The sequence below is a fragment of the Cornus florida genome, unplaced genomic scaffold (assembly GCF_030987335.1).
Source record: "Cornus florida cultivar Cherokee Brave unplaced genomic scaffold, ASM3098733v1 CherokeeBrave_3.0.0_Hap2_Chr09, whole genome shotgun sequence".
Classification (NCBI taxonomy): domain Eukaryota; kingdom Viridiplantae; phylum Streptophyta; class Magnoliopsida; order Cornales; family Cornaceae; genus Cornus; species Cornus florida.
In genome coordinates this window covers 26,325,378-26,397,466 of record NW_026775579.1, presented here as the reverse complement: position 1 = coordinate 26,397,466, position 72,089 = coordinate 26,325,378, and the positions used below count along the sequence as shown (strand labels likewise).

At 37.8% G+C, this 72,089-nt stretch overlaps 1 protein-coding gene, 1 non-coding gene and 1 pseudogene across 2 annotated transcripts; 1 reads left to right on the top strand and 2 right to left on the bottom strand.

Moving 5' to 3' along the window:
* Positions 1-11,954: 11,954 nt before the first annotated feature.
* Positions 11,955-12,053, bottom strand: LOC132275578 (small nucleolar RNA R71; annotated as a pseudogene).
* A 25,147-nt stretch (positions 12,054-37,200) lies between these two features.
* LOC132273615 (AT-rich interactive domain-containing protein 4-like) lies at positions 37,201-43,829 on the bottom strand. Its single transcript, XM_059774595.1, has 6 exons — positions 43,667-43,829; positions 43,344-43,444; positions 42,270-42,332; positions 42,075-42,133; positions 39,506-39,694; positions 37,201-37,431 (listed from the first exon to the last, which is right to left on the bottom strand). Exons 3-6 carry the CDS (start codon positions 42,292-42,294, stop codon positions 37,351-37,353), a joined length of 354 nt encoding a protein of 117 aa, XP_059630578.1. The 5' UTR covers positions 42,295-42,332; positions 43,344-43,444; positions 43,667-43,829; the 3' UTR covers positions 37,201-37,350.
* A 1,838-nt stretch (positions 43,830-45,667) lies between these two features.
* On the top strand, positions 45,668-45,774 carry LOC132275656 (small nucleolar RNA R71). The gene has a single exon (XR_009470695.1). It is a non-coding gene; the product is annotated as a small nucleolar RNA R71 (small nucleolar RNA).
* Positions 45,775-72,089: the final 26,315 nt, after the last annotated feature.

The following is a 72,089-nucleotide window of genomic DNA, read 5'->3' as shown; positions in this document are numbered from 1 at the left end:
CAAGAAAATGATCATGAAAATCAAATCAACACTAGAATCCTTTTTGAGTGGACCGGCATCAAATATGTTGCTATCTTAGCCAACTAAAGAATTAATCACATCCTTATCCGCAAACTAGCACACAAATCTAGTACCGATCATCAAGACAAAAAGTGAACATTCTATTAAAGCTTTATTGTTCTAGGTGCACTTATTCTTTTTACTCGATTTTTTTTTTTTTTTTTTTTTTTTTTTTTTTTTTTTTTTTTTTTTTTTGTAGGATCGAAGATGGAAATATGGTGCAATGTGTTGATCTATTAAGCTTTCTAGCGATTCATGAGGTCGAACGTTAGGCCAATGACTCCCAAACCAGACGGCTTTAGGGCATTAGGCGTTCAAACATCCTTAAGGACTTACAAGCTCAAATCAACTAGGATACAAATCAAAACAACCTTCATCTAATCATTTCCTAGTTCTCACCTTTTGGGATAAGTCCTCACTTTTTTATTGCTTTTGCAACCTTTTTTTTTTTTTTTTTTTTTTAAATTATTAACCTAGAGTTTGGGCCCTCCACCTTTCGGCGCGAGAAATTTAGTCCTTGATGAGGCTAGAATCTCGGCTACTTAGTGAAAAGGGGTTGTTATCCACCTTTATCAAGAATGAAAGCTTTCAATGCACTACTAGCCCAATTGGGATATAACCAATTCAATAATTAACAAAGCATGTACCCCACAAATGAATGCTAGTGTGCACCTGTGTTAATGTAGAATCCTAGAGTGAATCTCAAAATAATCACAAAATCAGAATGATGTGGACCACAAGTGCAAGCAAAATATCAATCTTTCAAAAAATTTACTCATAAATGGCATCCACAAGGCATACAAGGAATATTGGACTCTCAAGTCATGCAAATTTTAAATTCTAAGCAATATAGTTCTCAAAAGATCAAAATCATAGCTAGCATGGACCAATCATATAAAATCTCTCAAATACACAAGTCATACTCAAAATTTTGAATTTAAAAACAAACACTGCAAAGCACCATTACCCCCAAACTTAAATGGCACAATGTCCTCAATGTGCAAAGAGAACAAAAGGAAAGAGTATACCACTGCAATTAAGGCAAAGAATGGCTGGGACAGAAGTATCCAAAGTGGGTGGCATAGCCCCCCCAAACTTGGGATTAACTGTGGTCCTGAAATTTGGCACTTAGATAAACTCATCAAATAACAAAAGGGATAATAACAGTGCACAGTGGTCATGTAAGTGTAAATGGGATAGCAACTGAAAAACAGAGAGAGGTAAAAGAGTGGTCCTGAAAATTTTGGACAGTACTCTCTCTCACTGAAGTCATAGGGATGCACCTGATGGAGTCAAATAGATAGCTATAAGAATATTAAAACATGACATCCATACAGAAAACATATATAAATAAATAAATAAAATAAAGTACAGTACATCCAGTATCAAAGCTGACAGACACGGCTACAAAAATAATATAACAGTATCAAGAATATGTAGAGATCACAGATATATGAGATGACAGGAGGAAATGGATAAAGAGATCAAGAAGAAGAGGTAGGACGGGCAGGTCGTGCTCCGCGGATGTCTCTGGATAGATCTCTGAATGCGGTCATGACATCCATATGGAGGGAAGCAATATCAGCTTTAATGGAGACAACATCCTCTCGGAGAGAGACCGTGTCAGCGCGAATAGATACTACAGTATCCTCTAAAGCCTGGAGTCGCTCTCCAAAGCCGGGTGTCTGTGCTGGAGCCTCAGGTACAGCTGCAGCGGGAGAATGATGATCCTGAGCTTGCTCCGCATCGTGAATGGGTGACCCAACTGTAGAGTGTTGCTTTGCATCCTCGGCAAGCTACTCCAAATCAATGTCCATATGTACGGCAGCCGGATCGATTGGTATTTCGTCCGCTGCCGGGTTTGCTGCTGCTGTTGCCTTCTCCTCTGCCTCTAAATCCTCAGCTGCCTCGACGGCATCATCCCTCAGGCTCTTGATAAGAGCATTGTAGTTCTTATCCTAGTCCTTCTTCTTGAAGGAACAGGCCCCAGACTCAGTCTCTCCCGTGGCTGGAAGGGGTAGCACTAGTCTCGTAGAATCTGGGTGATGAGATGGCCAAATGGAAGATACTTAGCCCTTTTGGGCTTGGCCTTGCTGATGTGGTCGACATACAACTTCATCATAACGCTCCAGATGAGCGCTAGAATAAATAGCCAATGCCCTGTATAGAATGCTTACAGAGCTGTCAAATAGTCACCGCGCCTCTGTGTCTTATGGCCGGCCATGAAGATGTTACGAAACAGGACAGAGTCGAAAAACCACAGGTCATCTGGAAGATAGGTCCGGGTGGCATAGGTCTTGCCACCGGCATAGTGACCTATGAGTAAAATAGCCATGTCTGCATATGTGGGCTTGTAAAGAGTGGGATATGTGTCCTGTAGCTCTGGAGGGCAGACGTGTGGACACTGGCAAGATCTGGACAATGTGTCCATAGTGATGCGGATCGGGTAGCCATCAATGGTGGTCCGCAGCTCTGCCAGGTTACTCGGGGCAGGCCAGAGGTTCTGGTAGAACATCCCGACCAACCTCGGGTACACTAGGTATGAGATAGGGGCTGGTATGGATGAGATGCCCCGTCTAAAGATATCATCATATGCTGACTGGGTAAGCATCGATTTGGAAAAGAAGTCTGTGTCGAAGACTGACTCATGTGCCACTCGAAGGCGTGAGTATCTACATAATGGCTGGTCTAACTCCTGGGCTGGCTGAGCCGGCTGTGGTGGTGGAAATGGTATGTGCTCAGCCTCAGCATCACCCTGTGAAGAAGATGCTTCATCTGAAGACTGTAGGCAGCTGTCAACTGGAGACTGAGGTGGAGTGGGCTCTTGGGCATAAGATGGACCCGCCTCGTCATCCAAACTCGGCCTACCCCTGCGATGATAGTGTCCACGGGTTACAGTCTTGACCCTAGCCATAGTCTGCAAAATAAAAGGAAAAACTTGCAAAGGAAGTTAGTGCACAGTTCGTAGAATCATATATGTTAAATAGGATAGACAAAACAGATAAGGAACATGAATTTATTTAAGTGACAAGGAATAAGTGACATGATGTGAAACATGCTAGATAGTATAAGTATGGAATGCATCCAATGTGGAAAACACAGGCATTAGGTATATATGAGATGGCATGAAACACAAGAGATGGTGTGTGAGATGTGTGAAACAAATCTGTGAAGTTCGATCGATCACAAAAATGTGAGATCGATTCAAGTTCGATCGATCAAGAGTGAGTGAGAACGATCTGTTACAGATCGATAAAATAAAAAGTTCGATCGATCGAACTGTAAAGTGAAATTCGAAAAGTCACAGATCTGTGACGTGGATGGCACGGGGGCCTTCACGAACAAGGTCGTGGGCCCATCAACACAACAAAGCATCAATCCTAATCACTTTATGAGACCCATACTCCCAAAAATCAAAACAAATCTCAAAATATATACAACCATATATACATATATATATAAAGAGCTTCAAACTTCATTAATGGAGATTTTTAGCACCAAAATAGCTTAGATCTAGCATTTATATTGAACAAATTGAAGTTAAATTGGAGATCACAAGAGGGAGGTTCGGATCTTACCAAAGTGAAGAGAGAAGTGGAGATGCGAAGGGGGGTGAGATTCAAATTAGATTCGAGAGGAGAGAGAGTGATTCGACGTCTGGGATGTTCGCCAGAGTCTCACCGAAGTTGGGGAAAAGTTGGGATGTAGCGGTGAAGGGGAAATGAGGGTCTGAGATTGATTCAAGTTGAATCGATTGAATGACCCTAGATCGATTTTAAAAACATTCCTTTGCCACTTCGATCGATCGAACTGATATCGATCTCTCCTCTTAAGTGACAAAGTATTTTTGTGATTTTTTATTTTGATTTTTATTATTTTTTTTTAGAAAATAAAAATAATAAAATATATATATATATATATTTTGAATTTTTGAAATTTAAAACAAAGTCAAAACAAATTCAAAATTGAAAATCGAAGAACAAAGATCGATCTTTCAAGATCGATCACAAAATACCTTCGATCGATCGAAAATGCATAGAATTGAAGAAATGTTCAATCGATGAGACAGAGAGGCTTTTGGATGCAGGCGGATGCAGGTTCAAAATTTTTCAAAGTGTTGAAACTGTAGATCGATCCAAGATGAAGTTGGATCGATCGAAGAAGTTTAGATCGATCTAGGAACAAATTCGAACAATGGAACAGAGAGTTGAAATATGCAAGTGTTGTTCGAACCATTGGACAGAGAGTGATTTGGATGCAGGTTTGACGCAGGTGGGAAGTTTGATCGATCGAACTCATTTTGAGATCGATCGAACTTATGCAAAATGCACAATTTCAACATAAAAGTGCATGCAATCCTAATCACAGTTCTTAGCAATGCATATGAACCCAAAGCCAATATCTAGACTTCACAAGAAATGAAATTAAAGATAGAAATGAGGGAGGAATAGGGTTTTGACACCCTACGAAATGTCTTGCTAGTCTTTAACGTCTCTAGCAAGATGTTAAGCTCTTTTAGCCCGGGTCAAACATCTTATAGTGCATCCCCTCCTCAATGGGGTGATAAGTGCTTTGAACTCCACCCAACAAATGGTTCTTTAAGGAACTTGTTGGATTAAGCTCAAAAGACGTTTTCGATCCTTGGTCAAGACAATCTTTGGGCTTTCACACCCTTTTAAAACAAGATTTTGAAACAACTTTCTTTGGTTTCAAGGTTGAAGATGGACTTTTTCAAACTTTGGTCTCACACAAAAACTCAATTCCTTCACTTTTAAGGTCATGACATTTCTCTACAACATTAATCTCTTCATGCTTGTCAAATGAGTTGGGGGTTGGAATGAAAATACTCAACTTTACCTTCATGTGGCAAAATGAAATCTTCATTATCCTCGTCCTACAATTAATGTTGGCATTCGTGGTTGCCAAGAAAGGATGGCCAAGGATAACGGGAATTTGGCTCTTAGGATATGGGACCGGTTCTGTGTCAATGATAATGAACTCAACAGGAAAGAAGAATTTATCAATTTTAATCAATACATCCTTAATGATACCCCTAGGCTTTTTAATTGATCGGTCGGCAAGTTGTAAAACTACCGATGTCGGTTTCAAGTCTCCTAAACCTAATTTGACATATACCGAGTATGGAAGAAGATTAACACTTTTTCCTAGGTCAAGAAGAGCCCGATTAATGATAGGTCAAGTAGTAGGTGAACCAGGGTCTTTAAACTTTGGAAGAGTGTTATGCTACAAAATTGAGCTTATTTGCTCGGTTAAGACCACTTTTCTAGGCGCTTGGCTTTTGTTGTTCCTCTTTTGGGTGCACAAGTCTTTCAAGAATTTGGCATAAGCCGGAATTTGCTTGATTGCATCCAAAAGTGAAAGATTGACTTTTACTTGCCTAAACACTTTTATGATTTCATTTACTTTGGCCTTTTGCTTGTCATTTGAAATGGATCCTTTTAAGGCATCCGGGAATGGAGCTTTTGGTTCAAAAACCTTTTCAGAAATTTTCTTTGAAGTCTCTTTAACACAAGAAATTTTCAAATCATTTTGCAAATTTCTCTTTTCAAAATCGTTTTTCAAATCACTTATCAATACATTCTCATTTATATGGTCATGCAAATGCAATGAAGGAGGAATATGATATGAAACGGGACGGGTGTCAACTTGTGGTTACACCGGTTCACTCTCTTCAATGGACATACCCACTTGGTTGTTCACAATCTTTCTACTTCTCAAGGTAGTCACCGTATTGACATATTCTATTATGTGACCTTCCGATGAGGAATGAGTCTCCACAACACATTGTTGATTTTGTGGGGTATTCAAAGGCATTTTTCCTTTCTCTCTAGCATTTAAAGTACTAGCTATTTGCCCTACTTGAGTTTCTAGCTTAGCAATAGATTGAGAGTGAGAATGAAGTAATTGTGTGTTTATCTCTAAAGTGCCCAAAGCGGTAAAACTTTCTCTTCAAAAGCGGGACTTCTAACATTTCCTTGGGAATATGATGGTTGATTAGGAAAATGAGAATTTAAAAATTGGTTTCCTTGTAATTGGTATGATGATCTAAAACCTTGGGAACCTTGGCCTTGCATTGGATGCGGAATGTTCTTTCCTTGAAAACCACCTTGGGAAGGGTTTGAGCCCTCCCCTTAGCTTTTCCAAGAGAAATTTGGGTGATTCCTCCAACTAGGATTATAGTGGTTGCCATAAGGAGTGTTCCCTTGATTAGCAAAAACAACATTTGCTTGTTCATGATGCTCACTTTGCACATGTCCATGGAGACAATTGGAAGTAGAATGTAAAACACTTGAACAAGTCATACATGTCTCATTAGATGCATGATGAGAATGGTTAGGGAAGGAAGATACTTGATTCGCCGAGTTTTGGTTGATCAAAAATTGATCAAACCTTTAAGATAATGATTTCATTTCGGCGGCAATTTCATTGGAGTGGTCGACTTGATGTAAGCCGACACTCTTCCTACCACTAGAATTTCTACCATTCTTCAAAGATAAAGTACGATGCAAAGAATTTTCACTCATGCTCTTATAAAGACGCCATACGTCATCTTCATGCCTATTAGTGTAAGAGCCACCCATGGAAGCATCAACCATGCCCTTATAATTATCCGATAAGCTCTCAAAGAAATATTGAACTAATTGCCATTTGGGCATGTTATGATGTGGACACTTCCTAAGCAATTCGTTAAAGCATTCCTGTGCCTCATGAAATGTTTCCCCATCCCCGTGTGAAAATTCCCTAATTGAAGTTCTCATGGCATTGGTCTTAGAAATCGGATAGTACTTCTTCAAGAACTCTTGTTGCATTTTCGCCCAAGAAGTTATTGAAAAAGGCCTAAGATTGTTAAACCAATATTTTGCCTTGTCTTAAAGGGTGAATGGAAAGAGTTTAAGCCTTAAGACCTCTTCCGGCATGTCCGTGATTTTATAGTGGTGTGCTCTAAATGGTGGCAATTGAATGCATGTGGGTACATTATATTCATTAGGCACATAGTGATCTCTTAAAGTAAGAGGAGGATTAGCAATTGGAGGTGCAACATGGGCACCTTGATTGCTTTGAATGATGGGAGGTGGTGGAGCATAGATTGGCCTTGGCATTCCCAATGGAACTTGGCCTTGTTGTTGTGGTGGATGAATGAATGGTCTCGGCATGCCTAATGGTACTTGCATGTTATCATGATGCACATTGGGGTGGAGGATACCTTGTTGGTCTATGTGACTAAGGTCCTCCACATGGTCCTCATTGTGTCCTTCCATTGATGAAATGGATTAACTAGAACTACCTCTTCCCCTAGGGTGTCGAACAATGGATTCAAGATGAAAATTTAAAGGGATAAGAGTGCGTCTCAATGATCTACGACCATGCATGAACAATGCAACACAACAAGCAATAATGACAAACACTTCACCTTCACAACAAGTCAATAATCAACAAACTTCCTCCACATACAATGTTCCCATACTCCCACGCTTTAACAATATGTAAGAAAAGTAAATTGCCTCCACGCGGGCTCACGATTTATCTAAGAATTGAAATACAAGCCTCTACACGGGTCGATGATTTAACTAAGGGTTTGAGTAAGAAAAAGCTCACAAAGGTCCTTTAGCACTTCAACTCCAAATTTTTAGCTTTTAGCTTAGCAATTTTTTTTTTTAATTGTAGCCTTTTTCCTTACTAGCTTAGCTCCTATGCTTGGAATACTCCTTTGCTCACCTTCTTAGCCCAATGCTCCTAGTCAAACAAGAACCAACATAATAAGTTACAAAAATTAAAAACAAAGTAAAGACACGATCAAAAGAGTACTAATTCCTATTTGATTCCATAAATACGACATTGCCAATCAATCAATCCCCGGCAACGGCGCCAAAAACTATGGTGTCTTCCCGAGTGTGTGCCCAAATTAATGCACAAAACTTTGAGTTTGGAAATTAGTGTCAAGTGGGCACCATAATTTAAATTTATAAACCGCTTAACACCTATACTATGTAGTATGAGTGAGAAGGAATCGTCCCAATGGATTGAGGTGTCGTACTAGGTTGAGGAATCAAAATTTGGGTTAGTAGGTCGAGTGATCAAAGTAGTGGTTGGTTGTTGAATTACACTAGATGCAATTTAAACTAAAGTAAACAATAATGCAATAAAAAGAAAGAAAGAGAGAGAGAGATCTTGGGGTTTAGAGATCACCACCAATCATAGCTTTTCTATACCTTTAATGAATGATCAATGAGGGGAAAACATGTAGTGCAACAAGTGTGTGTGTGTGGTTGTTCCAACAAGCATGGATGACAAATTAAGCATATATTGTCTAAACAACATGGTGGATAGCACAACAAATCAAATTATGCCATTAATCCTTTCTTTAAGCTCATAATCCAACACATCACATGGTTAGAGATATATGTTACTTGCTTTCATAAGTATGGAACATCAACCACAAGCATGGATTGTCCTCCCATTTAACAACTACACTACAACTAAGCTAATGACATGAAATTAAACTAATTAAACTAAGGGAGAGGTACAATCCATCAAAAAATGAGTATGAACCATCAAATAAATCATAAGAACATGTCATTAAGCACTATGTCTTGATAATCTCTAGATCTATAGCATCAATACACATAAATATGCATCAATGACACAAGAAATAGAGACAAACACATGAACATCTATTCTAGCATACATAGACATATGGATAGAATGAAATGATCAATTGGAAGCATTAAACCTTATAAATCATTGAATAAACAAGATATATATATATATATATATATATATATATATAAGTGTCAAGACATGAATCACAATACAAATCCCCTCAAAAATACATAAATCAAGAAGTAGAAAGCATGCTTAGGGCTAACTCTAACCCCAAGAGGATATCTAGCCACTCATGGATGATATTCTCTAACCCTCAAAGGCAAGCTTCATGGAAGAAATCTGCTCCTTGGTTGATGAAGAGTCTCCAATGGTGTCTCTAGCCTCCTCATCTCCTTTGCTTCCTCACTAAGTATTATCTTTTCTAAGTATGTGTATATATGTAAAAGTGGCTCATATTCCTTATATAGGTAGGTCAAAAATCACCCTAAATAAGCTGGGCTCGTACACCAATAATCCTCTAATGATTGGATATGAGACAACTTTTAATGAGCTGGAATTTGAATTTTTCTCGGGATTTGGGAAGTTCGATCGATCGAACTTGAGGTGAGATTGATCGAACATGACTGAGATCTATCGAATTGAAGCTGGATCGATCCTCAATGGCAGCGGCTTTTTGAATAAAAACAAATCTGAGATATTTTGAAGATATTTTTGGGAAAAGGACAAAAGTGGTTGGTAGGGTGGTACAGCTGGATAAGATCTGGCATGTGGATAAGGACAAAAAAGTTCGATCGATCAGAGAATAATGTTGGATCGATTGATGAGCGCTAAAAAATGCACATTTAAACCCCTTAAGCTTAGGTTTATCTCTACCTATATAAGGAATATGAGCCACTTTTTGAGAATACACTTTCATACACATACTTAGAGAAGATAATACTTAGTGAGGAAAGAAAGGAGAGGAGGAGGCTAGAGACACCATTGGAGACTCTTCATCAACCAAGGAACAGATTTCTTCCATGGAGCTTGCCCTTGAGGGTTGGAGGACATCATCCATGAGTAGCTAGACATCCTCTTGGGGTTAGAGTTAGCCCTAAGCATGCTTTCTACTTCTTGATTTATGTATTTTTAAGGGAATTTTTATTGTGATTCATGTCTTGACACTTATATATATATAGATCTTATTTATTTAATGATTTATAAGGTTTAATGCTTCCAATTGATCATTTCATTCTATCCATATGTCTATGTATGCTAGAATAGATATTCATGTGTTTGTCTCTATTTCCTATTTTATTGATGCATGTCTATGTGTATTGATGTTATAGATCTAGAGATTGTCAAGACATAGTGCTTAATGTCATGTTCTTGTGGCTTATTTGGTGGTTCATACTCATTTCTTGATGGATTATACCTCTCCCTTAGTTTAATTAGTTTAATTTCATGTTATTAGCTTAGTTGTAGAGTAGTTGTTAAATGGGAGGACAATCCATGCTTATTGTTGATATTCCATACTTATGAAAGCAAGTAACATATATCTCTAACCTTGTGATGTGTTTGGATTGTGAGCTTAAAGAAAGGATTAATGGCTTAATTTGATGTGTTGTGCTATCCACCATGTTGTTTAGACAATATATGCTTAATTTGTCATCCATGCTTGTTGAATCAACCACACACACACTCTTTGTTACAATACATGTTCTTCCCCTCATTAATCATTCATTAAAGGTGTAAAAAAGCTATGCTTAGTTGTGATCTTTAAACCCCAAGATCTCTCTCTTTTTTATTCTCTCTATTGCATTATTGTTTACCTTAGTTTAATTTGCATCTAGTGTAATACAACCACCCAACCACTATTTTGATCACTCGACTTACTAACCATAATTTTGATTCCTCAACCTAGTATGACATCTCAATCCCTTGGGACGATCCCTACTTACCCTAGCTATATTCTTAGTGAAAGGTAGTATTGGCAATTTCTAAATATAAAACTTGGCCACATTGCATAAACTTTGGGTTTGAATTGACGACACCACCAAGTTTTTGGCGCCATCGCCAGGGATTGATTGATTGGTAACATCGTATTAGTGGAATCAATTAGGAATTAGTACTCTTTTGATCGTGTCTTTACTTTATTTTCAATTTTGTTACTTATTATGTTTGTTCTTGTTTGACAAGGAGCATTGGGTTAAGAATGTGAGCAAAGCAGTATTCCAAGCAAAAGAGCTAAGCAAGCAAAGGAAAAAGGCTAAAATCATTAAAAAAAAATTGCTAAGCTAAAAGCTAAAAATTTGGAGTTGAAGTGCTAAAGGACCTTTGTGAGCTTTTTCTTACTCAAACCCTTAGTTAAATCGTCGGCCCGCGTGGAGGCTTGTATCTCAATTCTTAGATAAATCATGAGCCCGCGTGGAGGCAATTTACTTTGCCTACATATTATTGTTTAAGCATGGGAGTATGGGAACATTGTTTGTGGAGGAAGTTTGTTGATTATTGACTTGTTGTGAAGGTGAAGTGTTTATCATTATTGCTTGTTGTGTTGCATTGTGCATGCATGGTCGTAGATCATTGAGACCCACTCTTATCCCTTTAAATTTTCATCTTGAATCCATTGTTCGAAACCCTAGGAGAAGAGGTAGTTCTAGTCAATCCATTTCATCAATGGAAGGACACAATGAGGACTATGTGGAGGACCTTGGTCACATAGACCAACAAGGTATCCTCCACCTCAATGTGCATCATGATAACATGCAAGTTCCATTAGGCATGCCAAGGCCATTCGTTCATCCACCACAACAACAAGGTCAAGTTCCATTGGGAATGCCAAGGCCAATCTATGCTCCACCACCTCCAATCATTCAAGGCAATCAAGGTGCCCATGCTGCACCTCCAATTGTTAATCCTCCCTTTGCTATAAGAGATCACTATATGCCTAATGAATATAATGCACCCACAAGCATTCAATTACCACCATTTAGAGCACACCACTATGAAATCAAGCCACAAACCATTCAAATGCTTCTTAATTAGCATGGACTTCCAAATGAAGAACCTTATAAGCATTTAGATGAGTTTCTTGAAGTATGTTCCACCGTAAAATACACGGACATGCCGGAAGAGGTCTTAAGGCTTAAACTCTTTCCATTCACCCTTGAAGACAAGGCAAAATATTGGTGTAACAATCTTAGGCCTTTTTCAATAACTTCTTGGGTGGAAATGCAACAAGAGTTCTTGAAGAAGTACAATTCGGTTTCTAAGACCAATGCCATGAGAACTTCAATTAAGGAATTTTCACATGGGGATGGAGAAACATTTCATGAGGCATGGGAACACTTTAATGAATTACTTAGGAAGTGTCCACATCATGACATGCACAAATAGCAATTAGTTCAATATTTCTTTGAGAGCTTATCGGATAATTACAAGGGCATGGTCGATGCTTCCATGGGTGGCTCTTACATTGATAGGCATGAGGATGACGTGTGGCATCTTTATGAGAGCATGAGTGAAAACTCTTTGCACCGTACCTTATCTTCAAAGAATGGTAGAAATTCTAATGGTATGAAGAGTGTTGGCTCACATCAAGTCGACCACTGCAATGAAATTACCGCTGAAATGAAATCATTGTCTCAAAGGTTTGATTAATTTTTGATCAACCAAAACTTGGCGAATCAAGTATCTTCCTTCCCTAACCATTCTCATCATGCATCTAATGAGACATGTATGACTTGTTCAAGTGTTTTACATTCTACTTCCAATTGTCCTCATGGACATATGCAAAGTGAGCATCATGAACAAGCAAATGCTATTTTTGCTAATCAAGGGAATAATCCGTATGGCATTCATTATAATCCTAGTTGGAGGAATCACCCGAATTTCTCTTGGAAAAGCCAAGCGGAGGGCTCAAACCATTCCTAAGGTGGTTTTCAAGGGAAATACATTCCACCTCCACTACAAGGCCAGGGTTCCCAAGGATTTAGATCATCATACTAATCACAAGGAAACCAATTTTCAAATTCTCATTTTCCCAATCAATCATATTCCCAAGGAAATGTTAGAAGTCCCGCTTTTGAAGAGAAAGTTTTGACTGCTTTGGGCACTTTAGAGGCAAACACACAATTACTTCATTCTCACTCTCAATCCATTGCAAAGCTAGAAACCTAAGTAGGGCAAATAGCTAGCACTTTAAATGCTAGAAAGAAAGGAAAAATGCCTTTGAATACCCCACAAAAGCAATAATGTGTTATGGAGACTCATTCCTTATCAGAAGGTCACACAATAGAGCATGTCAATATGGTGACTACCTTGAGAAGTGGAAAGGTTATGGACAACCAAGTGGGTATGTCCAATGAAGAGAGTGAATCAGTGCAACCAAAAGTTGACACTCATCCCGTTTCATATCATATTCCTCCTTCATTGTATGTGCATGACCATATAAATGAGAATGTGTTGAAAAGTGATTTTGGAAAGAGAAATTTACAAAATGATTTAAAAACTTCTTGTGTTGAAGAGACTTCAAAGAAAATTTTCGGAAATATTTTTGAGCCAAAAGCTCCATTTTCGGATGCCTTAAAAGGATCCATTTCAAATGATAAGTAAAAGGCCAAAGTAAATGAAATCATGGACATGTTTAGGCAAGTGAAAGTCAATCTTCCACTTTTGGATGCAATCAAGCAAATTTCGGCTTATGCCAAATTGGTGATCATATCATTAATCGGGCTCTTCTTGACCTAGGAACAAGTGTTAATCTTCTTCCATACTCGGTATATGTCAAATTAGGCTTAGGATACTTGAAATCGACGTCGGTAGTTTTATAACTTGCCGAACGATCAATCAAAAAGCCTAGGGGTATCATTGAGGATGTCTTGATTAAAATTGATAAATTCTTCTTTCCCGTTGATTTCGTTGTCATTGACACGGAACTAGTCCCAAATCCTAAGAGCCAAATTCCCGTTATCCTTGGCTGTCCTTTCTTGGCAACCACGAATGCCAACATTAATTATAGGACGGGGATAATGAAGATCTCATTTGGCCACATGAAGGTAAAGTTGAATATTGTTAATCCAACCCCCAATTCATTTGACAAGTATGAAGAGATTAATGTTGTAAAGAAATGTCATGACTTTAAAAGTGAAAGAATTGAGTTTTTGTGTGAGACCAAAGTTTCTAAAAGTCCATCTTCAACCTTGAAACCAAAGAAAGTTGTTTCAAAATATTGTTTTGAAAGGGCGTGGAAGCCCAAAGATTGCATTGACCAAGGACCGAAAACGTCTTTTGAGCTTAATCCAATAAGTTCCTTAAAGAACCATTTGTCGGGTGGAGTTCAAAGCACTTATCACCCCATTATGGAGGGGATGCACTACAAGATGTTTGATCCAGACTAAAAGAGCCCAACGTCTTGCTAGAGACGTTAAAGACTGGCAAGACATTTCGTAGGGTGTTAAAACCCTATTCCTCCCTCATTTCTATCTTTAATTTTATTTCTTGCGAAGTCTAGATATTGGCTTTGGGTTTATATGCATTGCTAGGAGCTGTGATTAGGACTGCATGTACTTTTATGTTGAAATTGAGCATTTTACATAAGTTCGATCGATCTCCAAGGAGGATTCGATCGATCGAACTTCGACCTGCATCCAACACTTAGAAAATTTTTGACCTACATTCAACCTGCATCCAAATCACCTCTCTGTCCCATAGATCGAATTTGTTCTCAGATTGATCATAAGTTCTTAGATCAATCCAAACTTCAAGTTCGATCGATCTTGATTTCCAACACTTAGAAAAATTTTGAACCCAAAAACCTGCATATTTCAGCTCTCTATCAAATCGATCGAACATTTTGTTCAGATTGATCTCTGTTCTTCATCTCACTATCTTTGACTTTATTTTGACTTTGTTTTAATTTCTTAATTTAAAAAATTCCAAAAAATATTTTATTAATTTTTATTGTCGTTTTTTTATTTATTTATTTATTATTTTTTTTAAAAAAAAATAATAATAATAATATAAAAATAAAAATAGTAATAAAAATAAATATATATATATATATATATATATATATATATATATATATATATATTTATTCAAAAAAAATTTCTCAAAAATACTTTGAGGAGAGATCGATGTCAGTTTAATCGATCGAACTGGCACGGGAATGTTTTTTAAAAAATGAACCTGAGGGTCTGAAGATCGATTTCACAGATCGATCTAACCCTCTTGCAAGCCCTATCCCTCGTTGCCGCTGTGCACCCATTCTTCTCCATCTCCAGCGAGACCTCCGGCGATTTCCCCTCATCCCGAATCTCTCTCTCTCCTCTTGGATCTCGGATCTCGACATCTCTTCGCACCTCATCTTTTCTCTTGTTTTGGGGTAAGATCCGAACACCATCTTTTGTGATTTCAAGCTTCAATTTGTTCAATACATGTTTTAAATGCTAGATCTAAGCTATTTTAATTTTAAAAATCTCCATTGATGAAGTCTGAAGCTCTTTCTATATATATGTATATATGGTTGTATATATATTTTGGGATTTGTTTTGATTTTTGGAGTATGGGCCTCATTAAGTGATTAGGATTGATACTTTATTGTGTTGATGGGCCCACGACCTTGTTCGTGAAGGCCCCGTGCTACCCACGTCACAGATCTGTGACTGCTCATGTTCTTCGCACAGTTCGATTGATCGAACCTATTTCTTAGATCAATTTAGTGAGATTGATCGAACTTAGTTTCTCAGTTTCTCAGATCGATCAAGTGAGATCGATCTCACATTTTTTGTGATCGATTGAACTTCACAGATTTCATATACATATTCCATGCATCTTATCTTGTGTCCATGCTATCTCATTCATGCCCAATGCCTGTGATTTTCCACATTGGATGCATTTTACACTTATACTGCTTAGCAGGTTCACATCTTGTCACTTCCATAGATTCATATCATTTATCTGTTTTGTCTATCTTACTTGACATACATGATTTTATTTTGTGCTTTAATTCTTTATATCGGCACTAACTTCCCTTGCAAGTTTCCTTTTATTTTGAAGGCCATGGCTAGAGTCAAGACTGTAGCTCGCGGACACTATCACCACAGGGGCAGATAGAGTTTGGATGACGAGGCCAGTCTATCTCATGCCCAAGACCCCATACAGGAGGAGCCAGCTGAGCCCACACAATCTCCCCATTCTGACAGCAGATTACACTTTGATGCTGGAGCATCTCCTTCTCATTTAGCTGAGGCTGAGCATACTTCACCTCCATCAGCTCAGCCAGCCCAGGAGTTAGACCAGCCATTACGTAGATACTCATGCCTTTCAGTGGCGCACGATTCGGTCTTTGACACAGACTTCTTTTCCTGATTGGTACTTCCCCGATCAACATATGATGATATATTACGGAGAGGCCTTGCAGCCATTCTTGCCCCTGTCACAGACCCTGTGTACCAGAGGCTAGTACCGATGTTTTTCCAGAACCTCCGACCTGCTCCGCGTAACACAGTGGAGCTGAGGACCACCATTGATGGTCATTTGATTTCTATTACAGTGGATACATTGTCTAGATCTTGCCACTGTCCACATCATTGCCCTCTAGAGCTACAGGACACATATCCCACTCTCTACAGGCCATCATATGTGGACATGGCAGTTTGTCTCACAGGTCACTATGCCAATGGCGAGACTTTTGCCAGCCGTACCTATCTTCCAGACGACCTGTGGTTTTTCGACTCTGTCCTGTTCCGCAACATCTTAATAGCCGACCATAAGATATAGTGAAGAGGTGACTTTTTGACAGCTCTGTATGCATTCTATTTAGGGCATTGGCTATCTATCCCAGCGCTCATCTGGTGCGTGATGATGAAGCTCTATGATGACTACATTAGTAAGGAAAGGCCCAAAAGGGCTAAGTATCTCCCATTCGGCCACCTCATCACCCAAATCCTACGTGATTATCACTATCCCTTCCAGCCATAGGAGCGTCCTGAGACTGGATCCTGCTCGTTCGGAAAGAAGGACTGGGATAAGAGCTACAATGCTCTTATAAAGAGCCTTTAGGATGATGCTGCCGAGGCAGCAGAGGATTTAGAGGCAGAGGAGATGGCAACAGTAGCAGACCCGGCAGCGGATGATATACCAGTCGATCCGGCTGCCGTACGTATGGACATCGATTTGGAGCAGCCTGCCGAGGACGCAGAGCAGCACTCTCCAGTTAGGTCACCCATTCATGATGTGAAGCAGGCTCAGGATCATCATTCTCCCGCTCCAGCGGTGCCTGAGGCTCCAGCACAGACACCTGGCTTTGGAGAGCGACTCCAGGCTTTGGAGGATGCTGTAGTATCTATCCGCGTCGACACGGTCTCTCTCCGAGAGGATACTGTCTCCATTAAAGCTAATATTGCTTCCCTCCATACGGATGTCATGACCGCATTCAGAGATCTATCCAGAGATATCCGCGGAGCGCGATCTGCCCGTCCTACCTCTTCTTCCTGGTCTCTCTATCTCTTTTCTCCTATCAACTCATATATCTGTGATCTCATCATACTTTTAATACTCTTATATTATTTTTGCAGCCGTGTCTATCGGCTCTAATACTGGATGTACTGTACTTTATTCTTTGTTTATATATGCTTTCTTTATGAATGTCATATTTTCATACTCTTATAGCTATCTATTTGACTCCATCAGGTGCATTCTAGTGACTTCAGTGAGAGAGAGTACTGCCCAAAAATTTCAGGACCACCCTTTTACCTCTCTCTAATTTTCAGTTGCTATCCCATTTACAGTTGTATGACCACTGTGCACTGTTATTATCGCTTTTTTTATCTGATAAGTTTATCTAAGTGCCAAATTTTAGGACCACAGTAAATCCCAAGTTTGGAGGGGCTATGCCACCCACTTTGGATACTTCTGTCCCAGCCATTCTTTGCCTTAATTGCATTGGTATACTCTTTCCTTTTGTTCTATTTGCACATTGAGGACATTGTACCATTTAAGTTTGGGGGTAATAGTGCTTTGCAGTGTTTGTTTTTAAATTCAAAATTTTGAGCATGTCTTGTGTATTTAAGAGATTTTATATAATTGGTTCAAACTAGCTATGATTTTGATCTTTTGAGGACTATATTGCTTAGAATTTAAAAATTGCATGACTTGAGAATCCAATACTCCTTGTATGCCTTGTGGATGCCATTTACAAGTAAATTTTTCAAAAAATTGATATCTTGCTTACACTTGTGGTCCACATCATCCTGATTTTGTGATTGTTTTGAGATTCACTTTAGGATTCTACACTAGCACAGGCGCACACTAGCATTCATTTGTGGGGTACATGCTTTGTTGATTATTGAATTGGTTATATCCCAATTGGGCTAGTAGTGCATTGAAAGCTTTCATTTTGACAAAAGTGGATAACAATCCATTTTCATTGAATAGTCGGGATTCTAGCCTCATCAAGCATTGAACTTCTTCGCGCCGAAAAGTGGAGGACCCAAACTCTAGGTTAATAATTGAACTTGTTTATTCAAAAAAAAAAAAATGCAAAAGCAATAAAAAAAAAAAAAAGTGAGGATTTCTCCCAAAATGGTGAGAAGTGGGAAATGATTAGTTGGAGGTTATTTTGATTTGTAGCCTAATTGATTTAAGCTTGTAAGTCCTTAGGGATGTTTGAACACCTAGTGCCCTAAAGCCGTCCCGTTTGGGAGTCATTGACCCAACGCTTGACCTCATGGATCGCTAGAAAGCTTAATAGATCAACACATTGCACCATGCTTCCATCATTGATCCTTAAAAAAAAAAAAAAAAAAAAAAAAAAAAAAAAAAAAATCGAGTGAAAAGAATAAGCGCACCTAGAACAATAAAGTTTTAATAAAAGATCCACTTTTTGCCTTGATGATCGGTACTAGATTTGTGTGCTAGTTTGAGGGTAAGGATGTGATTAATTCTTTAGTTGGTTAAGATAGCAACATATTTGATGCCGGTTCACTCAAAAAGGATTCTGGAGTTGTTTTGATTTGCATGATCATTTTCTTGATGTGTAGAGGACCATACTTGCTTGCTTGATGTTGAGATTTTGGGAAATTGCTTAGAAATGTTTGAAAAATTACATACTTGAGGTAGTTTTCTCCTAATGCTTGTTTCCAATACTGGTACCTCTTTTAAAAGAATGGGCTTAATGTTTGTGGGTATCATTTCTGAAAACCCTCATGAGACTTCACTCATCCACTAGGGGTAACCTAGGGGTTTAAAAAGCTTGTTGCATATGCTAAATGTAATCGTGTTCCCTACGAAAGTGGCGTTATTGTTTTATTGCTTTCTAGTTCATAGTTGTTTAGTTGTTCATTTCAGTCCTTTACTTTGTAATTCATTACTAGGGACTAGCAATATTTAAGTTTGGGGGTGTGATGAGCGCTGAAAAGTGCACATTTAAACCCCTTAAGCTTAGGTATTCTAGTACCTTTATCTATCTTATTTTCCCGCTTTAGATTGATTTTGTATTATTTCCATTTTCAGGTACTTATCCCCAAAATAAGCTAACTCAGCCAAATAAGAGCATAATTGAAGCAATTCTGGGATGAATCAAAGAAAGGAGTAAAGTAGAGCAAAATGAAGCAAATGGTGGAATTTCAGCAACTTCGATCGATCTCAAGAAAAGTTCGATCGATCGAACTTTCATCGATCTCAGCACTTCAAGATGGATCAGAGCTATGTTTGTTCCTATTCAAAAATCTTAAAGTTCGATCGATCCAACCTCATTCTTTGGTCGATCAAACCATCTTGTCCTTACCCAAATGATTGATCTTATCCAATTGTACCACCCTACCAACCACTTTTGTCCTTTTCCCAAAAATATCTTCAAAATATCTTAGATTTGTTTTTATCTAAAAAGGCGCCGCCATTGAGGATCGATCTAGTTTCAATTCGATAGATCTCAGCCATATTCGATCAATCTAAGGTCAAAGTTCGATCGATCGATCGAACCTCCCAAATCCCGAGAAAAATCTAAATTCCAGCTCATTAAAAGTTGTCTCATATCCAATCATTAGAGGATTATTGGTGTACGAGCCCAACTCATTTAGGGTGATTTTTGACCTACCTATATAAAGAATATGAGCCACTTTTTGAGGATATACTTTTATACACATATTTAGAAAAGATAAGACTTAGTGGGGAAGAAAAGGAGAGGAGGAGGCTAGAGACACCATTGAAGACTCTTCATCAACCAAGGAGCAGATTTCTTCCATGGAGTTTGCCCTTGAGGGTTGGAGGACATCATCCATGAGTGGCTAGACATCCTCATGGGGCTAGAGTTAGCCCTAAGCATGCTTTCTACTTCTTGATTTATGTATTTTTGAAGGGATTTGTATTGTGATTCATGTCTTGACACTTATATATATATAGATCTTGTTTATTCAATGATTTATTTGGTTTAATGCTTCCAATTGATCATTTCATTCTATCCATATGTCTATGTATGCTAGAATAGATGCTCATGTGTTTGTCTCTATTTCCTATGTTATTGATGCATGTCTATGTGTATTGATGTTCTAGATCTAGAGATTGTCAAGACATAGTGCTTAATGTCATGTTTTTGTGGCTTATTTGGTGGTTCATACTCATTTCTTGATGGATTATACCTCTCCCTTAGTTTAATTAGTTTAATTTCATGTCATTAACTTAGTTGTAGTGTAGTTGTTAATTGGGAGGACAATCTATGCTTGTTGTTGATGTTCCATACTTATGAAAGCAAGTAACATATATCTCTAACCTTGTGATGTGTTTGGATTGTGAGCTTAAAGAAAGGATTAATGGCTTAATTTGATGTATTGTGCTATCCACCATGTTGTTTAGACAATATATGCTTAATTTGTCATCCATGCTTGTTGAAACAACCACACACACACTCTTTGTTGCAATACATGTTCTTCCCCTCATTAATCATTCATTAAAGGTGTAGAAAAGCTATGCTTAGTGGTGATCTTTAAACCCCAAGATCTCTCTCTCTTTTATTCTTTCTATTATATTATTGTTTACCTTAGTTTAATTTGCATCTAGTGTAATCCAACCAACTAACCACTATTTTCATCACTCGACCTACTAACCCTAATTTTGATTCCTCAACCTAGTACGACACCTCAATCCCTTGGGACGATCCCTACTTGCCCTAGCTATATTTTTAGTAAAAGGTAGTAGTGGCAATTTCTAAATGTAAAACTTGGCCATATTGCATAAACTTTGGGTTTGAATTGACAACACCACCATCGATTGAACTTGTGGGATCTCTGAAGATGACATCATGGCCTGGATCTATCTTGGAGTGCTGAGATCGATGAAAGTTGGATCGACCGAACTTTTATTGAGATCGATCGAAGTTACTGAAATTCCACCTTTTGCTTCCTTTTGCTCTACTTTGCTCCTTTCTTTGATTCATCCCAGAATTGCTTCATTTCTGCTCTTATTTGGCTGAGTTAGCTTATTTTGGGGATAAGTACCTTAAAATGGAAATAACACGAATTCAATACAAAAGGGGAAAATAAGATAGATAAAGGTTCTAGAATACCTAAGCTTAAGGTGTTTAAATACGCATTTTTCAGCGCTCATCATTTTTCTTATAATCATTGTTTTTTTTATTCTCTTTTGACATTATTTTTGTTATCTTTTGTTTCTTTTTATATAAAAAACCTACATTTTTATCGGATCAGATTATCGGATCGAATATCCGCTTATTAACAAATCGGATTCGGATTAACTTACAAAATATCCGTTGGATTGTCGGATCGGATTAGACTTGATCCGGTCAGAATTTGATCTGTTTACAGGTCTAGTTGTAACTCAACATGATATATTCCTTGAGTTATCCATTCTCAAAGTAAATGTGTAGTACAAGTGCCTATATTTGTTTATAAGCAATGCATTCTTAATGTAGTGTGTTGTATTTTTTTATTTAATTTAGATAGTAAAAATAGTAAAATCTAATTTTTATAAATCAAATTTTACAAAATTATCATCCAAGCATTATTTTTTTTATTTTTGCCTTTTTACTTCTCTACAAAATAAAAATATTATTTGCAAAGAAGTGGGTCCCAACTAAAGACCATTAGCAATACTTATATTCTCACCAGTAATAATGTATACCACCCTGATCGATGATATGGATTAACAATAAATGAACACATCCTTTTTTAATTACTAAATTAGATATAATAATTAAAAGAAAGCGTGTTCATTTATTATTAATCCATATCATCGGCTTAGATAGTATACATCCTCATAGGCTATAGCATAAATATTGCCTGTCAAAATATGCCAACTTAATTTTTTTGTGTTTATTTATTACTACCATACGGGGCTAAGGTTTGTAGTAAAAGTGAACAACATATCACTTATAACAGACAACTAATGTACATAGATATATAAATGCAATTCAAACATGAATGAATAATGAAAAAGGAGAAGTATAGGAATGTGTTAAATATACATATTTTTCAAGAAAATTACTTATAAATTTAAGATAAATTTTGTTGTAGTATAGTCAAATGTTTAACAATCATAATAACAAAAAAGTTTGTTAAAATTTAAAATTATCATAAGAAATAAAGGAAAAAGAAAATTTATAGCTAATAAAATAATATATATATATAAAATAATGATTAATTGGGGCATGCTCGGGGCTTTACGGGTTTTAAACTCTCTTCTCAAATTTGATTATAATGATCCCAAACCTGCCCCAATAAGGGAGGGATGGGGCGGGGCGTGTTAAATTAACATCCCTACTATCCGATGTCTTAGAGACAAACAATGTGGATGAACTCTGGACAAACGGCTAGATCCTTACAAGGAGAGTGGTAGCTCTAAATGAGAAGCATAGAATGAAAAGAGTAGCTTGTGCGCATGGTCTTTCGCATTAAATGCGCAATAGTGTTATCCTCCCCTAAAGTGATTGTAACATTTAATGCTTATGCGCTTGATTATACCAGTGTGCTTCATGTGATTTCCTTTATGGACGAAGGCATCTTCTGGACGAGTGACGCTACTGGACGAAACTGAATCTTCTAGACAATAACACATTGTTGGATTTTTAATCAAAGTAGAAAACTAGGGTCTTGGTCAAGTCCTCAATAGAGTGTTGGAATTGCTTGTGGATTCATGATCAAGTTAAACTTTGGACGATTCTAAGCACATCTAATCAAACTAGATGGTTTGGAATCCGAAGGACATATGGCACTACTGATTGTATGTTGGTCCCGAATGTGGCCAAAATTATTTTGAGTCCAAACAGGCATACCCACCCTTGGCTGGGGAGGTCGATCTTCAACTCCCCACCCCCTATATATGCAAAAAAGTAAATGTCACCACTTTGACAGAAGGAGATCGCAACTTCACCCTTACTTGAGGAGGAATAATGTTATTTTAGGAAATTCCTCCAACATTCTAAATTATCTAAGTATTTCTCTGCGAACCAAAATGGCATAACAACCACCCCTACCTAAGAATGGAAGGTAAGGAGCAAGGTATGCATACAAGAGACCACACCCTCTTCTATATGCGTAATGAGAAGTTATAACTTTGATAAGAAGAAATATCACCTATGTTTGAGGAGTCATGATGCCTTTAGTTAATTCTAATTAAGGACATCTAAATTGCGTTATGTCTTTTGTGTTGGACTTTTATTACTTTTTCTTTTTCTTTCTATCATATAATTCCCATAAAGATACAAGCCTCTAAGCTGAACTTCCAAAGTTACATTTATTTATAAATGCCATTATCAAATAAGCGTGCCAATCCTTACTTTGCAAGGCATGACATGTATGACGGCCTTAGTTTTATAAACCCGGTGCGTTAATGATGACCCAAAAGTTGACCCGATATTAGATCCGAAATGCAGAAGCAAAAAAAAAGAAATAAGGTCTCTAAAGATGTACGTCATTCCTAAGACGCCAAAGTGACTTTCTATGAAGCCACGGAACTCAAATGAACCAAGTGCGGAAACTAGGGTTGAAAATAGACTAAATATAACCCCAAGGGTAAAATAGTCTTTTCACATAGAAATGAGTGCTACTGTACACACCATTGGAAAGACAATGAAAAACAAACAAGTTTAGACTCAATGATCTCTTGATTCGGAGTCCGGATGACAAAGATATGAAGATAGAACAAAATAGCGTCCTCCGATTAAGAGACACCACGACCATATCTCACTAAAACTATCATAACTCTCCCTACGGTTTGATTTTATGTGTGTGGTTGGTACAATTGGAAAGCTCACTTCAAGATCTTGAAGTTAAACTTAAGAATAACCTAATTTAGACCTAAAATGAGTAAGTTATGACCATTTGAAGACAGGTCATCAAGGCAACCAGAAAAAGTCGACTCAGTTGACAACTGAGTCAGCTCCTTTAGGCCGAGAGCAAAAAAAATGAAGGAAATGAGGCGTGAATGAACCCAGTCGGCTCCTTTAAGAACCGAGTTGGCTCCTTTGGGCTGAGAGAACAAAAAATGAAGAAAATGATGCCCGAATGAACTAAGTCGACTCCCTTGAAAATCGAGTTGGCTCAATTGAAGAAAGAGTCGGCTCATTTGGCAATTGATTTGACTCGATCTTGGGAACAAGGCAAAAAAATAATAAAAATAATGTAGCAGAAGCTGCTATATGATGCAAGTCCATTGGGGTACCTAAACATGCATTCCAAGTGATCAAGAATGGTTCCATTAGTACCCAAAAATGAAATACAAGTCCCCAAAACATAGATAAACATTTGGAAGTGTGTGGAACGTGCATGAGTGTGAAATTTAATCAATAAAAGCAATTAGCAAAAGACGGCCCTAATGCCTCATTACATGTGATCCAAGGTTATACAAAAGATGAAACTATGGTGGAAATGGCATTACGACTCAACCAAGAAGCTTACAAGTCCTAATTCCATTTCCCCTTCAAAAAGGATCAAAATATAATATATTACACATTTTCAAAGAAACCAAACAAGCTTCTATATACAATACATCCATGGTTTCCAAAGAGAATCAAAAGAGGCATGTTAAACAAGTGCATGCATACAAAATTACATAAAAGGTAATCCAATGTGACCATGCCATATCTAGGGATGTGCATCCTAAAACAAAGTTTCTTTACCTGCAAAATATCCCAAACAGTTAGGGTGAGTAAACAAGTTACAGATAAGAAATGAACACGCGTATAACCTAAAGTTTTACAAGTTTTGCAAGTTAATAAAAATGAATTCATGTGGTTCATGCCACCTAACGTCTATGTTCTAAGGTGAACTAAGGGATCATCTCAAGCTATATACATGGTTGAAATGAAATACGCAACATACAAGCATACAAGGTACAAGTATGCTAAGTGAAATTTAAATACATACGAGGCAAGTATACAAGTCACAAGTAAACTTGATGGAATTTCAAAACCTACGAACCAAGTGCACATGACACAAGTATACTAAACGTAATTGAAAAACATAAGAAGTAAGTATACAAAGCTCAATTATAGTAGATGGAATTTAAATACATGAAACAAGCATGCGAGCACAAGTATACTAATGAGATTTGAAAACGTAAGCACCATATCACAAGCTACAAGTAATCCATGATTAACAATTTGGAATTGAATCTGAAATCAAGTAGTGGAAAGACTAGGACACGTGGTCGCTAGACCAAAAAAGTGTTTTTGGGTAATTACGACCCACAAGGCACTACCTAGTGCGTATATGGAGAAGTTATTCCGGGTAATTACGACCCACAAGGTACTACCTAGTGCGCACTATGTCATAGGGAGAACTCATATCTCCCATACTAGAGCCGAACCTTAGCCATTACATTTTTATATCCTTACATACTTTCCAAAATCAACAAATTGGACTAAAACTTATACAAAATCAACAAGTTAGGCCAAAACTTATATAAAATCAGATAATGCATAGAAACCACATTCCATGCACAAGTAGAGTTGAAACCTCACAAGTCATGTCCTAGGATTTCATGTCTACAATGGCATACACCATGTCGTATCTTCAATGTGCGATACATTACACATGCAAATATATATAATGTCAAATCTTCAATGTGCGATTCATTACATGCTATAGTTGTTGACCTTAAGGATTCCATCTAAGGACAATCTAGAGGTTTTGATGATAACAAACCATTAATGATGTTTAAGGGTTAATGTTTACATTGAGTGTTATAGATAATTTTCATTCAAAGAAAAACCTCAATGAAGATTATAAAGACCATTCCAAGTATTCCATTACTCAAGATCACATCTATGGAAAACAAAAGAGACAAAAGCTTGAAGTTGCAAGGAAAGATGGCTTGAACTAGAACGAGCAAGAAAACAAGTCAAAGAAAGGAAGAAAACAAGAATACCTCAAAGCCTAAAGATCATGGACAAAGCTTGAAGAAAGGGGTATATAGGATAGTGAGTGTTTAGGATCAAATGTCAAAGTATTTATGAATTCATTTGAAGCTAATCTCCATAGGACCATGCATATCATATCATCATACATATACTTCTATATCTATTAGCAATAGACTATGCACTTCATTCATATACAATTGACATATGGAGTCTTTGCTAATGAGTGAGTTAGTTCAAGCTTGCATAAGCTTTGAAAGAACTCATCACTTGTGCTAGAAATGCTAAGACCATGCACATCAATCATATAATTCATATTGGTCAACAATTAAGGCATGAGAAGCCTTCATTACCATGAGTTGGTAACGGACATTAGGACCCCAGAATGCGTATCATGAAAAACTGTGTTTTTAGCTGTGAAAAATGGATTTTTGAAATAATAATTATTTCAAAATAATTTTTCCCGGTAATAACTCTTTATACTTAAACTAGCCTAAATTGATTTTATCAGAATTTTTGACCAAGTCTACATTGGTCTACATGCGGATTCATTTTTACCAAAACTGTCGGAAATCCAAATTTGTACTAAAACTGAATTTCTACATTTTGATTTAGTTAGATTTCAATTTTTTAGTATTTTTTATTGAATCCAAATGGGGGGTACTTCTTTATTTACATTGTAAACTTAAAGTAAATGTCTTTATAAATTAAAGTAAATGGACATATAAATTAAAGTAAATGTCTTTACTTTAATTTATATGTCCATTTACTTTAATTTATAAAGACATTTACTTAAATGTTTTCAATGAAAATAAGGTCTGTGCAGATGTCTTGTAGAGCACTGTCTCATCTGTTAACTGATAACACAACTCATGAAGCAGTAGTTTCATTTCAGCAGACCGAAATGCATAGGCAAGTTATTTCGGCCTACCGAAATAAGGCACTCAGCACATCTCATTTCATTTTGGTCGACCGAAACAAGTGTGGGTTTTACTTCGCTCTACCGAAACAAGAGTACTGAGAGTGACAGCCAATCCTAAATCATTTCGGATGACCGAAACATAAGGGTGTTTCATTTCAGTCGACTGAACCTTGCCTAGATCTGAATCAAATGGCTATTTTCTCTCGGGCAGTGTGTATAACAGCTCTATTTTTTGAATTGGCTGCTGAAACTCTATAAATAGAGTAAGGGGACTTCGGGATTAAGTGTTGCTACCATTGAGAAACATTATAAAGCATCCAAAGAGCTTTTGTTCTTCATTCATATCATACTCTCTCATCCCACATCATTCATAGAGTCTTGAGCTTCAATCTATTCATATATATACTCTAGAGTGAGCTGAAAATTGTGAGCTAATATTTGCATATCAATCTTTGAGATATATACTTGTATGCAACAAATCTAATCTTCATTTGTAAGGGCTGGTGTGGCCCAAGAATGAAGATGCAAGCTAGCTTCAATTTGTAAGGGTTGATGTGACCCAAAAGAAGACTAAGAGAGGTTGTCTCTTAGCAAGGTGAAGCAAGGTGTTGCTTCATGTAAAGGTTTGCTCTCCACCTGTAAGGAGAAGCCATAGTGGACTGGGAAGTCTCAAGAGGGGTCTTGAGCCGAGGAGTAGGAGTTTCCGAACTTCGCTAAAATCGCCGTGTGAATGTTTACAATCTCTCTTCCCTTATCTCCTTTATATTTATGCTATTAATTGTTTATGTTTATATTTTAATTATAATATAATTGTTAGAAGGGTTTAGTAGAATTTGTAAATACGAAAATTGGCTATTGTTTGTCAAAGACTCTATTCACCCCCCCTCTAGAGTCTATACTTGGGCAACAATTAGTATCAGAGCCTAGCTCTAATTAAAAGGACTTAACTGTCTTAGAGTACGATCATGGCCAACAATGGCATTTTCACATACAGGGGCCATTGTGCAATTAACGAAAGTTATTGCAAAATACCTTGTTTTGAGCCAGGACCCTCGTACGAGATTCATTTTCACATTTCATCGACTCATGTACTCTTAGAATTCTCTTGCGGCCGAACCCTACAGTTTTCACGTTTTCGGCCCTAGTTAGCACCAAACTTGTTTGAGGCATATCTCTCTGTTTGGGACTCAGTTTTTGACGCCGTTTCTTCTGTTGGTCATAGTTTCTCATTGCGATTCTTTTTTGTTCATAGAGTTTTGTCGTTTGAGTGCGTTTTCTCAAATTCCACTTTTCCGGACCCGGCAAGGCCCGTTCGGGGCACTTTTTGGGATTTTCTATAAATAGGGGGTTTGAAAAATTAAAACAAAATTTTCCTCTTCTTCTCCACACGTTTTGGATCTGTTCCCAGCCATTCCACGGCTGCCACCCCTCTTATCCCAAATTAACCTTCTTCCCTCGTGTAAAATGTCGTAGTACCTTAGGGTTTATCGAAAGCCTTGATGACACACACCTTTCCCCCTTATTAGAAGCCAATTCCGACCATTTTTGAGTTCAGGTTTGGATTTTCATGGTGCCTCAAAGGTTAAAGTTGCTTCCCTCGTAGTCCCCGACATAACCTAGGAGTATCGTCGAATTCAGAGCACTTTTCTTTCAGTGGGGATTTGAGATTTCAGCTCAAATTGAGGTAGGGGATATCTTAGGTTTATATAAATGTTGTATTGAATGTATTTCATGCTTAAACAACTTGAATGCAAGCCAGGGTATTTTATCTAGAATTTAATTTAATTATTTTCTTTGTATAAGATTTAATTCTCATGGTCGTATATAGCTTAGAATTAAATTATGGCATACTATAAAATTAGGCATTGATATGTTTATTAACATATATTAAATTGGGAGTATTTGAATAAGTATTAAAACTTTTATTTAATCTTTCACTCGTGTGAAAGTTTAATTCACATGATTGTAACTAGTATGAAATCAACTTGAAATGTGATATTAAAATAGGCCTTGGTATGTACATTAACCTTTGTTAAATTGCGAGCAATTGAAGTTGTTTTAAAATCTAGAGAAAATTAATTAATTAGATCAATTAATTTTATTTTAAGTGCTTTAGTCACTTGAATGGATTTTTAACTTAATATTGTTGATGAGCTCAGTATGCTTTATCATATATAGTAAATTGAGAATATTTGGATAAGTTTAGAGAACTTTATTTATTTATTTTCTTGGCATTGAGTTTAATTTACCTAGTTGTAACTAGAACATAATTAACTTGTAATATGATTTTAAAGTGAGCCTTGATATGTTCATTAACATACCTTGAATTGAGAATATTTGAGTGAGCCTTGAATGCTTTGTTTAATTATTTCCTTGTATGGAATGTAATTCACCTAGTGATGCCTAGTGTAGAATTAACTTGTGTCATGAAATTAAAACAGGCCTTGATATGACCTTTGACATGTATGATTTGTAGAATTTGTGGAGTTATTTTGTAATCTTGAGAATTTAATTATTTAAGTTAATTAAAATCCCTTTTATGCATCCATTGAGATAATTACGCATTGATGTTGTATACTTGCTAAAGTTGTAGTTTGGAATATGTTATTTGATTACATGATAGTATTCCATAAATTGAAGTTATGATTTAACTTATAAGTATTCACATTTTCTTATATGACATTTAATATGCCATTGTAGCTTGAATGCCCAGAACATGGCTTGTGTGTATTCCATGACTTGATTGTGCGTGGTAATAGATTTTGGTGCATTATGTATATGTGATATACTTGTTGCATAACTTAATGATTTTTGGAAAGTTTGTATGCACATTGAAAATTGTTACGGCTAGGGCATGGCTCTAGTACGGGGGATGAGAGTTCCCTCTATTTCATATAGTGCGCACCGGGTGGTACCCTAAGGGCTAGTAACCCAAAATCACCAATAAAACGGTTTTATTCCAGGTTTAGTTGCGCACTAGGTAGTACCTTGTGGGCTAATAACCCAGAACCACTTGCTTGGTCATTGAGACCTTATGTTCTTTGTCTTTACGCCATTGGTTGATTTCCCATTCAATTCCTTGTTATAATTGTGGATTACTTTTAACTCGTACTTAGGTGCATGATACTTCATTTCTTGCTTAGTATACTTGGATTTGTATACTTATATGCCTTATATATAAAAAATGCTTAGTATACTTGGATTTGAATACTTGTATGCCATGTATGTCAACATTGCTTAGTATACTTAGAAATGTATACTTAAATATATATGTTGCATTTCCATTTCAATATTGCTTAGCGTAATTGGTGTGTACACTTGTATATTGATGATTTACTTTCGAGTTAACCTAGTATACTTGTGTTTTGTATACTTGTCTTAAATACATTTTAATATTGAGTGTATACTTGTGTACGTATACTTGTAAATTGATTATCTTGTTGCGTTGTACCGCATGCTCCTATGTTGTCTAAATTATATGAATTATGTGGTTTTTTCTAGAAATGCTCTAAGGTAGCTTAGGATACTCCCTGAGTCTCACCTTTGACATTTACGCTAGGTAGCATGACCATTTGAGTTAAACTATAGCAACTTAATAGGTTTGTAAAACGTTAGGTCTTTGCATGCTCATCTCCTACGAGTAGCGTTATGTTACTCACCCATGTAGTAGGGACATTTTGCATGCTTATATTGCTTGGATGATTTGTAGCCTCGAAGGTTTCAATTCTTGTAAAAGTTGGCTTGAAATGCCACTTGTAGCCTTATATGTCAAAATGTGTATATTTGATTCTAATCATGTACTGTGTACATAAGTATACTATTTACAATGTATTTGACATGTATGAGATGAGGCCATAGACCAATGACATCTAATTTGTATCCTATGTAACTCTTGACTTCATGAAATATTATGAAAATATTAAAAAAAGGGCAAGTCATTGGCTCACCATGTTTGCATCGGATGTGGGAATTCCATTTTTATTCTTTCATAGGGTCTCATTAATCATACATAAAGTGTGGCCAAGGGAAAAATGGTAATTTGAAACCATTTTATAATTTTAAGATTCAAAATTTCCTTTTCACGTGCATTTTCGCCTTTTTTGGCCGTCGGGCGGTCGGATTTTGCGTCGGCCATTTTTAAGAGCCATGGACCATTTCCGCACGCTTAAAAACACTAAATACAATTGCGTGCATAATCATTTTAGCCTAGAATTGTATTTAGGGTCAAATGAACACTTGGTGCAAAAGTTGCATTTTCCTCGTTTTTGGCCTAGACTGATCAGGGGTGTTCTAGGCATTTCATATTATGTTTTTTTTGTTTTCTTGCACATGGCCAGGTAGAAAACGTGATTTCAGGGGGGGTTTCTTCTTCGTGTTTTTCCAGAAAATGTCGTTAAGGGCCCCGTTTTGGCTCTCTATTCTGGCAGATTTCAAAACAAAAACATGTAGCAGCTTTTTGTTTTAACCCTCTTGGTCTAAACTGATCTAGGGGCATTTTGGTAATTTCATTTAAAAAATAAATTCCGGTCTTGACATGGCCATATAGAAAATGTGATTTGGGGGGAAGGGGGGGGGGGGGTTTCTTCATAACATTTTTCCAGAAAATGTCGTCTCAAACCCGAAAACCCCATGTCAAATCTGTTTTCCTGTGCGCACCTTCATTATTTGAAAAAGTCTGTTATAAGGGCATTTTGGAGATTTCACGTCAAAAATATATTTTTATTTTTACATGGTCAGCTTGGAAAAATTATTTTAAGGGGGGTTTGTTCTTCATGTTTTTTCAGAAAATATCGTTTAGTACCTCAAAAAGGCACACAAACTTCAGCATTTTGCCCAGGTTACTATTTATTACTGTCAAAATACTATTCACGACCTCAGCAAACTTTGTTTTGACTTTTCTCTTCCATCTGGACTCCGAATCAACTGATTCTTGAGTCTAACTTGATTAATTTTTTACAGTCTTTCCAATGGTGTGCTCGCTAGCACTCAGATCTTGCTAAAAATTATTATTTTGCCCTTGGGGCTAAACTTGTCCGGTTTTCTATTATTTTTTTTTTTAAAATTGCTTCCGCTATGCTTTCATATGAGTTTTATGACTTCCTATGATGTCACAGATGTGGCTTGAGAATGATGTATATTTCCAAAGATGTTGCTTCTATGTAAAAGACTATTTTGCCCCTTGGGGCTTATTTGGTCTGTTTCTAATCTTTTCTTCTGCGTCGGTTCTCGTAGAGTTTTGTGGCCTTATGAAAGGTCACTTTGGTGTCCTAGGGATGTTGTATATCCCCTAGAGACTTGTTTTTTTACTTTCACTTCTGCATTCTAGATCCGTTATCGGGTCAAACTACAGTCCATCACATGACGCACTGGCTTGAAAAACCAAGGCCGTCACATACTTGGCTAGCCTGTTAGCTGACAAGGATAGCAGTTCAGGCCGTGTTTACCTAACAGTTGTTGTGGAGTTTCTGGATGTTTTTCTAGAGGAGTTGACGGAGCTCCCTCCTTTTCAGGAAGTCATCTTTGCCATTGACATCATTCCCGGCACTGCGCCGATCTCTATGACACCATACCGTATGACACCAGCAGAATTGGATGAGTTGAAAGCTCAATTGGATGATTTGAAAGCTAAGGGCTTTATTCATCCTAGTGCTTCACACTGGGGAGCACCAGTTCTTTTTGCAAAGAAGAAAGATGGGTCTTTAAGACTTTGCATCGATTATCGCAAGCTGAATCACGTTATGATCAAGAACAGGTATCCTTTGCCTAGGATTGATGACTTATTCGATCAGTTGAAATGAGCCACTTTTTTTTTGAAGATTAATCTGAGATCGGGTTACTATCAGTTGAGGGTTAAGGATGAGGATATATCCAAGACCGCTTTCTGTACACGATATGGCCATTATGAGTTTCTGGTGATGCCGACATTATTCACTTTTCGTCATTTTCCCTACTTTGTCTTTTTCATTATTTTGTCTTTCTCTCGTTTGTCACTTTATTTGCAAAACCACACTTCTTGTGTTCGGAGTTGGTTTTTGACTTCATGTATCTTCATTCTAAGTGGTTTCCACGAAATACATATCTTTACTTTTGTAAGAAAGTACTCTGGTTGCTCTCGGTGTCCATAGGGGCATGGATGCATAGTTTTTCAGAATCTTTTTCTTTTCTTGGGGTGTTTTTCATAAATATCTTTTGATTTCAGGGGTTTCTAAGAAAATATTTTTGGAAGATATTTTCATTCTGAGTCATTAGTGCAGTTTTTACTTTTTGGAGGGGCCATTGTGCAATTAATGAAAGTTATTACTAAATGCCTTATTTTGAGCCTGGATCCTCGTACGGGATTCATTTTCACTTTCGTCGAGTCGTGTACTCATACAAATTCCTCCTGGTCGTTGTTTTCCAGTTTCAGGGTTTTTGGCCCCGGTTGCCGCCGAACTTGTTTGGGGCATAACTTTCTGCTCGAGACTCAATTTTTGACGTTGTTTCTTCCGTTGTCCATATTTTCTCATTTTGAATATTTTTCATTCATAAAGTTTTGCCATTTGAGCGTGTTTACTCGAATTTCACTTTTTCGGACCCGGCGAGACCCGTTCGGGGCACTTTTTGAAATTTCTATAAAAAGGGGATGAGATATTTCATTTTTCCTCTTCCCCACTCTCCTTGCATGACCAGTAGCTCCCATGGCAGCCCAAGGGAGGCTGCCACCTTCTCTTTCCTCTTTTGAGCTTCATTCCTTTGTCAAAACATAGTAAGGCCTTTGTGTTTATTGCTCGTCTTGGCGGTACGTATCTTTCACCCTTATTAGAACCCATTTCTGACCAAATTTCGAGTTTGGGTTTGAAGTCAAGTTGTGATTTTGATGGGGGCTTCTTGGGGGTTCATGTAGATCATCTTGTCCCCGACAAAACCCTTCGGTATCATCGGATTCGGAGCACTTTTTTTTCGGTGGGCTTTTGAGATTTTCATCTCAAATTGAGGTAGGGGATGTTTTAGGATTTTATATGTGTTGTATGGAGTATTTTTCATGATTATACAACTTGTATGCATGCTTTTGTTTAAAATCTAGAATTTAATTTAATTAATTTCTATGGGTAAGATTTAATTCTTATGATGTTATATGACTTAGAATTAAATTGTGACATGCTAGAAAATTAAGTTTTGATATGTTTGTTAACATATATTAAATTAGAATTATTTGAATAAGAATTGCATTTTTTATTTAATAATTATCTTTTGTGAAAGTTTAATTATCATGGACGTACCTTGCATGAAATTAACTTGTAGCATGCTTTTAAATTAAGTCTTGGCATGTTGTTTAACATACTTTAATTTGAGAGCATTTGGTTAAATATGAAAATCTAGAGATTTTAATTAAAATGATTAATTAAAATCTATTTAAAGGTTCCGTTGGCTTAATTAAGTTTTTAACTTAATATTTGTGATGACTAGGACTTGTACACTAGCATATGTTAAATTGGGACCATTCGATATTGTTTTACAATCTAGGAATTTAATTATCTTGTTTTAATTAAATTCCATCATATTGTTTTAATGACCTAATTAAGTTTTTCATGTGGTATATGTAATGACCATGCTATGTTGTATAACATGTGTTAATTAGGGATCATTAAATCGAGACTTGAAACTTATAGAAATTAATTAGGTTATGTAATTAATTTCCGTCTCTATTGCGTTGAAGATTTAATCATGTATATAACATTGGTAGTATGTTTGAAGCATGATTTTAGACTTGTAATGGATTTATAAGTTATGCTTTCAAAATTGAATTATATTGTTATAGCGTGTAACGAATCGCACACTGAAGATTCGACGTGTGATTATAGCGCGTAACGAATCGCGCTCTGAAGATTCGACATTTGTCATCCTATAGTAGTTATGGATTTAGAGCATGTATTGTGTGGTTTCAACTTACTTGTGCATGAAGGTAGTCTTGTGTACCATTTTATACATATATAAGTTGTTAACTTATTTATTTTAGAGTCTCTTGGGACATGGTTAGAGTTTGGCTCTAGTGCGGGAGGTATGAGTTCTCCCCGTCGAGATAGTGCGCACTAGGGGTGGTATTACCAGCGGGTTAGTCCCCGTAATAGCCGTTGAGGTCTCGGCAGAATTCCGAGCTTAGATGTCCAAGTGTTCCACTAATTGATTTTGCACTTTTAGATTTCTAGTTGATAACCTAGAGAATCTATGTCTTGATGTGTGGTATTAGATATTCTAATTATACTAAATTGCTATATTTAGTTGATTTTGCACTTTTAGATTTCAAGTTGATGACTTTGAGAATCTATATCTTATTGCTTGGTATAACATGCTTCTATGTTGGTTAAATTGCATAAATATTGTGATTATGTTTTGTTGTTCAAATGTAGCTTAGGAGTGATCCTATAGATTCATTTGGAACATAGACGTTAGGTGGCATGACCCACTTTGGTTGTTTTTGCACTTTAGATTTCAAGTTGGTAACTTTGAGAATCTATATCATGTTACTTTGTATAGCATGCTCCTATATGGTTTGAATTGCATGGATGATGTGATTGACGCTATAAATGATCTAGGGTAGCTTAAGATGCTTCCTGAGTCTCATCTTGACATAGACGTTAGGTGGTATGAGCCCCTTTAGCATGTTTCACCTTAAAGTGATAAAATTGTAAAACGTTAGGTCGATGTATGCTTATTTCCTACGAGTAGCTTTATGTTGCTCACCCCAAAGTGACTGGGGCATATTTTAGGTACATGATACAAGATTGGAGATTTGCACTTGCTTTGGTGATTTGCCGAATTGAAGTTTCTTTAGAAGTATTCTTGTTCACATGCAAGTGTTAGTATGTTTAAGTTTTTCCTATGAAATGTAATTTTTCCAACTTGGAAGTTTGACATGTCAAATATTGTAAATGAATTATAATAAGGCCATAGGCCATTTCAGCATGTTTAAAATGTTATTTTACACTTGCGTGTATGTCCACATCATCACACACTTGCATATAATTCATTTTGATCATGCAATGGGGGATCCATTAGAGACTTAGGAATTTCTTTTCAGTTTTGGTGCTTAACAGGTTTATTCTTTGCATTTCTACCTGTTTCGGTCGACCGGTGGCTTGTTTCGGTCGATCGATGGCCTTTGAATTTCAATTGAACAGTAAAAGTCCAATTCCAGTAGCCATTTTTCACTTCGAGCCACAAACCGGTTGACCGGTTTGTCATTTTGGTCGACAGAAATGAAGGCTCATTTCTCTTCTCTTCCTGGTCCATTTCGGCAGACCGAAGCTCTATTTCGGTCAATCGAAATGGAGCTGTTTTGTGGATTTTGCTTGGTCAGTTGTTTCGGCTGGTTAGCTTTATTTGTTTGTTCCAACATAACCTTGTCAATCTCGTTTAAGCCATTTAATGGTATACGTAGTTTAGTTTGAACTAGATCACATTCCTTTGGTCGTCATGGGTGCCATAGGGTAGCATTTGACCTTTTTATTCTAGTTTTGCTTCTGGTTATTTTTTTAAGTTTCATGACTTCATGGAAAGTCATTTGGATGTCTTAGGGATGATTGATATCTCTACAGGTCTTGTTTTTGGTTTCGCTTCCGCATTTCGGATCCTTTATCGGGTTAACTTTCGGTTCATCACTGATGCACTGGGTTAAAAAACTTAGGCCGCACTACAAGAAAAAAAAAGGTCTATTACGAGTGGCTGAACCTCCCGTGAAAACTTTTTCAAGGGACTTCTGAGCCCCACATCTATTATGGTTTCGTAAATACTCTCGCCTTTCTACTGAAAATAATAACACTCGTAAAAGAATAAAGCACGACGAATTTAGCATTCCGTAAATTAAACTCTCATGAGGTTCCTAACCTCTCGTTAATAATTAATGTACGAGACAAATAGCCTCTCGTTAATAGCTAATGTACGAGGTACTTGGCCTCTCGTCAATAACTAATGTAACGAGGTACTTGTCCTCTCATCAATAACTAATGTACAAGGTATTTGGCCTCTCGTTAATACATCTATATATTTTATTTACGAGATGTAAAACCCCCCTGTAAATAACTATATATATTTAAATAATTAGATAACATTTGAGAGCGCATTTATTATATAAAAATATATATACATAACACCCTCAAATGCTACCCAATCATTCACTTATATAACTTGTTATTAACTTGTAATGGCCACAGTTTCAACTAAATAATAGTATAAAATGCTAACAATCTGCACTTAATGCCAATACCCAAAACAATCCATATTTAAATTTACCATTAAACATATCAAAGGATCAAGGCATTTTACAATTCATTATTGTTCAATGTGCCAAAATTAAAAAGAAAATCCAATATTTGCCAAAAATAGATCAATTTGTCAATCTTCACATTGTTCATTAATTCCTGGTGCAAGTTGACTTCCAATTTTTCACACTTCCTCCACCGCGTTGTCCATGGTATAAAATCCAAGCACGTACCTGTATCACAGAAGTCTTAATTTTAGAGAAAATATATACAAAGACTAATTGCATCTGTTAGTAGTGGCTTTGTTATCAGCTTGTTGTATAGCTATCTAAAACCACTTGAAAGTGCATTCAAGACCTACAAATATTATGCCTCCAAAGTAATTCACTACAAGAAAATTGATTTTTTATGACTTATAATTAACAACGTACAAGAAAAGACCGTCTTGTTATGTACTAATTTAAGACTTACGTTTAAAGTAGGTCGTTAAATATTAAAATGCACTTATATTTACAACTTATACTGATTTTTCCATTCAATTTTCTTTAAAGACCTGCATTCTTTATTATTACAACCTATTTTTTATATCGTAAATAATGGGTCAAAAATTCTTTAAAACATTAATTCCCTCACCCTTCAACCTAAGGGAAAAAAAAAAATTAAAAAATCCCGTTAAACCCACTTATACACAAGTCTGCGACTACACTTAAATCGTTTCTCTCCCCATTATAAACACTATGTTTCAGCAATAAGCAAAGCAGCAACATAGAGACAAAATCAGAGAAGCAAATATAGCTTGCAAACCAGACTTCCCTAATCTAATTCATGCAAATATAGCTTGCAAACCAGACTTCCCTAATCTAATTCATCCCTAATATACACAGTCACAGAACGCTACCAAGAAAAATAGAGATCTTTTCACGAATATGTAACAGTCTATCGATGAGTAACAGGAGGTCTTCAACTAATTGTGAGTTTTATTTTGAATTTTTACTTTCTTTTCAGTTCTAATGTTGTGAGTTAAATTTTGGGTGATGGTGAGATTGAGGCACTATTTGGGTTGTGTTGAATTTGGGTTTGAATTCATTGTTTTCATAGTTATTTGATATTAATCACCACAATTTGACATATTTACAATTTGTTGTTTGTGCTGAATTTGGTTTTTGGGTTGCAATGTAATTATGGTTTGTCTCTGTTTTGGTGAACGGTAGAAGAGAAATATGCATTTTATGTATTTGTTTTGTTACTTTTCTGAACTGGGTATTACTTAACTTTTATGTCAATGACTTCTTATAGATTGAATTTTCATGTCATTTTTTCAAAACTATACATCCTTCAAGGATTCTCAGATCGATTTTTTTCTTTTTTTTTTTTTTTTTTTTGTTTTTTTTAGCATCTGTCAAATAACACACCCACCCATTAGAGAGTAGAGATAAAGACATCACTAGGCTACAACTCTCGTTCTCTCTTCCACTACCCATGAGAGATTGATTCATAAAATAACGGTACTAATTTAAAAACAACCCATTTCAAAAGGAGTTCGCATCATTTTTTTCCCAACGCGATAATTCAAGTCCATCTACCTGTGCTAGTTACCAGAAAAGAATTGCTAAACAATTTTAGAGATGAAGAGTAACGTCGTTAAATCTATAATAAGTCCTACATCCCCCATACCTTCTCTCAAGAAAGCTCCCCCAATCAACACCCTAAATTAAGGAAAAAAGATGCACATCAATAACCCTCTTACAGTCACCAACTCAGCTTGTTGCAACCAAGAGGCAAACCAAAATAAAAAGAAAGCTCTTTGAAAGCCTATATATACAGCGACAAAGTGCACACCAACAACCCCCCTGACTATCACACCAACTCACTTTTACTTGGATTACTTGCATACCCCGAGACCACCTGAAACAAGAAGCACATCCCTTAAAGATCCATGCTGCTCCCTTTACGAACGAAGAACAATTGTATCTTGAAGTACAAGAGATCACATAATCTATACACACACACACACACACACACACAAAGCATAAAGTTAATTTTCAAACAGTGGATCACCAAAAAATAAAAAACATAGGCAAAAATGCAGTTAAAATGCAACTATCAACTTATCAAAAAAAAATTCAACTACCAACTCACAATAATAAAATTCTTTAGAAAAAATGCAGACTAACAACCCCCTCTCCACCAAAATGGAAAAAAATAACAAGTGCATGGGAAGCATAAAAGAATTGCAGACAGAAGAACATCAAGTCATATATAAAAAAGCCACTTCACAAAAACAAGTAGAAGGTATAAGTCACATACAGTATTTGGCAATGTGGAACCAAAAAGCCCGGATATGGCTTCAGTAGTAGATAAGGCAACACCTCCCCACACCAGAGATCCAACTTCATCATTCGAAAGCTGTTCTCCTTGCAAATACACAAAACTTGGTTGAAATGAATCAAGAACTTTATGGAACTCTTCTACGCTTGGATTGTTCAGAGTCTGAACCTGCATGCAACGAATTAAAAGAATAGTTTAAAACTCATCAGACCTGGAAACACCATTAGCTCATAAACCTCAGAACAAAGTGACATCTAAGGAAATACATTTCATAACAAAATGATGCAATTAGGTGTTAATTTGCACCTCCAAACGACCCGAGGAAACAATCTCTGGAAAGGGATATAGCGGCCAATCTTCTGGGGGATCTTGCTTTTGTTCTTTTCCAGAAGTTCTCCCCCCTAAAACCGCAAGGAGACCACAATTGTGTTTTGAAGCTCCTTGAGTATGGTACATCCTTTACATGCAATTCCACAAGTGTTGAAGAGGAAAATAAACTAACTTCCTTCTACAAGAGAGCCACTGAATTAAAATCTCCAAAGTTAAGCATAAAATCTGCATAAAATATGGTTCAGATTACGCCAACCCGATCCGAACCCTGAGTTCAAGGTCAAAACCATCTTCTCCAAAACACAGTCTGCCTTGGAGCAAGAATCAGAATCCCTTGCACAAAGCCAGAATCCAAACCAATCACCACACCTCCCACCACAAGAATCCAGACAAGCCAAACCCCAACTCGCAATGAAGAACCCACTTGGGAAGACCAAACTGAAAACCAAAAACACTAATCTTCCGACCAGTTTAGGAATCGAAAGGGGGCGAAACAAAAACGAACCCTAAAATTATACTCACAAACAGCCCAAATCAAGAAATTTCCCCAAACCCTTATAGAAACATGTAAAAATCAACAAAACAGAAAAGAAAACCCAACAAAATTCAACACCCCAGATGATTAAAACCAGAAAAACTCACCGACCCAGATGAGAAATCATGGAATCTAAACAACCCAGATGAAGAAATCAGGAAAGATCGATGACCCTTGTTAGTCCGCAGCTTCAAATCCCTCAAAAACAAGGCACCGAATATTGAGAGTAAAGTAAGACTGTGAACCCTAGGCCCTTAAAAATCACCCACCCAATAAAATTTCCAACTTTAAAAAATCGTGCCTAATAAGAATCTCAATCTATTTATCTCGACCCTCTATCCCCCGCTATATCAAAACACAAAATTATAAATAAATATTCTCAATTGTTAGAAAAAATACGGTGTGTCAGCTTTGGTACAGTGACAAACACATTACCACACATCCAACTATCACAGGGTCAACACAAACAAAAACATTGAAACAAAGAAAAGAAAAGTAAAGAAAGGAAAAAAAAAAAAAACAGAAAAAAGATAGAGGCTATAATTAAATCTGCTTTTGACAAACTCTTTTTAGAAACAAAAACAAAACCCGAAAAGAAGAAAATAAAAATAAAAACAGAGCTAGAAATCCCAGGCGTGTCAAAGCGTGTGCGTCTATGAATAGTATTGATTAAACAAATGATGATTATAAGAATTAAGAAGCAGTATGTGCGTATATATATATACACACACTTATATTTGCATATATGCATTAAATTTAACCAGTAATAAGAATGAATTGAAAATTCCATGTGAGAATAGACTTTTGGGTAGTTCTATTGGTTGGGTACACATGAAATTCGGAAATTGTGCTGTGCTCCGAAAGATATTTCAAAGATGTCCTTTTTTTTAATTTCCTTTTTGATGATAAAGTAGATAAATTGTACGGGTTCGGTAGTAACCACACACTTAATCATAGACTAATTTGGGTTCGCACGATTAATGTCCTATTCGTTTCTCGAAGCGATCATTCTGCTCATAACACTGTTTTCTCTACCCCAAGCTCTTCCTTCTTCCCATGTCTCCATCGCCATTACTCTCTCTCTATATATATACAGGCAAATATATGTATATGTGTGTCTGTGTTTGTACATATATGATTTGGAGTGCGCGATTGTTTGAAAAAATGTTAGTTTGAGGGAATTGGGATCAAGATAAACAAGACCAGGAAAGGGATCAAGATAAAAAAAAAAAAGAATCGTAAATAAAAATCATCAATCTGACCTCGTAAAGCTCATTCAATGAAAATAAATTTTTTTTTTTTTTTTGTCTACATCAAATAAATTAACCAAACAATATAATCAAACAAAAGGTGCTATAAAATATTAAAAGAAGACACACCATCATTTTTCTGATTCAAGTGACTGAGCACACAGTAAGAAGGAAAACTAAAGGCATGCCTATGTAAAAATAAAAATAAAAAGGAAACATGATGGCATTGAGATAGAGATACATAAAATTTTAGTTTTGAAACAAAATATATATAAGCTAATCCCAACATAACTTTGGATATACAAAACAAAAAAAAATTACACATTTATACAATTAGTATTTCCTACATAGATAATAATAGACAACATGAAACAAAAAAAGTTATTTAAATTAAAAACAAAGCTTTGTTCCCCTGATAATTGAGAGAACTCACCATCTTAGTCTCGCTCGGTTTAGCATAAAGCCACTGGGGAGACAGGGGAATGCTACTTTCTGCAGTAATAGCATCAACAATTAAAATTTCGTGTGTGCACACAGGACAGAGTGAGAAAGTAAAAAACAGAGAAGACAACATTGTTCAATTAATTAAGAAAAAAATTCTAAAAAATCAAAGGACAAAAAGGCCAACCTTTTAACTCGTCAAGTGACCCCATCAACCCCTTTTCCTCGTCATTGCCTCCTAAAGTTTCCACTATTATGGCATCAACCCAATTATAAGGGATAAAATATTCATTCTAGTTCCATAAATAAATCCTGCTTGAAATAACATTATTAAACAACAATCCAAAAATAAAGGCCTTTAAAACCGAGGAAGGAGAAGAAAATCAGCATTTGAGATTCCTAGGATGAACAACCCAATAAAATAGCTAAAGGCCTAAAATAAATTCTAAACTTGAGTTGAGAGCAGTGGCTGAGGACTGCTGGCTGTAAATTCTATTAGTGTGCACGTATGTGTGTATGTATGCCATGATAGATCAAAATCTATGTTGTCTTGCATTATTCCACACCAAGTTAAATTAGACTGTCACTATATTAGCATCATCACAGGCCTAGGGATCTTGTAGAGTACAGTACTATAGATCTCAAGAATACATCATACTAAATATACTCAGCAAACTAAAAATTGCATGTCAAATCATCATGTAAAATGAAGTGGCTTTGTCTAAATAGTGAGGAATTCTAAGCATGACTGGGCAACACATTTTCTAAACAATATAACACAAATGGTATATATATGCTTTTAAAAAATAAAAATAAAAATAAAAAAGCACACAGAGAGAGAGAGAGACTACAATAGGAACCACTATCAGACATTATTACTAGAGAGGAGAGTGAAGGACACTGTTTTCCCAAGCCACCGTCAAGATAACATTTATGAGATACTCAAGAAAACCTATACTAAGAAATATAACAATAAACTAATAAATAGAAAGTATTACAAATTTCGCCTTCACCCTAGGATTTCTCAGAAACCAAAATAAAGTAAATCAACGTGAGTAATCATTAAAAATTATGCAAAGTCCATAATCAAAAGCCTCAAATGATGGAAAGCAGTACATATAGAAAGTTAAGTTTTTTTTTTTTTCTTTTTTTTCTTTTCTTAATTTCTATACGTTCTCTTCTAAAATCAAACAAACTTTTATTGATATATACTTTCCTTTAATTTTTAATTCAATTAAAAAAAGAAATAGATAAATAATACCCAAACTTTGTCCATTAACCGAAAGGTACCGGCAGCGACGGAAACGGATGCAGTGGAAGGTGTGAGTTAAGCCTAAAAACAAATTCCTGGGTGATTCCCCTCTGAGAAAAAACATTGTAGAAGTCAAAAATCAGATTATGAGAGTTCAGCAAAAAAGAAAGAAGAATGGAGAAGAACATAGATGAGATTCAGAGTAGACGAATTGTACCTGGGCGATTCTCTCTACAATTGAGAGCAAGCTATTGCTGTTCTTAGGGCGAATTAAAAGAGAAAGGTAATTAGGGCTTTGGAATATTTTGATAGCAAGAGGGAATTTTGCTTACCGATGAGACAAAGGGCGAGAAAGAAGGCTTGCTTTGATGGCGACCGGAGACAGAGACGACGATGGCGAACGGAGACAGAGACGACAATGGAAAGCCCCTTTGCAGCGAGATGTACAGAAGAAGATTTTTGGGATTATCAAATGAGGCAAAGAGGTCTGTTGAGCCGTGTATTAGTGAAGATTCTTGTTTCTTTTTTCTTTTCTTTTTTTCGTCAAAGAGTTTGGCGGGAGTGAAAAAATATGTGGGCGGTATTTTTTTTTTTAATTTTTTTTTTCACATTCACAGGAGAAAATTACACCCTTAAAAATATATTTATTAACAAGTGGCTTTAACCTCCCGTGGAAACAGTTTTTTACGAGAATTTTATTAACATTCCGTGAAAGAGTGACTCTTGGTGTGACAATTACAAGTGGCCTCTAATAATCCTCGTAAAAGGTAGTTTTTACGAGACAAAATAAAAGATCCCGTAAATACTAAGTCGTAAAAACCCAGTTTTCTTGTAGTGCTGTCACAAATGACATAAGATGTAGTAGGTGAACCGGGGTGTTTGAACTTTAGAAGAGTGTTATGTTGCAAAATAGAGTTTACTTGCTCGGTCAAGACCACTTTCCTAGGTGCTTGCCTTTTGTTCTTCCTTTTTTGGGTGCAAAGATCTTTCAAAAACTTGGCATAAGCCAGAATTGCTTGATTGCATCCAAAAGTGGAAGGTTAACCTTCACTTGCCTAAACACATCAATGATTTCATTTGTCTTTTTCTTTTGCTTGTCAAGATAAATTGATCCTTTTAAGGCATCCGGAAATGGAGCTCTTGGCTCAAAAACTTTTTCAAAATCCTTCTTTGAAACATCATCAACACAAGAATTTTTTAAATTATTTTTCAAATCATGCTTTGATTCATCTTTCAAATCATTTTTCAACACTTTCTTAACATGATGGTCATGTAAATGCAATAAAGGAGGAATAAAATGTGAAACAGGACGGGTGTCAACTTTGGGTTGCATCGGTTCACTCTCTTCATTGCACACACCTACTTTGTTGTCAATGATTCTCCCACTTCTCAAGGTTGTTACCGCATTGATATGCTCTATTATAGGACTTTCCAATGAGGAATGAGTCTCCACAACACATTGTTGCTTTGGTGGGGCATTCAAAGGCATCTTCCCCTTCTCTCTAGCATTTAAAGTACTAGTTATTTACCCTACTTGGGTTTCTAGCTTAGCAATGGATTGAGAATGAGAATGAAGCAACTGAGTGTTCACCTCTAGAGTGCCTAGAGCGGTCAAAACTTTCTCTTCAAAAGCGGGACTCCTAGAATTTCCTTCAGAATAAGATGGTTGATTAGGAAAATGAGAATTAGAAAATTGATTACCATGTGATTGAAATGATGATCTAAAACCTTGGGAACCTTGGCTTTGCATCGGAGGTGGAACATACTTCCCTTGAAAACCACCTTGGGGAGGGTTTGAGCCTTCCCCTTGGCTTTTCCAAGAAAAATTCGGATGGTTCCTCCAACTAGGATTGTAATGATTGTCATAGGGATTATTCCCTTGGTTAGCAAAAATAGCATTGGCTTGCTCATGGTTGTCATTTTGCACATGTCCATGGGGATAATTGGAAGTAGAATGCAAGACACTAGAACAAGTCATACATGATTCATTAGATGCACGATGATAAACATGATTAGGGGAAGAAGATACTTGATTTGCCGAGTTTTGGTTAATAAAGAATTGATCAAATCTTTGAGATAATGATTTCATCTCGGCGGTTATATCATTGGAGTTGTCAACTTGATACAAGTCAACATTCTTCCTTCCTCCTAGATTTCTACCATTTTTAGAAGACAGAGATCTGTGCATGGAATTTTCACTCATACTTTTATACAATTGCCACACATCATTTTCATGCTTGTCAAGATAAGAACCACCCATTGATGCATCAACTATACCCTTGTGATTATCCGGTAAGCTTTTAAAGAAATATTGGACTAATTACCACTTAGGTATGTCATGATGTGGGCATTTTCTTAGCAAATCATTAAACCTTTCCCATGCCTCATGAAACATTTCCCCATCCCCTTGAGAAAATTCTCTAATAGAAGTTCTCATGGCATTGGTCTTTGAAACTGGATAGTACTTTTTCAAGAATTCTTGTTGCATTTCCGTCCAAGAAGTTATCGAAAAAGGCCTAAGATTGTTGAACCAATATTTTGCCTTGTCTTTAAGGGTAAAAGGAAAAAGTTTAAGCCTTAACACTTCTTCCGGCATGTCTGTGTATTTCACGGTGGAACATACTTCAAGAAACTCATCTAAATGCTTATACGGTTCTTCACTTGGAAGTCCATGATAGTTAGGAAGCATTTGAATGGTTTATGGTTTAATTTCATAGTGATGTGCTCTAAATGGAGGCAATTGAATGCAAATGGGTGCATTGTATTCATTAGGCACATAATGGTCTCTCAATACAATGGGAGGATTCATAATTAGTGGTGTTAAACGAACACCTTGATTAGCTTGAACTATGGGGGGTTGTGGAGCAAATATTGGCCTAGGCATTCCCAAGGGAACTTGGCCTTGTTGTCATGGGTGAATGAATGGTCTAGGCATGCCTAATGGTACTTGAACATTTTCATGATGCACATTAGGGTGGAGGTTGCCTTGTTGGTCTATGTGACCAAGGTCCTCCACATGGTCGTCATTCAAATCCTCCATTGGTGAAATGGAGTGATGAGAACTACCCCTTCCCCTAGGATTACGAACAACCGATTCAAGATACAAATTAGGAGGAACAATAGTAGGATTCAATGACCTACGACCATGCATACACTAGAAAAGCAAATAACAAGCAAGTAACAACATACAAAGAAAAGTAAATTGCCTCCACGCGGGCTCACGATTTATCTAAGAAATGGAAAACAAGCCTCCACGCGGGTCGACGATTTAACTAGGGCTTGAGTTAGTAAGATCTCACAAAGGGTCCTTAAACAACTTCAATTCATTTTCAACTTCCAAACTTTGCTATGCTTTGCATTTTTTTAGATTTTTAGTCCTTTTTGTGCTTAGCTTAGTTCCTTGCTTTGAAGTCTCCTTTGCTTAACCTCCTTACTCAATTTCACCTAGCCAAATAAGAACAAACACAATAAGTAACCAAAAATAAAATAAAGAAAAGACACGATCAAAAGAGTACTAATCCCTAATTGTTTCCAAAACACGGCGTTGTCAATTAAATCCCCAGCAACGGCGCTAAAAACTTGGTGTGCCCGTCGTGGTGTTCAACCAATTTTGTACAAAATAGTGTGGCCAAGTTTTACATTTATAAATGCCGCTACTACCACTAACTAAAAATATAGCAAGGGTGAGTAGGGTTCGTCCCAAGGGATTGAGGGTGCACTAGTAGTGGAAACAAGGCTTAGGGTTAGTAGGTTGAGTGATCAAAGGTAGGTTGTTTGGTTGATTAAACTACAATTAAAACTAAACAAGATCAGTATCAATAAAGTAATTAAAGGATAGAGAAAACAAGAGAGAGAGGTCTTGGGATTTAGAAATCACCACTAAGCATCACTTTTCTATACACTCAATTCACAATTAATGAGGGGAAGGCATATGTTGCAACAATAGTGAGTGTGTGTGGTTGTTTTAACAAGCATGGATGACCAATTAAGTGTATATTGTCTAGATAACACAATGAATAGCACAATAGATCAAAGTAAGCCATTAATCCTTCTTTAAGCTCACAATCCAAACACATCACAAAATTAAAGAAATATACTACTTGCATTCATAAGTATGGAATATCAAACAACAAGCATGGATTGTCCTCCCATTTAATAACTAAGGTAACTACACTACATCTAAGCTAATGACATGAAATTAAACTAAGAGAAATGCACAATCCATCAAGTAATGAGTATGAACCATCAAATAAACTACAAGAGCATTCTATTAAGCACTATGTCTTGACAGATTTATAACATTAATACACATAAACATGCATCAACAACACAAGAAATAGAGATAAACACATGAACATCTATTCTAGCATACATAGACATATGGATAGGATGAAATGGTCACTTGGAAGAATTAAACCACACAAATCATTGAATAAACAAGATCTATGTATATAAATATGTCAAAACATGTATTACAACACAAATCCCCTCAAAAATACATGAATCAAGATAAAGAAAGTATGCTTAGGGCTAACTCTAGCCCTAAGAGAATGTCTAGCCACTCATGGATGGTGTCCTCCAACCCTCAAGGGCTATCTCCATGGTAGAAATGCTCCTCTTCTTGACGAAGATGGAAAACCTCTCAAGAATGTCTCTAGCCTCCTCTTTTCTTTTCTTCCTCTCTAAGAATTGTCTCTAAAAACTATCTACCCAAAAGCATATCTAAGCATATGTATAAAAGTGGCTCACATTCCTTATATAGGTAGGTTAAAATGTCACACCCAATGGTCTAGGCTCGCACATCAATATTCCTCCAATGATTGCACCATGAGCCAACCTTTAATGAGCTGGATTTTGTCTTTTTTTCGGGCTTTAGGAAGTTCGATTGATCGAACTGTGGTGAGATTGATTGAGCATGGCTGAGATCCATTGAATAGTGCAGAGATCGATCATCTATGGCGGCGCCTTTTTGAATAAGGACAAATCTCTAAGATATTTTGAGATATTTTTGGGAAGAAGACAAAAGTGGCAGCTGGAGTAGTACATGTGGATAAGATCGAGCACTTCGATCGATCGAATAGCTGTTGAGATCGATCGAACTTTGTGGAATCTTGTGGGTAAGGACAAAAGCTCAGATCCGTCTTGAACTGCTTAGATCGATGAACTTTCGATCGATCGAATATATTCTGAAATCGATCGAACCTGCTGAACTCTGTACTTTGTTTCAATCTGCTTCCACTTTTCTCCTTTCTTCCATCCAGCTTGAGTTGCTTCTTTTAAGCTCTTATTTGGCTAAATTAGCTTATTTTGGGGATAAGCACCTAAAAAGGGCAATAACACGACATTAGTCTAAAACAGGAAAGTAAGATAGATAAAGATCATAGAATACCTAAGCTTAAGGGGTTTAAATGTGTACTTTTTAGCGCTCATCAAGTTACAATGGCTACAATCAGATACAGATGGCCAAACAAGATGCTCATAAAACTGCATTTCGAACACCACTTGTTAATTTTCATTACACTATCATGCCCTTCGGGTTGAAAAATGCAAGTGCCACATATCAGAGAGCCATGACCGCCATCTTCTATGATATGCTACATCACACGGTGAAAGACTATGTCGACGACTTAATGGTGAAGTCCAGGCAATAAGAAGATCATCTTTAGGACCTGCGCCAAGTGTTCGAGTGATGCCACATGTACAATCTACGCATGAACCCCCTTAAGTGCGCATTTGGAGTAAATTGAGGCAACTTCCTGGGTTTTTCAGTGCATCGTCAGGGGATCGACCTTGACCCCACCAACGCTCGCGCAATCACGGACATGCCCCGCCCTTGCTTTTTTAAGCAGCTCAAGAGTTTTTTGGGCAAGGTTTCCTATTTGCGTAGATTTATACCAGCACTAGTAGAGGTCTCTCACCCTTTCAGTTCACTGATCAAAGGCAATGCGAAGTTTATTTGGATAGCAGCTCATCAAGTAACCTTCGAGAAGATCAAGTCTATTCTCAGCTCCTCGACCACAATGCACCCACCTATCAGGGAGCAGCCACTACTACTTTACCTTACCTCGACTGATAAGTTTATTGGCGCCCTTCTCATGCAACTGGTTGAGGGGCAAGAACGCCCAGTCTATTATCTCAGTAGACTCGTCCGAGAGGCTAAAACTCGCTACTTGGCCATTGAACGCCATTACCTCATGCTCGTCTTCGCCATACAGAAGTTCAGACATTACTTCATGGCCCACCCCATCCATTTAATCACACGATGCGATCCGTACAGACACCTCCTCTCCAAGCCCATCATCTTTGGAAAAGAGTCACGATGGCTCTTCGCCATCTCAGAATTTGATATCATATGCCATGCATCGTGAGGTATTAAGAACCAAGTTTTAGTTAATTTGCTTGCTCAATTCCCAGAGCAAAGGCATGAACCCCTTGATGACGCGTTGCCCCTTGACGAGCTCCAAGTCACGGCCGTACAGGACAGTAATGATAAGTGGCAGCTTACTTTTGATGGTTCCTCCACTACTAAGGGAGAAGGAGCAGGCATCGTCCTCACATCTCCGACTCAGTAGGTCACAGCGGCCTTCAAGCTCGCATTTCACTGTTCTAACAATGAAGCTAAATATGAGGTATTAATTCTTAGTCTCCTTGTAGCCCTTGATAAGGGCATCTTAAGACTATGCATATGTGGAGATTCCAAGCTAGTTATCAAGCAGGTAATCACGCGAGTATGCTATTCGCGAGCCTGCACTCGCGTCTTACCGGACTATCATCTAGAGGCTTTTCGCTAAGTTCCCTTTCAACCGTTTCGCGCATGTACCGTGCTCCAGCAATCGATATCCGGACGCGCTTTGTACATTGGCCTCTAAACTGACAATCGCGGATGATATGACTCAAGTTCACATTACTAAGGGAATTAGCCCAGCCACAATAACCAAGTTTTCCCGGCCACGTCTGTTTTAAACAATGACTAGTGGATCCCAATCATTAATCAACTCAAGCACATGACAAGGCCTTTGCCCGTCTCGCAATTAAAGTCATTTCAACTCCTGCAAGGGCTGCTATACTTTTGTCTACCATGTGGAATATTGGCTAGGTGTTTGGACTCCTAAGAAGCGAAAACAGCCCTCAAAATAACTCACGAGCAGCACTGCACTACCCCCCTTGCGCTGTATTGACAGCTCCAGCGCCAGCGTAATTGCCTACAATGTCAGGCTATGATGGATAAGACAGAGTCTTGTGTCCTCGATGTTGCTGATTGGCGTCGCTCTTTTATCGAATTCTTATCGCACGGCACTCTCCCAAAAGATAAGCAAACTACTGGGAAGATAAAAAGAAAATCTGCACGGTTTAAGCTTAAGGGGGGTGAACTTTTTTGCCGTGCCCTTAATGGCGTGTATTTGCAATGCTTGTCCCAAAGTGAGGCCGCAGAAGTCTTAAAAAAGGCTCACCAATTTGAGTATCAAGGCGCGCGCAAGCTTTTTACACATTTACTATGTAAGGAAGTTTATTGGCCTAATATAGAGCGCAACGCCTAATCTCACATACAAAAGTGCAGGCCTGCCAACATCACCATCATCAAATTCACACTCCAGGTACGCCCCTCCATCCTATTGAGGCCCCTTGGCCATTTTACATATGGGGGTTTAACCTTGTTAGACCAATCCACCCACCAGTACAAGGTCACATGTAGATCCATGTTGCAACAAAGTTTTTTACCAAATGGATCGAGGCTGTCCCTCTCAAGCATGCAACCGGTGGGGCTGTTGCTGCATTCATATAAGAGAATATCATCTGTCATTTTGGGATTCCTCAATGTCTTCTTACTGACAATGGTAGGCCTTTTGTAAATTGCAAAGTCAAATGGCTGCTCGTGCAATACAACGTCCAATATATACGCTCGTCGCCTTACTACCCATAGGGCAATGGCTAGGCCGAGGCCTCCAACAAAAACATCATCCACATCCTGAGTTAAACCCTTGAGGAAAGCCCTACTACATGGGTTGAACAATTACCCCTAGCGCTCTGGGCCTATCGCACCTCCAGCAAGTGCCTTATAGGTCAGACCCCATTCTTCCTTGTTTATGGACTCGAGGTCATCTTGCCAGTCGATATTGCCATCCCCGCGGTACAGTTTCCTTCACTAAGCGGGGTTCAAATGTCTCGAGATAGTGAATTAGAAGCCCTCAATGAAAGACACGAGACAGCTTTTCATCATCTCCAATAGTATTAGCACAACATAGTGCGAGCGTACAACAAGCATGTCCAGCCTCGACAATTCAAAGGCTACCCCTTACGTCATGCGAGGCCTCTCAGCTCCTAAGTTTTCACCTAATTGGGAAGGTCCTTACATTGTCAGGACGTCTAGTGATAGTTGTTATTGCACTCTCGAAGGCTCTAATCACAGCCCAATTAACAATATCTGGCTGAAGCCTTACTTTTGTTAAACATGTGTAATAGATTATTCATTTTGAAGGAAATAACCTTTTGGCACATGTCTCATGCTCTTCACAAAAAAAAAGGGGGGGGGGGGGGGGGGGGAGAGGGGGGAGAAATCACAACTTTTTTCATTCAATGTTTGAATTACAATTGTTGAGTTCTTGACTCTTACATACATAAATAAAAAAAAAGAATGAGCTACAAGTCTAGTCCACATACGAGGAGAACAATGAATAATCTTCATCGAGGTCTTGTGAGTATGCTGCCATCACTGCCAAACTCTGTTGCTCATGTGCGAGCTCCCCCTCCAACCTTTCAATGCGCGCTCTTATTTCTTAAAGGTGGGGTGCGAGAAGTCGCTGCTGTAGGCATTTCTTAGCCACTAATAGTCTCCTTCGTAACCATGAAACAGGAACCTCGAGCTTGAGAACATCCTTCAGGAGAAGTGCCGCCTCCTTTACGAGATCTTCATTGGTTGAGCCTTGCTCGATTTCAATGAATATCTCCAAAAATTTCCCAAGGCACAAATACATGGTTTGTTGTACAAGTGTATGGCACAAGGACAGTAACCGCGGTACCTCAGGATGATGAGCAAGAGCGGCCTCTAGTAAATTCACATAGGCCTGAGGGAACGACGGCATACCCATCCATTCCACCTCTACACTAGTAGCATACAGTTCCGCGCCAACATCAATAACTGACTCACTCACTAACTGGACGTGAAACCTGCCCTGTTTGATCAGCTACTTGCTTACCCCCCGAGCCTATTGTAGTTTGCTCATTACTAAAAGGTGTAATCTGTCCCATTTGATTACCTATGGCATCCTCCATATGGGTCTCAGTTTGTGACTCAGTAGGGTCTCTCGAGATTTGCAACCCTGTCAAAGGAGAGGATGGTGCCCTCCCCTCTGCCAAAGCTTCATCATGTGCAAGAGAAGTTTGCTCCATCCCTTGTGTTTCCAAAGGCAAGGTTGGGCCCTCACCATTCGGAGACCCATCCCTCTCGAAGGAGGCCTGTTCAGCCATATTTTCACTGCCAGATTACGAAGGCTCTCACACTTCCAGCGGAGAGCTCAGAGCTATAGCTGCGTTTTCTTGAGTAGGCACTTCCATGTTCTCGCTCCTGGGCGACTCAATTATAGACTCATCTCAAGGAATTGTCACCTCATGAGTTAGGAACTTAGATGGGTGCTTAGCCCTTGTTTGGACGTCATCACGAGCAGTGTTCTCCCCTTCTCTTGGTAGTCTTGCCTCCTCAATGATGTCAACACTGTCTCGAGGTAGCTCTAATCTACTCACATAATCTCGCATCATCTCCGCTACCTTGGCAGTGTGAGCATGCACTGGCATGTATCGAATGGTAATGAGAGGCAAGACATCCAACACCAACCTTTCCATTTCTTCTTCTCCTACTCTTGTGAATGTATGCTCCTAACCACAACAATATAGAGTAGTCTCACCTAAGGCTTGTACAAAGTTAAAAGTAGGTAAGTTTGGAAATTCACTGTCAGAAGCCAATACCTCGCCAGAGCTTATGTCATGAACGGTGGCATCAATCCCACCATCTCGCACACGACGAAGCATGCGCACCCCACCTCGACTTAGCCCAAAAGCAGCAGCCATCGAGCCATGCTCTCCAGTAAGAGGTGATCGGTTTCGTCGACTATCAATAATAATCAACCCTTTGTAATAGCACAAATTATTGTAAAATAGGGCTATTGGATGGGTAAGTCGAACGACTGGGATTACTAGTTTATGGCAGCCAAGATTGTAAAATCACTTTTAGTTTGATGAAAGGAAGGTATAAGAGTTGTTTTGTTTGTCACTTCGAAATAGGGATTAAAGAATGCATAAAACAATAATTGCAAGGAAATTAAGGGAGAAAAACTTAGGTAGAGAGGACTAGGGAAGTGAATCCACTACCTACCCTATTAACATGCTAGATGGTGATTAACATGGGGAAACAACATATATAGTGGTCATGATATGTATCAACATATGGTTGCTACATTATAACGCAAGTTAATGGTGGGTGCATAAAAATAGATACAAAAAGCATAAAATCACTCCATCATCGGAGTAGAGGATGAGCCACCGGCGCTGCCTGATGGGCGATCAATCAAGGACTGCAGCATGGCCTGCAACGTCTTCTGTCCCTCCTGAGTCTCCTTATGGATGTCCGTAAGGACGCCCTCGACATTCCTGACTCGCAGGTGAAGTTCATCAATACACGCACTGAAAGAGACATAATCGGCACGGGACATAGCAGGGGGAGGCAGTGCAACAGGTGTGGGAGCAACAGGTGCAAGGGCAACAGGGATGGCTGGACCTCCCCAATCCAACGCATCGCCAATGTGGGCCTGTTGAGACGTCTTAAGCTGGACTATACTCGACTTCCATGCCCCAAGGTCGAAAAGATACACATTCGTCTTCTTCTCCTCATTATGGGGTGGCCTGAAACCTTTGTTTTTGAGTAGCCTGGTGATCAAGTATGGGAAAAGGAATGCCTAAGTGATGTCATTGTTCATCTGCATCACAATTAGGTCATTGTAGATCTTGAGAAATTGGTCCCAGAAAAGCTGCGAGACAGAAAACCAATACCTTTTTCCGCTGCATAGAGGGAGCTCAGAAAAGCCCTTTATGTTCAGAATGTTTAGGGACGGGGAAGACATTTTTGGCCAAGACGGAGTCCACAAACCGGAGCCGGCATGGGAGGAATGACTTATTAGTGCTTGACTTGCGATTCCCGGTATACTAGTTGTGGAAAATTTCCTCCGCAATTTCTGGCAATTGCAGATCAGCTGGAGGGTCAACGTATAAAGGCAGGCCCGCCTCATCCGTAGGAGATTCCAATGGACATGCCAAATCCGTGGCAAGGTCATGAATGTTGAATTCAAAAGCTTTGCCATCAATAGTGGTCATAATGATTTCAGGCTCTGCACATGTATAAAACATGTTGGAAAAGAATTGGCGGATGATGCACGGATAGAAAGAACTAGCGCGTGGCTTGAATAGAGATTTTAGGCCACGGTCCATCAATTCTTTGACTACCTACGCCATTTTCGGATTTGCTTCGAAGCCGTCTTTGATGACAAATCTAGCCTCAATTTCAATGGGCTAATCAGCCCAATCGGGAGTTGGAGTAGTCTCAGATGGCCCCTTGGAAGAGCGAGTGCACTTGGTGGAGGTTTTGGGTGCCATTTGAGTGAAGAAGTTGGCTTAGGCAATTTATCAAACACTTGGTGTACACAAAAATTTGGAAGAGATACAAAGGTTGATTAGAAACTTGAAACCCCAAAAATTTGGACCCGTAATCAACAAGAGACAACCCCAAACAAATGCTACACCTCCACACAGTCAATCCCATTCTCCATTGATCTAAAAATTGAAAGAAAAGGAGAAGAAGAAGCTTACCCAATTTGGAAAGCAAATGGCTCCTTGCTTGGTGATGGGAGATTGTGAGGATGAGGGTGAGACGAGATAATGGAGTGGCGGTGGAAGATGAGATGGGAGAGGAGGAGATTGAAGTGAGAATGAAAGGTTGAGAGGGCAAGGGAAAGAGAGATGCAACTAGAGCAAGGGAATAGGGAAAGAGAGAAGTTTAGAATGTTAAAATGGGCTTGAAATGCCCATTTTAATGATGCTAGCAAGGGCGGCAGGCGCCTGCGAGCGTAAGGCGGGCGCTCATAGATTTACGATATGGCTTTTCATTTTAGCGGGCGCCCGCGGAAACTTGATCCTCACTGCCCTTTTGGGCAGGCACCCACGGGAAATCGGTGGGCGCCAGCAAGAGCTTGGGTAGACTCCTCCTTTGACTGAATTTTTACCTAACGGTGGCCGGGACAGGATCAAAAAATTCTCAAATTTGAAATTTAAGCTTATATTGACCCTAGACACCTTGTCAAACCTTTGGAATGAGAATCGGAGCTCATTTGCAAAAACGCCATTTTTAATGCCCGAATTTCCCGTGATTTTTGGATTAGACGAGAAAATTGCGGTAATGACCTCGAAAAATTTCAAAAATGGTACCGAGACCTTAAAATGACTAAGAAAACCACATATGACTTTTGGCATGCAATTCGAGACAATTTTGTAAGAGGTCACATTTTGGCTATACTTAACTAATTTCCAAAAAATTCTTGGCTAAGGCAACTTGAAGGAGGGAAGCTTGGATATTGGAAGAATTACTTCCCATGAGTGCTAAATTTAATGTCGATAGCTAGACGAAGCATGATGGTGCATCAGTCCATGTAAACTGGGTTCGTTAATAGAACTTTTTCAACTTTTCAGATCGGGACTATGCCATCAACATAAGGCTTAAGCTATTGGCTGTTAACCTTAAAGAGAGATCCATCGGTAGGATTGTGAAGTTTAACAGCACCATGAGGAAAGACGGATGTGATGACATACGGACCATCCCACCATGAACGGAGTTTACCGGGAAAGAGTCTCAATCTAGAATTGAAAAGCCAAACTTTTTGTCCAGGGGCAAAAGACTTATTGACAATGTGCTTATCATGAAAAGCTTTAGTCTTTGCCTTATAGATTTTGGCGCTTTCATACGAATTATTTCGGATTTCCTTAAGCTCATTGAGCTGCAATTTACAAGTAGAACCGGGTTGTTCAAGATCAAAGTTGAGCCGCTTTATGGCCCAATAAGCACGGCATTCTAACTCGACCGGGAGATGATAAGCTTTTCCAAAGACAAGCCGATATGGCGACATGCCAATGGGTGTCTTATACGCTGTAAGGTAGGCCCAAAACGCATCGTTTCGTCTTAATGACCAATCTTTGCGGTCCGATCGAACCATTTTTTCCAGAATATGCTCGAACTCACGATTAAATACTTCCATTTGACCACTCGTTTGAGGGTGGTAAGGTGTGGCAACCTTATGAATGACGGAGTATTTAAGAATGATGGATTTGAGATAGTGATTTCAAAAATGAGACCCTCCGTCACTGATGATGGCCCAATGTGTACCAAACCGACTAAAGATATTTGATTGAACAAACTTGACCACAACTTTATGATCGTTGGTTTTGGTAACTTTGGCCTCAACCCATTTAGACACATAATCCAATGCTACAAGAATGTACTCATAGCCATAAGAGGATGAAAAACGTCCCATGAAGTCAATTCCCCACACATCAAAAAATTTTATGATTAAGATGGGGGTAAGGGGCATCATGTCTCTTTTAGACATGGATCCGAGCTTTTGGCAACGCTCACATGACTTACAGAAATTGTAAGCATCCTGAAACAAAGATAGCCAATAAAATCCGCTTTGAAGGACTTTGTCCTCGGTTTTCTTAGCGCTGAAGTGGCCTCCGCATGAAAGCGTATGGCAGAAATTCAGGACACTGGAGAATTCAGTTTCGAGAATGCACCGCCGGATGATTTGATCCGGGCAATACTTGAATAGTTCCGGATCTTCCCAAAAGAAATGCTTAACTTGGGAGAAGAAACGGTCCTTTTCTTGTTTGGACCATTTGGATGGAATTTTTCCTACCACTAGGTAGTTGATAATATTCGCGAACCATGGAAGATTTGACTAAGAAATCTGAAACAGTTGCTCATCCAGAAAGGAATCACGAACTGCAGCAAATTCAGACAATTTCTCAATGAGTAAGCAAGCGAGATGGTTGGCGATAACATTGCCTGCCCCTTTTTGTCCTGGATTCAATGTCAAACTCTTGGAGTAAGAGTATCCATCGAATTAGACGGGGTTTGGTCTCTTTTTTAGCGAGCAAATGCCTAAGAGCGGTATGGTCTGAAAAAACAATGACCTTGTATCTAAGAAGGTAAGAGCGGAATTTATCTAAGGCGTACACCACAGCTAGCAACTCTTTTTCAGTAGTGGTGTAATTCAGTTAAGCATCAGATAGAGTTTTGCTAGCGTAATAGATGGCATGCGGAAGTTTATCCACAGGCTGGCCCAAAACCGCACCCAATGCATAATCAGATGCATCACACATGATCTCAAATGATAGAGACTAGTTGGGCGGTTTCATGATTGGGGCTAATGAGAGAAGAGTATGGAGCTTCTTGAAAGCTTCCATATAGGCTTCATCAAAATTAAAGGGAATATCCTTGGCAAGTAGATTACACAAAGGCCGGGATATTTTGCTAAAATCTTTGATGAAGCGGCGATAAAAGTCGGCATGACCAAGAAAGGAATGGATTTGTCGAACAGAATTTAGAGGAGGAAGATTAGAGATCGATTCGATTTTGGCCTTGTCAACCTCGCTTCCCTTTTTAGAAATGACATGTCCCAAGACAATGCCTTCTTGGACTATAAAATGGCTCTTTTCCCAACTTAGAATCAAATTTGTCTCCTTGCATCTTTGAAGCATAAGGGATAGATTGTGGAGACAGGAGTTAAAGGACGATCCAAAGACAGAAAAATCATCCATGAACACTTCTAAAAACTTTTTGACCATATCAGAAAATATGGACATCATGCACCTTTGGAAGGTTGCCGGTGCATTGCATAGCCCAAAGGGCATGCATCTATAGGCAAATGTTCCAAAGGGGCATGTGAATGTGGTCTTCTCTTGATCTTGAGGATTAATTGACACTTGGTTATCGCCGGCATAACCATCAAGGAAACAGTAGTAGCTTTAGCCGGTTAACCTCTCTAAGATTTGAACAATGAATGGGAGTGGGAAATGATCCTTCCTATTGGTAGAATTTAACTTCCGGTAGTCAATGCACACATGCCACCAGGTGGTGGTGCGTTGTGGCACGAGCTCTCCTACTGAATTTTCAACAACAGTGAGACCGAATTTCTTGGGAACAACTTGAGTGGGGCTCACCCACTTGCTATCAGAGATGGGGTAGATGATTCCCGCATTGAGTAGCTTCATCATTTCTTCCATAACCACTTCCTTCATGTTGGGATTCAACCGGCGCTGTAGCTCTCTAGAAGGTTTTGCGTTGTCCTCCATATGAATGCAATGCATAAAAATAGAAGGGTCGATTCCTTTCAAATCAGCCACTGCCTAGCCAATTGCTTCTATGTGTTCTTGCAGCGTCGCTAAAAGACTATTTTCAAAGGTCCGATGCAATGATGACTGGAAGAGTTTGATTTGTACCAAGAAACACTTACTTGAGGTGGGCCGGGAGCGGCTTTAACTCAAGTTGTGGTGGAGATTTTAAGGAAGGGACTGGAGGAGCAGTGGAAAGTTGAGGAAGTGGTTCTCTTGGCACCTTCCATGGAGGACAGTCCATGATAGCACCAATGTTGAGCGAAGAATTTACTTCTTGGATGGATTGGTTGATATCAAAGTTTGTAAAATCAAAGTGAGACATGCAAGTTTTAAGCAGATCTTTGCTTAGAATGAAGGGGAAAGATTCTTCGACCACTTCATCTACCACATCAATGAAGAAACAATCATCCTCTTTGAAAGGATGTTGAGTGCCATGGAAAATGTAGAGTTTGAGTTGAATATTTCAAAAGGCGATATCCATCACCCCGGTTCGGCAATTTATCGAAGCATTAGCCGTAGCTAAGAACGGCCTACCGAGGATCACGGGAATATGTTTCTTTGGATCATGGACCGGTTTCGTGTCAAGAACCATAAAGTCTATCGGGAAGTAGAATTTGTCCACTTTGATGATGACATCTTCAAAAATGCCCCGTGGGTGCTTGACCGATCTATCGGCAAGCTGCAAGACCACAGATGTTGGCTTAAGCTCCCCCAACCCAAGTTGTAAGTAAACTGAATATGGAATCAAGTTTACATTTGCTTCTAAGTCAAGGAGGGCCCTCTCTATCTTGTTATCACCAATGACACACGAGATTGTCGGGACGCCTGGATCCTTATACTTTGGAGGAGTGCTGTGTTGAATGATTGCACTCACATTTTTAGTTAGTCTTACCTTCTTTGGTAAATGATTATTGGAAGTGCGTTTTTGAGTACACAAATCCTTGAGAAATTTTGCACAGGGAGGGATTTACTTAATAGCATCCAAGAGAGGAAGGTTAATATTTACTTGCTTAAAAACCACCCACATGTCCTAAATTTTACAATTTTTGTTCCCAAAATGTGTCGACTCTTGGAGACGTTAAGGAAACGAAGTCTTAGGCTCATAAGAAGTTTCCACATTTGGGGGCACAAGCTTGGAATTTTCAGTGCTGGACTTTGGATTTTCAGGAGTGAAATTTGGATTAGAGGAGCTAGGATTTGGATTTTTGGGAGGAAGGATTGTTTCAACTTTTCTTCCATCAACCTTGTTGTCCACAATTCGACCACTCCTACGGGTGGTGATTGCTTGGACTTGTTCATGAGTAAGCCCACTCGGAGGAGGGGCTTCGTTAATCACATGCATCTCTCTAGGATTCTTAAATGGTTGAGTGGGCAGTTTTCCCTTATCTCTTTGATGAAGTTGGTTCATTAAAGTAGCTATTTGTCCTACTTGATTCTCAAGTTTAGCTATTGATTGAGTATAAGAATGAACCATTTGGAGAGTGGCATGCAATGATGTCAACAATTGCGTGTTAGATTCTAACATTTGCTTGTTTAGAGATTCCATCATTTGCTTATTTGCAGCAAGAATTTCATCAGTTGGAAACACAGGAGGTGGAGTAGAGACATTTGGATTATAAGGTGGACGGTAACTTAAAGAGGCCTGAAATTGCCTACTTTGAAACTGAGAAGAGGGCTGATTTTGATGCCTTTGATTTTGTAAATTTGAATTTTGTGGGGCGGGTTGCATCAACGAAAAATTTGGATGATCTCTCCATCCTGGGTTATAGGTATTGGAATACGGATTATTTCCGGGCCTGGAAAACATAGCATTTGCTTGCTCTTGATTGTTACTAGGAAATTGCTTCGGTGTGGGGCAATCTTTCGAGAGATGAAAAGGGCTAGTGCATGATGCACACACCGCACTTGCCGAATTTTGAGACAAGGAATGAGAGAGATGTGGTGCCATTAATTGATAGAACTTGTGAGCTATAGCATCCATTTGAGAAGATTCTTCCCTCAGTGTCTTTGGTTGACATAGAGGTGTTCTTTGCATTAGTTGAGGTTGGAGCACTACGAGAATTATGTTGTAATGAGTTTTCACTCAAATTCTCGAGTAAGGTCTAAGCCTTATCCGCATTCTTACATGAACATCCCTCCACATGATGAGTCAAATCTATTAGGGTCGGTTAAACCATTATAGAAAGCTTGCACCAATTGCCATTTTGGAATTAGGTGGTGTGGACATTTCCTAAAGAGGTTTTGAAGTCTTTCCCAAGTCTCATGGAGTTGTTCCCCATCGAGTTGTACAAAGCTAAGAATAGAACGCCTCATTTGGTTGGTCTTACTCATAGGATAGTATTTTTAAAAAAATTCTTGCTGCAACTGAGCCCATGTAGTGATGGAGCTTGGAGCAAGGGAGTTCAACCAATATTTCGCCCTATCTTTTAAGGCGAATGGGAAGATATGCAAAATGGAGAGCATTTTCAGGGAAGCTCCTCAGCTTGATGGTAGAACATATTTCAAGAAATTCATCAAGATGCTTATAGGGGTCTTCATTTTCAAAGCCATGAAAGGATGGAAGCATTTGAATTGTGCTAGATTTGATCTCATATTGGGCTGCCTCGATGTTTGGCATCACTATGCAAGAAGGAGAGGCGTAAGTGGTAGGGATGAAATGGTCCCTAAGAGTCATAGGCATTTGCAATTTTTAGCTCTATCAGTATTGATTCCCTCATTCCCAACATTTTCTCCATTACCGGCTATTGTATTAAATTCAAGTTCAATTCCTCTTATGTTTGCAGTATGACGGCCCTGGTTTTCCAAGCCACTGCGTCTTGTGAACGAAGATTGACCCGATAACGGATCCAAATGCGGCAGCGAAAATAGAAAAACAAGACCCTGGGATGCAATGCATCTCTAAGAAGCCAGAGTGACCTTCCATGAGGCCACGGATCTTAGCGAGAACAATGCAGAAATGAATGATCAGAAAAAAATCAAACAAGCCCCAAGGGCAAAATAGTCTTTTCACATGGAAGCAATGTCCTTGGAATGTACATCATTCCTAAGACATGTCCGTCACTTCCCATGAAGTCACAGGACTCAAAGAAAGTAGCGGAAGCAAATTACAAGAAAACCGAACAAACTTAGCCCCAAGGGCAAAATGGTTATTTCTGAAAATATAAAATCGGGTACTACCGAGCACACCATTAGAAAGGCAGTGAAAAATTAACCAAGTTAGACCCAAGAATCACTTGATTCGGGGTCCGGATGAAGAAGATATGAAACTCCAAAGTTTCATAAAATCAAACTATTGGGTTTTGAAATTAGTGTGGCAAGGGTACTTTACAAAGGGTAAAATGATCTTTCTAGACAAAACCAACTTTTGGGTTTAAAATCAGTGCGGCAAGGGTATTTGACAAGAGGTAAAATGATCTTTTCAGATAGATTTGGATGCAACCGTGCATATCGTTAGATAGACAAGCAAAAACTAATAAATTTAGACTCAAAAATCACTTAATTGGAGTCCGGATGATGAAGATATGAAGCCTCAAAGTTTCAAAAAAATCAAATTATTTTCTAGGTAAGAAATCTGGGCAGGAATAGTGTTTTTAAAGCAAGCAACATTTAATTTTTTTCCTAGAACTAAGGCTAAAAATGGACCCTTAAACGAGTTTTTCTAGAAAAACACGAAGAAGAAATCCCCCTTAAAATCATGTTTTCTACCTGGTAGCATGGAAGAAACAAAAAAAAAAAACATGTTGTAAAATCCCTAAAATGCCCCTAGATCAGCGAAGGTCATGGGGGTCTAAAAAGCTGCTACATGCTTTTTTTGGAAATATGCCAGAACAGAGAGCAAAAACGGGGCCCTTAACGACATTTTCTGGAAAAACATGAAGAAGAAACTCGCCCTAAAATCACGTTTTCTACCCGGTAACATAGAGGAAAACAAAAAAAAACACACTGTGAAATACCCAGAATGCCCCTAGATCAGAGAAGGGCAAAAACGAGGAAAATGCAACTTTGCACCAAGTGTTTATTTGGCCCTAAATGCATTTCTAGGTTGAGACGAATGTGCACGCAAGTGTATTTAGTGTTTTTAAGGGTACAGGAATGGTTTGTGGCTCTCAAAAATGGCTAATGCAAAATCTGACCCCCCGACGGCCAAAAAGGGAGAAAATGCACATGAAAAGGGAATTTTGAAACTTAAAATTATAAAACGGTTTCAAATTACCATTTAGCCCTTGGCCATACTTCATGCATAATTAATGAGACCCTATGAAAGAATAAAAATAGAATTCTCACACCTGATGCAAACATGGTGAGCCAATGACTTGCCATTTTTCAATATTTTCATAATATTTCATGAAATCAAAAGTTACATAGGATACAAATTAAATGTCATTGGCCTATGGCCTCATCTCATACATGTCAAATATATTGTAAAGGCTGTACTTATGTACACATTACATCATTAGAGTCAAATATACGCATTTTGACATATAAGGCTACAAGTGGGTTTTTCAAGCCAACATTTACAAGAATTTGAAACCTTCAAGTCTACAAATCATCCAAGCACAATGTGAATCTCGAATCTTGATTCTTATACCAGAAAAATGTCCCCATTACGTGGGTGAGTAACATAAAGCTACTCGTAGGAGATGAGCATGCAAAGACCTAAAGTTTTACAAACCTATTAAGTTGTTATAATTTAACTCAAATGGTCATGCCACCTAGATTCTATGCTGAAGGTGAGACTCAGGGAGCATCCTAAGCTACCCTAAAGTATTCCTAGCATAAACCACATCATTCATGCAAGTTAAACAACATAAGAGCATGCAGTACACGCAAAAAGTCATTCGATATGCAAGTATACGTACGCATGTATACAATCAAGATTGAAATGCACTTAAGACAAGTATAGAAGATACAAGTATACTAGGTTATCTAGAAAGTAAATCATCAATATACAAGGGTACACACTAAGTACACTAAGCAATATTGAAATGGAAATGCAACATATAAATTCAAGTATACATTTCTAAGTATACTAAGCAATGTTGACATGCATGGCATACAAGTATACAAATCCAAGTATGCTAAGCATTTTTTATATATAAGGCGTATAAGTATACAAATCCAAGTATACTAAGCAAGAAATGAAGCACCATGCATCCAAGCACAAGCTAAAAGTAATCCATAATTACAAATAGGAATTGAATGCGAAATCAACCAATGGCGGAAAGACAAAGGACATATGGTCTCAATGACCAAACACGTAATCTTGGGTTACTAGCCCGCAAGGAACTACCTAGTGCGCACTATATGTTGTAGAGGGAACTCTCATCCCCCGTACTAGAGACATACTCTAACCTTCACATATTACAATGTTCATACAAGCTTTCCAAAAATTATCAAGTTGTGCAATAAGTATATCACATATACACAATGCACATTGTCAATTACCATGCACAACTAAGTCATGGAATACACACAAGATATGCTTTAGGCCTTCATGTTACAATGGCATATTAAATGTTATACAAGTATAATGTGTATACAACAAGTTAAATCATAACTTCTACTCATGGAATACCATCTTGTAATCATACACCAAGTTGCAAATTATAAATTAAGGAAGAATATAACATCAATACTTAATTACCTCAATGAAAGCATACAAATGAAATTTAATTAAATTATCAAGATTACAAAGCAACTCCAAGAATCCTAAATATAATATATGTCAAAGGTCACAGCAAGACCTAATTTAATTTCAAGTTACAAACCACTTCTACCTTAGTTACAACAAGGTAAATTAAGATCAATGCCAAGAAAATAATTAAATAAATTTCTCAAAACTTATTCAAATATCCTCAATTTAATATATATGATAGAACATGCCAAGCTCATCAATAATATCAAGTCAAAAATCCAATTAAGTGATTAGAACACTTAGAGTAAAATTAATTAATCTAATTAATTAATTTTCTCTGGATTTTAAAACAATTCCAAATGTCCTCAAATTCACATACGTTAAAGAACATATTAAGGCCTAATTTAATATCACATTACAAGTTGGTTCCATGCTAGTTACAACCATGTGAATTAAATTTTCATTCAAGTGAAAGATTAATTAAAACTTGCAATACCTATTCAAATCCTCCCAATTTAATATATGTTAACAAACATATCAAGGCTTAATTTAATAGCATGCTACAATTTAATTCCAAGCTATATACAACTATGAGAATTAAGTCTTAAACATAAAAAATAATTAAATTAAATTCTAGAATTAATACAAAGGCATTTTTACAAGTTGTATATGCTTATAAAACCATCAATACAACACATAATTCCCCCTAAAACATCCCCTACCTCATTTTGTGATGAAATCACAAATCCCCACCGAAACGAAAATGCTCTGAATCCAACGATACTCCTAAGTTATGTCTGGGACAACGAGAGGAACAACTTTAACCTTTGAGGTACCATGAAAATCCAAACCCGAACTAGAAACCCGAACTCAAAAGTGGTTAAAAATGGATTCTAATAAGGGGGAAAGGTGCGCGTCATCAAAGCCTTCAATAAACGCTAAGGCACTATAACATTTTACACGAGGGAAGAAGGTGGAAAAGAAGAAAAGAAGGTGGCATCCCCTTAGGTAGCCACGGCTGGTCTGAAACATAGGAGAACAAGAGGAAATTAGCTGATTTAATTTTATAACCCCTATTTATAGTAAAAAATAAAAGTGCCCCGAAAAGGCCCCATCGGGTCCGGAAAAGTGGAATTCAAGTAGACGCGCTCAAATGACAAAACTCTATGAACAAAAAAAGAACCAAAATGAGAAAATATAAACAACGGAAGAAACAACGTCAAAAACTGAGTCTCGAGCAGAAAGATATGCCCCAAACAAGTTTGGCGCTAATCGGGGCTGAAAACCCAAAAACTGTAGGGTTCGACCGTAAGACAATTCTAAAAGTACACGACTTAATAAAATGTGAAAATAAATCCTATATGATGATCCAGGCTCAAAACGAAGTATTTTACAATAACTTTCGTTAATTGCACAATGGCCCCTACAAAAAGGGATAACTGTAAAGCTGCCCAGAATGAAAATATCTTTTCCTAAAAAAATCCTGAAATAAAATATCTCCAAAAGATATTTATGAAAAACACCCCAAGAAATAAAAATATTTCTGAAGAACTTTGCATCCATACCCCTATGGACACTAGGAGCAACCAGAGTACTTTCCTACAAAAATAAAGATACGTATTTCGTAGAAACCACTTAGGATGAAGATACATGAAGTCAAAAACCAACTCCGAACACAAAAAGTGAGATTATGCCAACAAGGTGACAAACGGAGAAAAGACAAAATAGGAAAAATGACGCAAAGTGAATAGTGTCAAAAAATAAAAAAATGTAGAAATGACGCAGTCCTTTAAGGAAGTTGTCAATCTAAGGGAAAGAGTCTCGGGAACCATTTCTGAGAGCTCAAGACGACACTAAGTGATGAGTAACCGAACTCAGAATGGAAAAATCGACGGAAAAAATTTATCCGTAAAAATCTAAGAAAAATGAAATGAAGGAAAACGACCGGTTCATTACAACCTACCTTTCTTAAGGAAATTTCGTCCCCGAAATTGTGACGACCCTGGTTTTTAGGCCAGCGTGTCCTGTGATGAACCGTAAGGATGATCCGATAACGGATCCGAATGCAGAAGCGAAAACAGAAAACAAGACTCTAAGAAGTCAAAGTGACCTTCCATGAGGTCGTGGAACTCAATAAGAACTGATGCGGAAGCAAAAGATCGAAAATATGACAAATAAGCCCCCAGGGGCAAAATAGTCATTTCTAAAAACTGTAGATTCGGGTGCCACCGAGTACACCGCTGGAAGGACTAATCAAGATGGACTCAAGAATCGCATGATTCGGAGTCCAAACGAAGGAGAAATGACATGACGAAGAAAAACGAGCACTTAAAGAAAAAAGGGTAAACTGGTAATTATCCAGGAAGAATCGGGTGCAACTGAGCACACCGTTGGAAAGACAGCGAAAAATTAGTCAAGTTCAAAAAAAAATTCACTTGAATCGGAGTACGGACGAAGGAGAAAAGCCCAAAAGAAGAATTGAAGTCGCGGCGGCCCGACGAGGGGCCATGGCGCACACGGTGCCCATGCGCGAGCCCACCGGCGTGCATGCCGGTGCCCAAAGACATGGCTGGTGATAGCCCTTGGCTACTGCTACATTTTTTTTGATGTGCCCAGAACTGAGGCTTGAAACGGAGGTCAAGACGAGTTTTTCTGGAAAAACACGAAGAAGAAACCCTCCCTAAAATAGAGTTTTCTACCCGACAGCGCGGACGGAATAAAAAAAAAACTGACTGTAAAATCCCCAAAATGCTCCTAGATTAGAACTGAACAAGAGGGTCATAAAGCTGCTAAATGAAAACTGGAAGCTGAAACTTCACGAGGGATTTCCGGTACCAAGACGACCTTTTCTGGAAAAAACACGAAAAAGAAACCCCCCTAAAATCACGTTGTCTAAGCGACCACGTCGAAAGAAGAAAATAAAACTGAGGTGAAAGGTCCATAATGCCCCTAGATCAGAATATGCAAAAAAAATGCGAAATGAATTCACAAGAGGCTCAAAACATAAACGATGAGGTTTTGCCCGGAAACGACTATGCATGAAAACGTAACTTACCTATTTTGACGCGCTACAATGGTCCATGGCTTAAAAATATAGCCGATGCAAAATCCGACCCCCCAACGGGCAAAAAGGCAAAAATGGACTTGGAATGGAAAACATGGAATCCAAAAATGCAAAACGGGATCAAATGATCGTTTGGCCCTTGACCACACTTCATACAAGATTAATAAGACCCTATAAAAGAATGAAAATGGAATTCCCACACCCGATGAAAATGGAATGACTTACGATTTTTCAAGTTTTTCATAACATTTCATGAAGTTAAAAAGTTGTATAAAATACAATATACATGTCATTGGCCTCCGGCCTCATCTCATACATATCAAATACATTGAAAGGAGTGTACTTAAGTACACATTACATACATGGAATCAAACATACATATTTTGACATATAAGTCTACAAAATAACATTTCATGCTAACATTTGCATGAAATGGAAACTTGAAAGCTACTCGACATCCAAGGAATGCTAGGCTTCACGAACCAAGTCTTCGTACCTAAAATATGCCCCAGTATCGTAGGGGTGAGTAACATAAAGCTACTCGTAGGAGATGAGCATGCATCGACCTAGCATTTTACAAATTTATCACCTTAAGGTGAAACATGTTAAAGGGGCTCATACCACCTAACGTCTATGTCCGAGTGAGACTCGGGGAGCATCCTAAGCTACCTTAGAGTCTAAACAACAAGAATCATGATATACATACGTGTATGAAACGAATCATGGTTGGGATAATCTAAAGAACACGACAAGAAGAATGCTTGAGCATATATTAACATGAATTGCATTTTCAATACAATTGAACTAGGTCTAGAGTAATCCATACAACATAACAAAAGCATAGTTGAATACAATTTAACAAGAAGCATATTATCCATGCAATTCAACAACAAAAGAGCATGTTATATAATGCAACAAGGTTTAAGTTCTCAAAGCCATCAACTTAGAATCTAAAGCACAAAATAACAGTAGTGGTTTATGCCACCTAACGTCTATGTTATAAATGAATCAATAGGAGCAATCCTAAGCTTTATTAGAACGTCAAAACACGATTTTCAATATCGATGCAATTTAACCAACATTGGAACTTCCAATACAACGCATAAAGCACAATTTCGCAAAGTTAACATCCTGTAACTTAAAATGGAACGACAAATAAGAAACAATAAGTTACAACATTATCTAGTTATCAACTTGAAAATGAAATGCGAAATCAAACAAAGTGGATACTCAGACGTCATGCCAGATCAGATCGACAACATAGTTACTTTAGGGTTACTAGCCCATGGGTAACCTCCCTATGTGTGCACTAGACTATATATAGAGGGACTATCCCCCGTACTAGAACCACGTCCTAGCCATAGTCAAACAATGACATCCCCAAGTTTCCAAAATCAACACTTTGTGCAACAACGCATATATCAACAGGAATATGCAAGATAATCAACTATCTACTAAGCACAACCAAATTTGGAAATCTATACAATACATGCTTTAAATCCACAACTAATATGATATGATGAATGTCGAATCTTCAGTGTGCGATTCGTTACACGCTATGCATGAAAGATGTTAAACACGAAGTGTGCAAATCATTACACAAGGCAACAATATATTTAATAAAGAAAACATATTCTCATGAATACAAACATAGCAACTATGTTATCCAATGTTCAAAACATAACCAAATGAATATACAACAAGTCCAAGTCCATGATTTGAATATAGAAACCACATCTAAAACACAACTAGATCATGGAGCAAATTGATAGAATTTAAATAGATAAACATAATTAAATTCTCTAGATTCCGATTCAATTCCAAATAACCTCAATTTAATACATGTTAAAGGACATGGCATGGTCATCACCTATATCCATTCTAAAACTCAATTAGGTTGTTGGAACAACAAAGTAGAACTTTAATTAAATCATGCTAATTTAAATCCCAAGGTTCTAAAACAACTTCTAATAGTCCCAAATTAATATATGCTAATAACAAGTCATGATCAATAGAATTATCAAGTTAAAAACTTAATTAAGCTAAGGGGACCATTAAATAGATTTTAATTAATTCTTTTAATTAAAATCCCTAGATTTTCAAACTTAACCAAATGCTCTCAATTTAACATATCTTAGAGAACATGCCAAGGACTAGTGAAATATCACATTACAAGTTTATTTCATTCAATTTATGACCATGTGAATTAAAATTTCACTAAAATTAAATATAAAATAAAAGTTACAATTCTCATGCAATTAATCCCAATTTTATATATGTGAACAACTATACCTAAACTTAATTTTCTAGCATGCCACAATTCAATTCCAAGTTGTATATCACCATGAGGATTAAATCTTAAATAAGGAATTTAAATAAATGAAAGGTTTGAAAACCTAACCGAATATTCTAAATCAAACATATGTGAAGCTATATGGCATGTAAGTCAAGAATATCAAGTCGAAATTTAAATAGAGTGAATAGTGCACTCGGGGCAAATTAATTAATCAAATTAATTCATAATTACTAATTTTCAAAACACCTCCAATTACTTTCAAATTCAACTATGTTGGAGAGCATGCAAAGGCCTAATTTAATATGCTAACACATATTGATTTTAAGCTAGTTAAGGCCATGTGAATTAATCTTTCACCTAAGATAAATATTAAATAAAATCTTTAATACTTATTCAAATGTTCCAATTTTAATACACGACAATGAGCATATCAAGGGGCAATATAAAATCATGCTACATGTTTAAACCAAGTCATGAGCAACCGGGAAAATTAGATCCCATATAAGAAAAATAAATAATAAAATCTCTAGATTTTATATTTAATCATGCAAACAAGTAGTATAAGCATCACAAGCATGCTATATAACAAGAATTTAAACCTAAAACATCCCCTACCTTAATTTGAGATGAAAATCTCAAATGCCATCAAAATGGAACGGCTCCGAATCCGACGAAACTACTAGGTTTTGTCGGGGACAACGCCGTGAACATAACCCCCATCAAAGCCCCATCAAAATCATGACTTGACCTCAAAACCAAACTCAAGAAATGGTCAAAACTGAATTCTAATAAGGGGGAAAGGTAGAGCACGGCGAGGGGAACAACAAACGTTAAGACCGAAGACTTTCCATCAAGGAAAAGTGAACCAAAAGAGGAGAGAGAAGATGGCAGAACCCCTTGGGCTGCCATGGGAGCTCCAGGTCATGCATGAAGAGGGGAGAAGATGAAAAATGAAATATCTCACCCCCCTTTTATAGAAATCTCAAAAAGTGCCCCGAACGGGCCCTACCAGGTCCGAAAAAGTAAAATTTGAGCAGACGCACTCAAATGGCAAAACTTTGTGAACGAAAAAGATTCAAAATGATAAAATATGAACAACGGAAGAAACAGAGTCAAAAACTGAGTCTCGAGCAAAAAGTTATGCCCAAAACAAGTTTGGCGCTAACTCGGGCCAAAAACCCTGAAACTAGAAAATATCGTCCAGGAGGAAATTCCAAAAGTACACAACTCGATGAAATGTGAAAATGAATCTTGTACGAGGATCTAGGCTCAAAATAAGACATTTTGCAATAACTTTCATTAATTGCACAATGGCCCCTCCAAAAAGTGAAAACTGCACTTATGACCCAGAATAAAAATAGCTTCCAAAAATATTTTCTTAAAAACCTCTGAAATAAAATATCTTCAAAAGATATTTACGAAAAACACCCCAAGAAAAGAAAATAATTTCAAAGAACTTTGCATCCATACCCCTATGGACACCAGGAGCAACCAGAGTACTTTCTTGCAAAAGTAAAGATACGTATTTTGAGGAAACCACTCAAGATGAAGGCACGTGAATTCAAAAACCAACTCCGAGCATGAGAAGTGAGGTTGTGCCAAAAACTGACAAACAGAGATAAGACGAAATAGGGAAAATGACAGAATAGGGAAAAGACGAAATAACGCATAGTGTCCGAAAAACGAAAAATGCAAAAATGACTCGGTCCTCAAAAGAAGTTATCAATTCACATGAAAAAGTCTAAGAAACCAATTCTGAGCACTCGAGATGACACTAAGCGACACAAAACAGAGCTCAGAAAAGAAAATTAAACGAAAAAAATTCATTCGTAAAATTTCAAGAAAAAGGAAAGGGCGGCAAATGACCGGGTCATTACAGAAATTAAGAATATCACCGGAAGAACTGAACAAGGACCGAACACAAGGTCACACCGAGGAAAGGAACATAAAGCACTAAAGGACAACTCTAGAAGCCCCAAGATCCAACTAAAGGAATGCAAAACCATGAACCGAAAGACAACACCTCATCAAACGAATTGACATACAACCCAACGTCAACCTCCAACGGAAACCAAGGCAACATCACTCTAAGACATGGAACACGACCAGAAGCAACATGGCAGCACGAATAGCGACTATAACCCGCCTACAACGTACTCAAGGTGCGGTAGCATCAACAGCGTCTAATGCCTGCCCACACTTACATTACTGGCTAGGTAATGCAAGGTAACATCGACGACAACTAGCACTCGCCCACCACACACAACTTGTATGGTAGCATAACAATATAAAACCCTAATTCATCACCTGCCCCAAACAAGCTTACCCTTG

Excerpts from the sequence above, each read along its gene's own strand:
- LOC132273615 (XM_059774595.1), bottom strand. The coding sequence starts at position 42,294 with ATGGGGTCACTTGACGAGTTAAAAG. Across the intron at positions 39,695-42,074 it reads AACCGAGCGAGACTAAGATG|GTTCAGACTCTGAACAATCC; the intron begins GTGAGTTCTCTC and ends CGTTGCATGCAG. Across the intron at positions 37,432-39,505 it reads GTTCCACATTGCCAAATACT|GTACGTGCTTGGATTTTATA; the intron begins GTATGTGACTTA and ends TCTGTGATACAG.